At 35.5% G+C, this 60,948-nt stretch overlaps 4 protein-coding genes and 1 long non-coding RNA gene across 7 annotated transcripts in view; 4 read left to right on the forward strand and 1 right to left on the reverse strand.

Annotated features, from left to right (window-relative positions):
- Positions 1 to 1,293, forward strand: part of LOC112779679 (peroxidase A2) — a 2,838-nt gene extending 1,545 nt beyond the window's left edge. Inside the window, exons 3-4 of the mRNA XM_025824015.3 lie at positions 130 to 295; positions 656 to 1,293. Of these exons, the coding sequence (XP_025679800.1) occupies positions 130 to 295; positions 656 to 1,074 (585 nt within the window). The 3' untranslated portion in view covers positions 1,075 to 1,293. The remainder of the gene's footprint in view (positions 1 to 129; positions 296 to 655) is intronic.
- Positions 1,294 to 7,786: 6,493 nt separating this feature from the next.
- LOC140181800 (uncharacterized) lies at positions 7,787 to 9,048 on the forward strand. The gene is made up of 3 exons (XR_011877197.1): positions 7,787 to 7,802; positions 8,243 to 8,350; positions 8,778 to 9,048. It is a non-coding gene; the product is annotated as an uncharacterized lncRNA (long non-coding RNA).
- A 25,024-nt stretch (positions 9,049 to 34,072) lies between these two features.
- On the forward strand, positions 34,073 to 39,405 carry LOC112776051 (E3 ubiquitin-protein ligase SPL2). Its single transcript, XM_025820004.3, has 6 exons — positions 34,073 to 34,687; positions 35,923 to 36,024; positions 36,748 to 36,918; positions 37,111 to 37,232; positions 37,556 to 37,675; positions 38,854 to 39,405. The coding sequence occupies exons 1-6, from the start codon at positions 34,334 to 34,336 to the stop codon at positions 39,137 to 39,139; spliced, it is 1,155 nt and encodes a 384-aa protein (XP_025675789.1). The 5' UTR covers positions 34,073 to 34,333; the 3' UTR covers positions 39,140 to 39,405.
- Positions 39,406 to 43,408: 4,003 nt separating this feature from the next.
- LOC112777415 (uncharacterized) lies at positions 43,409 to 46,938 on the forward strand. The gene is made up of 4 exons (XM_072228294.1): positions 43,409 to 43,414; positions 43,587 to 45,392; positions 45,486 to 46,442; positions 46,533 to 46,938. The coding sequence occupies exons 1-4, from the start codon at positions 43,409 to 43,411 to the stop codon at positions 46,833 to 46,835; spliced, it is 3,072 nt and encodes a 1,023-aa protein (XP_072084395.1). The 3' UTR covers positions 46,836 to 46,938.
- A 6,369-nt stretch (positions 46,939 to 53,307) lies between these two features.
- On the reverse strand, positions 53,308 to 56,691 carry LOC112775874 (F-box protein At2g02240). Of its 3 annotated transcripts, none has more exons than XM_072227893.1 (4): positions 56,123 to 56,691; positions 55,783 to 55,901; positions 54,339 to 54,800; positions 53,308 to 53,802 (listed from the first exon to the last, which is right to left on the reverse strand). In XM_072227893.1, exons 1-3 carry the CDS (start codon positions 56,390 to 56,392, stop codon positions 54,383 to 54,385), a joined length of 807 nt encoding a protein of 268 aa, XP_072083994.1. In that variant the 5' UTR covers positions 56,393 to 56,691; the 3' UTR covers positions 53,308 to 53,802; positions 54,339 to 54,382. The 3 variants fall into 3 exon arrangements, with proteins under 3 accessions (XP_072083994.1, XP_072083995.1, XP_025675556.1); XM_072227894.1 differs by having other exon boundaries at positions 53,308 to 53,889; XM_025819771.3 differs by lacking the exon at positions 53,308 to 53,802 and having other exon boundaries at positions 53,962 to 54,800.
- Positions 56,692 to 60,948: the final 4,257 nt, after the last annotated feature.

Consider the following 60,948-nt stretch of genomic DNA (forward strand, 5'->3'; position numbering starts at 1 on the left):
ATAATCTTATAAACTTTTGTATTCTATTAATAGACAAAAATTAAACTTATATTTTAACATAACATATCATATATATGTAGATATGTGTGTTGTGTTCACTCGGGTTAATCAAGAGTGAAAATTTTGTAGGAAAAAGGTCCTTCTTGGAAGGTACTACTTGGAAGAAGGGATGGTCTAACTGCGAACAAAACTGGAGCCAATACCCTTCTTCCTACTCCATTTGAGACTCTAGCACAGATCACAGCCAAATTCAGTGCAGTTAATCTGAACATAACGGACCTCGTTGCATTATCTGGTAACCAGCTTTATCTATTATAATAACTAAATTAAATGCATGTGATCTGATCCCGTATTAGTAAAATATTTACAAAATATGCTTAATTAAATTTATCATTCAATGACATAACTAGCCACATAATTGATTCTAGAGTAAGCACTCTTTCTCTTAGCTTTCATGTTAAAGTTGCTTTGGACTCGGAGAGAAATACTAGGAGCAAAATTTATTATTTTTTGTTATCACTTAATCATCAATTTATTTTTTTTAGTTTAATAAGCTAACAACATACTTTATCCTATGTTTTAAACATTAATAACCAAGGACTAAAAATAATAAATTCTAATAATTTTCGATCTGAAAAGTTTGGAATCTGATTAGGTGCGCACACATTCGGACGTGCCCAGTGCCAATTCTTCTCTCAAAGGCTCTACAACTTCAGTGGGACAGGCAATCCTGATCCAACATTGAACGCTACCTATTTAACAACTCTACAACAGAGTTGTCCGCAAAACGGAAACGGTTCGACTTTGAACAACTTGGATCCTTCCTCCCCCAACACATTCGACAAAAACTACTTCACGAACCTTCTCAACAACCGGGGCCTTCTCCAAACAGACCAAGAACTCTTCTCCACCAACGGATCTTCAACAATTTCAATTGTCAGAAACTTTGCTAACAATAAAAATGCCTTCTTCCAAGCATTTGCACAGGCAATGATCAAGATGGGGAATATTAGCCCCTTGACGGGGACTCAAGGTGAAATCAGAGCCGATTGTAAGAAAGTTAACGGAAGTTGAGGCAACCAAAGAATAAATTATTACATGTTCTTAAAATATTAAAAGTTCACACTTCCATTTAATCAAATTATCGGAGTTTCTTAATTACTACTTACAAGCATAATAAGCTGTCTTCTTTGAGTTGTCAGGAGTGACATGAATTTGTCTTTGTGTAAAAATAATATTTAAAAATTATTAAAATATATCAAATAATTTAATGTTTCAGATTTTGTATTCAAAGATTGATTTCTTAATTATGAATGTGATTTATTTATTCTATGAATGATCTTAATTATTATATATATTTCCAATAAAAATTGTTCACTTTATTATGGCAATGATTATGCTTTTTTTTTTAATCCGTACTATCATTAGGAACGCAAATTATGCGCGTCATATATGTAGCTATGTCGGACTACTACACCTTTGTGTCTGCTACCTCCATTCAACCAATAATAGACATACACAAGTCACTAAGACATCAATTCACAAAAACAAGTTGCATGTATAGCAAGTAACACATATACATGCACATAATTAGCAAGCACAAGCAATTTAATACACTCAAACAACACAAACAAATGTATATGAAGAATATTTGTCTTATTGACTATGAGTTCACGTATTAATATTGTCAAACTCGACATCTAGTAACGTAATCTTTGCTAGACATAATCTTTTTGTCGTCCATCTCACAAGAGAAAACAAAACTTTTTCTGAAGCTTGAAAGTCTTTGAAGGATATACATTACACTAAAACAAGCAATTAGCGGCAGTTTTGAGTGGCTTTGGTGGCAGTTAGTTACTTGATGCTAGATTGGGTGCCACTAAACGGTTCAGCAGCAAATTTTACTAAACAAATGTATATGATGAATATCTATCCTACTAGCTATGAGTTCACATATTGATTATATTGTCAGATTTAATTTGGCAATATCTAGTAACCTTTGTTAGACATATTCTTTTATTGTCCATTTAAAAAAAAAAAAGATAAAATATATTTTTTGTTTTTGAAATTTGCTTAAAATTTTAAAAATACTCATAAATTTTATTTTCTTTTTTATTTGCATTAAATTTACTCCTAACGACTAATTTTTCAAAAAAATTATGACTAATTTAGGAATAACTCCACAAGAACAATTTTTAATATAAATAAATCAAACATATTTATCATGCATTATTGTTAGATTAGTTCTAATTTTTTAAAAATTTAATTATTAGGAATATATCTTATGCAAATCGAAAATTTTTGAAACAAAATAAAATTTAGGGATATTTTTAAAATTTTCAGCAAATTTTAAGAATAAAAAATATAATTTATCCAAAAAGAAAATAACTTTCTCAAAAGCTTGAAAATCTTGGAAGGACATTATTTACAACCAGCAGTTAACAGTAATTTTGAGAGGATTTAGTGGCAATTAGTTACTTGCTGCTAGATTGGATGCTACTAAATGGTTTAGTAGTGGGTTTTACCAATCGGTGGAATAACCGTCACAAAATCTGATTTGTAGTGGTTAGAAACATTGTTATAATGATATTTAAACCGTTCATATTTTGCATCAATAATGCTAGAAAATTAAGAGAGGTCCAGCCAACAATAAGTCAACAAATATTTTTAAATTATATTCTATATTAATTAATAACATTAATTGTTATTAATCAGTAGTAATTTAAATTTTTTTTAAAAGATACAAAATTAATGATTATTAATTGCCTCTTCTTATTCTAATTCACCTTTTACCATTTATTATGCAAACACTAATTCCTCTTTCCAAAGAAAACTTTGAAACTCCAAAAAACAAAAAGCACCAAAACATAAGATAAAGAATCATCTAAATCCTAAGAAAAAAACATACAAAACATAGAAAAAGAATCATCCAAAACTAATAAAAAGAATCATCCAAAACTAATAAAAAGAATCATCCAAATCCTAAGAAAAAAATATACAAAACATAGAAAAAGGAATCATCCAAAACTAATAAAAAGAATCATCCGAAATGTAGAAAAAGGAAACATAAAAAACTAGTTTAAAAAATCATTCAAAACCAAATAGGAGGAGGATAAGGAGAGCCGCAGGGTGGCCGGCGATGACGTCTTGGATGGCGTTGCGTGGACAGTGGGGGGACTCGCAGTGGCGTGTTTGGACAACTGGAGGAGTCGCCATGGGTCGGAGTAAATGATCGCGCGTCGCGAATGGGGACCTGGTGGTGGTTGCGTCGTGATGGATAGAGAGTCGTGGGGTGCGAGTGGCGAGCGATGGGGAGTCGCGAGCAGCAAGGGTGTGTCGGGTGAGCGATGGGGAGTCGCGATGGGACAGGAGGAGGGTGAAATAGAAGCTAGGGCAATGGTAGCTGTCTTTCCTGCGCAAACGACAGATGAAGTGACGGAGAAGGATGCAAGGACTACCGGCGATGGCGCACGAGGACGGTGCTGCGGTGACGCTAGCAGCGCAAGAACGAAACCACGACAGCGTGGGACATTGGGAAGAGGGATTAGGATTTGTGGTTTTGTGTGGTGAATGGTGAGTGGAAGTGAAAATAAATTAGGATAAGTTTTGATTCAAAAATGTCATTAATGTCAATTAATCAAATTTTGAATTTGAAAAAATAATTTAAAATTAATCATTATTAATTGAGTTGTTCAATTCTTAGCTGATGGACATTTGACTCCCTATGCTTTTCCATTTTGCAATGATATGAAACCACCATTAAGCGCTAATTTGATTTAAAATCCAGCATTCATTTCGTGGTAGTTTGAAACTACTGATATATCTTCTCCTATTATGTGATGGTTGTAAATCACCGCAAAAGCCCTTTGTTATAATTTTTTTTTGGCTGGTTTTTTAATTGGTTCAATAGAAATTTTTTTTTTGATATTTCTTAACTGATCTTTTTTTATTTTGTGTGATTTTATTAATTTATAATATTTATTAAAAAATTGATTGAAATAACATTCAATTAAACTGAAAAGTAAAAAAGTTAAGTGAATAAAAAAAGTAGAGAAAAGGATAAATAAATTCTTAACTTTTTGTTCTGTGGACATTTCCGTCCTTGAATATTGAAAAATACATTTAGATTTCCGTCCTCTTAAAAAATTGGACATCTAGGTTCCTCCATTAAATAGAGTCCGTTAAACTCAACGGAAAATTCTGACGTAACTCTCATTGAACTAACCTGGTCATTACAGTGTTTTACGTAGAGGGAGAATTTTCAAAACGAGACAAATTAGTCCCCCTCCTTCAAAACGACGCCGTTTTGAATAGTACCCCTCCACTTCAAAGGCTCGTCCCTTTTCACCGCCACCATACACTGCTGCAACTTCCACAACCATCCCCCACTTATGCTCCTGCTCCTTATTGTTACAAATTTTCGGTCTTCAAAGCTCGAAGAATGAAAAATGAATACCCTCAAGCACCACCCCAAGAAGAAGAAAAGTGCGTGGTACGTTGAAATGGTGGTGGAGGCAAGCGGGCATATGCGGCCATCAAGAGTGATAACTTCAAAATCAACATTTTCACATGAGCTTCTAACTTCACCTGCAAAAAAGAAGAGACAATTACATGATTTTGATAACCATGACATGAATTCATAGAAACGAAGAAGAATCTGGGTAGTTTACAAGTGTAGAAGTCTTGAAGCTTGAGGTTTAGATGAGAAGTTTTGAGGGACTTGAAGACTTTGATTATGAGAGTACTTTTTTCAACACCCTACAATTGAATGATAAGTCAAATTAGAAATTAGATGATGATGACTCACACAAAGATCGGTAACAAGGAAGCATTTGCCAGGAGCGGCCATTGTACTTCTGACTTTGTTGTTGTGTCAATGGCATTGGAAATAGAAAGTAAGAGTGAGAAATTTTCTTATGTAATGCTATTGGATTGAATTTGACCACCGCCGGTGGTGGTGTTGGTGCCAAATCCGCCATTGGAGGAGGAAAAGCAAGCTTCGACAAAAAGAAGAAAAAGAACAAAAACCCTAACGAACATGAGAAAAATCCCTCCATCGACGAGCAGGGCAACACACGAGCTTTAGGGTAGCAGCGGCGAGTAGGGCAGTACACGAGCAGTAGTAGTGATTCACTCGGAAACTGTCTCTCAACAATTTCCTACCGGCAAGTGCACCGGATTGTCGTCAAGTAAAAACTCACTGTAGAGTGAGGTCAAATCCCACAGGAATTGGTTGGTTGATCAATGTTAGTTGAAGAATTATGCTAGTTGAGCGAAATCAAAATTGGGTTGCGATTGCAGAATGTAAATTTGGCAGGAAAATTAAATTGCAAGAAAAAATGACAAAAATTAAAGTGCGAGAAATTAAATGAAAGAAGCTTAAATTGCATGAAATTAAATGGGAATGGGGATTAAGGATGAAATTAAAGAGCAGAAAGTAAATAGAATGGGTAGATCAGAGATGGGGATTCATTGGGTTTCAGGAGATATTGAATTCTCCGAATCAAATCATTTTCATCTCTTCCTCAATCAATGCATTCATTGACATTGCTTGGCAATCTTAGATGATTGGATCCCAATGTCTTGGCTCACCAATCTCTCTAAGCATGAACAATTGCCTAATTTCTTGATTTAATTACTCATGGGAAGAGTTGAAGTTCGGTCACTGACTATACCACACAAATTCATAGATCAAAGTATTGGTAGGATTAAATGTCACAATATCCATCCAACCCCCAATCTAATCCAATGTGAGAAAGCAATTCTAGCATGAATTCTTCATCCCTCTCTCAAGGATCTAAAGAATTCCAATTATGGATAGCTTCTCTGTCAAGACAACTGTCCAATTAAATTAAGATAAAAAACCTTCTAACAAAAATCAAGAGAAAAGAAAGAAGAAGAAGATGAAAACTACTATTGATCCATTGAATTACAATAGAGCTCCCTAACCCAATGAAAGGGGTTTAGTTGTTCATAGCTCTCAAAATGGAAAATGGAATTGAAAGATACATTGCAGAATTCAAAGATTTGCAGAAAAGTAAAATTGGCAGAGTGTCAGTATCCCTCCGCCTTGCTAAAAGTTAAAAAAAAGGTCCTCTCTAACTTAAATTCTAAGATATTTATACACTTTCTTCCATTGATCTTCAATCTCTGAATTGGGCTTTTGGCCTTGATTGGATTGGGTTGAAGTTGCTCCAATTGGTTTTCCTTGCTGTTGAGAAGAAGTCTGTTTGAATTGCTGAATTCTGTTGCTCACGTTGGAGTCCACGTTTGATGGCCAACGTTGACTCAAACGCGTCTCTGCAAAATCAGTTCTGCTTGCTGTCATTGGCGTTTGACTCAACGTTGGAGTGCAAACGTTCCTCTACCCACGCGTACGCGTGCCTTGCGCATTTGCGCGCATGGGGTCAGAATGCGCATCCACGTGTGTGCGTACGCTATGCGTGCGCGTGGATAAAAAAATCCATTTCCAATTTTAAAAGCATATAGAAGAACGTTGGCCTCAGCGTTGGACTGGCAACGTTCCCTCCAACGTTGGCCTATCCACGCGTGTGCGTGGATTCTCAAAAGCTCAACCTGCGCGTATGCGCCATAGACGCATGCGCATCGTTGCTCGTTTTCAAATCCAACATTTTAAGATCAGAATCGTGCACGTTGGCCACCAACGTTTGAGGTAGCGTTTGGGGTCCAATGTTACCCATCCACGCGTACGCGTCAGCCACGCGTGCCCGTGGATTGTCAGAATTTCCAATCCACGCGTGCGCGTACAGCACGCGTGCGCGTCACTACAGATTTCCAAATTCTCCAGAAAGCTCATTTTATCACAACGTTGGGGGTAACGTTGGCTTGCCAACGTTCCCTTCAACGTGGGCACTAGCAGTTTATGCAGAACCTTGCTCTGCTTTCTTCCCAACGTTTGAGGCAACGTTGGTGGTCCAACTTGGCCACCAACGTTACTTCGTGTGCATCCTTTTCATGCTCCTTTTTCAACTTCCTCCCATGCTTTCCTTCACCTGTCATCCACCAATTCATGTATCAAAGCCTTGCTAAAGTCATGAGAATTCTCATCATTCTTAGCACACAAGTAATTATAGCATAATTCTCATAAAATTGCATCAAATTAACCATGGTTGGTTGAATCTAGGTAGAGTTAAACACCAAAGTGGTCCCTGAGATTCGCAAAATACACCGATTTAGTCTCTGACTTCTCAATTGCACTAATTTAATCCTCCAGATTCGAAAAAATGCATCAAAGTGGTCCCCCTCATATTTTCCGGTCAGATTCCTTACCGGCGGGAGTGACGTGGTGAACGAGTGCCACGCTGGAGTGTCCAACGGTTGGATGATGTGGCAAATGAAACTTTATGCACCAATTTTGTCCCTGATCCCTTTTTAAACCCTAACTCACAAATGGCGCAGCACATCATCATCTTCTTCTCTTCTTCGTCGTCTTCTTCTTCTTCTTCTTCTTCTTTTTATGATGATTCACTTCTATGTCTCTTTCCACCTATAACTTTCCTGCCATTTAGGTGCAAACCCCTTCTGGTATGGCTCGCACCCACAGATTTGCAACCGAGACGGTTGATGTTCCCGCACAAGAAGGTGAAAGGGTAACTGTTGCGGTGGCAGCTCCATTATTTAATCCCTCAGTCCTCTTTCCCCTTCTTGCTATCCTTGCCACTGGTGATGCTGCCTCTGGACTTATTGACCCCGGGTTGCCCCAATTCCTATCAGTTGTTGCAGTTTCATCACTCGCTGTTGGAGCCACGTTAAATTTCGTCGTTTCTCCACAGTTGAAGCAGGTACTGCTGTTAGTTCATCAATTTTGTTCCCATTGATAGATGCTTGTTTGCCTATCTTTTGTCTATCCAGTTTTACTTAAAAGAGGCAATCTTCTTGTTGATGATGCTTATATTGTTGTTTCCCCTTTGAAAAAATAACTTAAAAATGGCAATGTGTCTGCAGTTGTTACTTTCACTCTTTCGGTGGTTTAAACTCTATCCACATGGGTTTGTGCTTTGTTTTATTACTACTCGTCCTTGAATATGAGAAATAGGAAACAAAAGGGTGCAACTTTTTTTAGTTCATGACTTGTGGGCTCCTTCGATGGAAGTTATTGCAATATGGAGGAATCAGTGTGGCTTGATTTCCCCTTATCTTTAACTTTGTTTACATTACTCAATTATGAGGGTTCTCAAGAAGATATAATTAGTTCATCTGCTCTTTATTCTGGCCAACACAGCTTCCACAAGGGTCGGTTGAGGTTACTGCTATCAAACAACGACTTCTATCTCAGTATGATGTGATTCTGTCACGCATCAAAGACCTAAAAGAGGCTGCTGAAAAAGAGGTGTGCTACATTCATGATTTGAAATTAGCATGGTGATATATGATTTGATAATTCATAGATAATTCAGTTTGAACCATCCTGCATATTCGTGTGAATATTTTGCTGTAAAGAGGGAAAGATATAGTTATGTCTGACTATAATTTACATTATGTTGTAGAAAAATCATCCTGATTGAAAAGGAATGCAGAATGCTGAACTGAATCATCTAATAATACACTAGCAATCTAATTATAAGTAACTTATAGAAAATACTTGAATATGTCACAGTTTTCTCCAGAAATTGTCTGAGTACAGCTCATTGATTGTATATTTTATTTATGACCGAATAAAAGAGAGTGCAAAAATCTTTATTGAAAAAAGGCACTTTGTTTCCTATCCTTATGTGAATTTTTACCTGTACCAGTTATATTTACTTCCTCCTTTGTAGATCTGGATGTTAGCTCGAATGTGCCAACTCGAGAACAAAATTTCAGCTGTTGGAGAACCTTCTTATCGGTGAACTGTGAATCCGCAACATCATAGATTCTTTGTTTCTGATATGTTCATGAAATAGTTTTTAAATAAATAAATATGTTGTTGAAATAATCATTTTCTCCTCATTGACCATTTATGCAGGACTCGTAGAAGTAAAGTCAAAAGGGTGCGAGAGAGTCTGCAAAACTCCCTCAGGGGAAGGATTGAATTGATTGATAGCTATGCCAGGGTATGCTTCTCAGAAAAAAGTATAATGAGAATGAATAGAAGAAGAAGAAGAAGAAGAAGAAGAAGAAGAAGAAGAAGAAGAAGAAGAAGAAGAAGAAGAAGAAGAAGAAGAAGAAGAAGAAGAAGAAGAAGAAGAAGACGATGATATGCTGCGCCATTTGTGAGTTAGGGTTTAAAAAGGGATCAGGGACAAAATTGGTGCATAAAGTTTCATTTGCCACGTCATCCAACCGTTGGACACTCCAGCGTGGCACTCGTTCGTCACGTCACTCCCGCCGGTAAGGAATCTGGCCGGAAAATATGAGGGGGACCACTTTGATGCATTTTTTCGAATCTGGAGGACTAAATTAGTGCAATTAGGAAGTCAGGGACTAAATTGGTGCATTTTGCGAATCTCAGGGACCACTTTGGTGTTTAACTCAATCTAGGCATACATGAATTTCTAACCCAATTGCTTACTTATAACTCAAGAAAGTGCATAAAACCTATTAAAAACAAAGAAAAAGGCTAGTGAAGCTAGCCTAAGATGCCCTGGCATTACAACACCAAACTTAAATCTTGCTTGTCCCTAAGCAAATACTGAATTATTGAGAAAAAAGAATGAAACAGAGAATGATGTTCATATCAGCAAGTCATTATTATTAGTTCATGGGGTTTTATGCAAAAAATGTTGCAGCTCACTTCTTATTGATCCTTAGGAATAGAATATCTCCTTTAAGCATCAACTAACATACTGCTATGACCTCTTATTATTCACTCATCCTTGGTAATTGCTTTTCTTTTCCTGTGAGCTTATTTCTCACTAGTAGCTTAGTGTCATGTGTTGTAGCAGCTTCTTATCTTATTTTCACTCAACACATATTCACTACAGACACTTGACTCATAATTCTTCTTAAGACATTGATGTCTAGCACCTCTTTGGGTAACTAAATGCCTTGTAACTAGGTTGCTCTTGATAATGAATTTTCGGTTGATAATCCCTGGTTAGCTAACCCAAGTTACCAAGTGTTAAATCACTCCATAGAACCTAATCATCCAAGTAGATCCTAGTACAAAGACACCACAGGCATATGTCCTAAGGTCCAAGCTATTGGTGTCTAGCCTTATTCTTTGCTTTCTTCTGTTTTTGTTGCCATTTTTGGCTTTTCTTTTTCTTTTTTTTTATTTGCTTTTCTTTCATCCAAGGACTTTTATTTGCTAAGATTCATAGACAGCATCCTAGTTTTCACTAAAAGGGGGACAATCTACCCTTATTCATTATTAGTGAGCTACTACACAATCAGACGTATATACCACCACTTACTGTTATTTCACTTCTTGCCAAAAAGGAACTATTCCACTCTCGTTCAAACATTTCGTTTATTCAAATTGAAAAGGGCAGGGGACAAAGACAAGCATTTAAACAAGTGAAAGTAAAAACATACACATCTAGGCTAGCACACTTATTGCAACATTTAGAGACAAACAAACAAGCAGAATTCAGACACAGGCATACTCTCTAGCAAAGGTATATTCAGACTTTCAATTCAAGCAATTCAAGTAAAAGCAGTTAAGTAACAATACAACATTTTGGCTTTGGTGTCCTTTTTGTCTCGGGATGTTGGTGCATAGTCCATCATAAGGGTTGATTGTCTTCCTGCAAAACATCTTTTTAGACGTTGCTTATCCCTCAGGCACTTGAGAATTGGTCAGTCTGTATATATGCTTATGATTTTTTTGGACTTAAGTTGGTGTGTGAACACCAAACTTATTTCCTTTCTAACAGCAAAGTGAATACATGAAACATCAAACGCTTCTAGAACTATGACCTGTGACTAAAATTGAAACAGTTGTTAAGTAGTTTCCCTGCTTGTTTGGAGCTAGTGATCAAACTGAGGGTAGAAAGGTGTTTTAATAATTGGTGGAACACCAAACTTAGCACCCCACATTCACCCTTGAATTATTTTGGTGTGCAACACCAAACTTAGCTCCTTGTAATGCAGAGAAATCTTCTTAACTCTCTTATTGAATTTAACTAGGGAAAGAGAACTACCTTTGGTTGGGTTGCCTCCCAACAAGCGCTCTTTTATCGTCACTAGCTTGACGATCGATTTACTGTTAGGGCAGATTGTAATGCCTCAAATCTTCTCCCCTCATTGTGAATCTGTCACCATTTAATTCTTTAAGAATTTTTACATGTTCAAATGAGAGGATCATGTTGATTGTGTAGACTTGAGGTAATTGAGATGGTATCGCGGGAGGGTGAGGAGGTATGAGTGAATGGTGGGCTGATATCACTTGGTCACCTAGTGAGAAATCCTCAGTGGGAATTTTCTTATTCTTCCATCTCATTGGTACTTTGTTCCCCATTTTCCTTTATTCTTTAAGTAGTGCTTCAGAAGTTCTTGTGTTGGAGTGATCTTTATTGATTAATTCCCTTGGTTCCTGTTGTTTCAGCTCCTCCTCTAGTATCCTTGGTTGCTTCATCTCTTGAGCTTCTTGTTTATCCACCCATGAAAGCTCCAGAGGCTTGGCTGGTGGTTCATTGCTGTTCTCCTTCAAATAGCTCTCAATGTACTCTTCCTTTAATTCCTTGCTCTGTTGCTCAGACTCATACGTGGGCTTGAAGACATGGAAAGTGAGTTGCTCATCATGCATTCAATATCAACTCTCCTTGTTCTACATCAATGAATGCTCTACCAGTAGCCAAGAATGGTCTCCCTAAGATGATCGGGTGAAGATGGCTCTCTTCCATTTCAAGAACTACAAAGTCAGTGGGGAGAAAGTAATTTCCCACTTTGACCAGTATATTCTCGACTACTCCTTCAGCTTGCTTCTAAGTCTTGTTAGCCAATTGGATGATTACATATGTGGACTTAAGCTCATTGATTTTCAATCTTTTCATGAAAGACAGAGGCATCAAATTTATGCTGGCTCCCAGATCACATAATCCTCTATCAATCATGATATCTTCTATAGCACAGGGGACGTGAAAGCTTCCCGGATCCCCTTTCTTTATGGGTAATGCCTTCTAAATGAGAGCACTACATTCCTTGTTCATCACCACTGTTTGGCCACCCTTTAGATTGCTCTTCCTAGCTAGTAACTTCTTCATCCACTTGATACAAGTAGGCATCTGTTTGAGGATTTCGAGGAAGGGAATGTTGACATCAAGAGTCTTAAATTCATCCAAGAATTTGGTGTATGTTCTCCCTTTCTCACTATTCCTAAGTCTCTGTGGGAATGGTGCTTTTGGCACATATGGTTGCAGGATTTTTTTCTCTTCTGATTCTCTCCCTTGGGCAAGATCAGTCCTTTGCTCAATCTCTTCTTTTCTCTCTTCTAAAAATCTTTGATTATGTGCTGTAGGATTGCTAATTTCTTCTTTCCAAACCTCCTCACTTGCTAGGTTTACTGCTTTACATTCTTCTCATCTCACATTTTGTGTTCCTCCTCTTGGATTCTTCTCAGTGTCACTTGGGAAGCTATCAATGGATTTGGAAATTTGTTGAGATAGGTATCCCACTTGTGACTCAAGCTGCTTGATAATTTCTCCTCGACTTTTCATACTCGTCCTCACTTCCTCCTTGAATGTTTTGTTATCTTCAGACTCCCTGCAGAGGTTTTCAAGCATAGCTTCGATCTTGGAGAATCTGTCATCAGATGGTGGGTTGAGGTGGGGTGTTGAGGCTGATTATTTTGGGCTTGGTAGTGTGGTTATGAATAAGTGTTTTGTGTGGTCTGGTATGGTCTTTGGTTGGAGAATTGATGAGTGGAGTTGTTGTAATGGTTTGGATTGTGAGATTTGTGGTTTTGGTTTTGGTCTTGTTGGTTTTTCCACCCAAAGTTTGGGTGGTTCTTCCAACCAGGGTTGTAAGTCTTGGAGTAAGGGTCATGCTCTTGTCTTGCAGAATTTCCAATGTAGTTAACTTCTTCTTCCTCTATGTTTGGCTCTTCTGGTGCTGATGGTTGGGTGTGGGTTGCTGCTACTTGGCTTGCCTCTATCTTCTTTGTGAGATCCGCCAATTGCTTGGCAATTATCTTGTTCTGACCAAAATTGCATCCATGTTGTTCAGCTCCATGACTCCCTTGTTGTTGCTTCTGTCTGAGGCATAAAAATACTCATTGTCAGCCACTGTCTCTATAACATCAATAGCTTCTTCAATGGTCTTCTTCTTGTTAAGGAAACCTCCAGATGAGTGGTCTACAGCTTTCTTTGATTCACAATTCAGCGCTTCATAAAAGATATGAATTTGCACCCACTCATTAAACATATCAGGGAGACATTTCCTTGTCAAGTCTTTGAATCTCTCACAGGCTTCATAAATAGTCTCACCATCCTACTGTCTGAATGTTTGAACCTCTGCTCTCAGCCTATTGACTCTTGTGGAGGATAGAACCTTGCCAAGAATTTGTTAACTACATCTTTCCAAGTTGTAAGGCTCTCCTTTGGAAATGATTCTAGCCACTTGGATGCTTTATCCCTTAGAGAGAAGGGGAATAAAAGCAGCCTATAGGCATCAGGATGAACTCCATTTGGTTTCACTGTGTCACAGATTCTTAGGAATGAAGTGAGATGCTGATTAGGATCTTCTTGGGCGCTTCCTCCAAAAGAAAAATTGTTTTGAATCAGTGTGATGAGCTGTGTCTTCAATTCGAAATTATTGGCATGGATGGTTGGCTTTTGAATGCTGCTACCACAGTTTCTTGGGTTTGGATTGATGTAGGAGCCTAGAACTCTCCTCTCTTGTCTAGCAGGGTTGGCTGCACCTCTTCTGGCATGATTGTTCACCTTTCCTTCATGATGGTTTTCCATATCATGCTCCATGGTTATAACCAAGTCTTCCTCCTCTTGTTCTGCACCAACAGCCCTTTTTCCTCTTGCTTCCCTCCTTAATCTCAAGAAGGTTCACTCCAGTTCACTGTCAAAAGAGGTTGAGACCTCTCTTCTACCTGTCATACAATGAACAAGTACAAGAAATACCAAGTGCAGAGTCTACTAAAATAGAGTATAGTTAGCTTGGTTAGAGTAATTTATCAAACAGTTAATGAGTTAGTGGATTAATTCTGCTGGAAAGTAAAGAAATAAAGAAAAATTAAAGAGGAACAACTAAAAATTGCAGAGAACGAAAATGAACAATTGAAATTAAAATTCAATTAATCAAAAGAAAAGAAAATTGCTCAATATAGTTATCCTCTAAATTAGTAATTGTCAATACAAAACCAATCCCCGACAATGGTGCCATAAACTTGATTCACTCAGAAACTGTCTCTCAACAATTTCCTACCGGTAAGTACACTGGATTGTCGTCAAGTAAAAACTCACTGTAGAGTGAGGTCGAATCCCACAAGGATTGGTTGGTTGATCAATGTTAATTGGGGAATTATGCTAGTTGAGCGAAATCAAAATTGGGTTGCGATTGCAGAACATAAATTTGGCGAGAAAATTAAATTGCAAGAAACTAAATGACAAAAATTAAAATGCGAGAAATTAAATGACAGAAGTTTAAATTGCATGAAATTAAATGGGAATGGGGATTAAGCATGAAATTAAAGAGCAGAAAGTAAATAAAATGGGTAGATCAGAGATGGGATTCATTGGGTTTCAGGAGATATTGAATTCTTCAGATCAAATCATTTTCATCTCTTCCTCAATCAATGCATTCATTGACATTGCTTGGCAATCTTAGATGATTGGATCCCAATGTCTTGGCTCACCAATCTCTCTAAGCATGAACAATTGCCTAATTTCTTGATTTAATTACTCATGGGAAGAGTTGAAGTTCGGTCACTGACTATACCACACAAATTCATAGATCAAAGTATTGGTAGGATTAAATGTCACAATATCCATCCAACCCCCAATCTAATCCAATGTGAGAAAGCAATTCTAGCATGAATTCTTCATCCCTCTCTCAAGGATCTAAAGAATTCCAATTATGGATAGCTTCTCTGTCAAGACAACTGTCCAATTAAATTAAGATAAAAAACCTTCTAACAAAAATCAAGAGAAAAGAAAGAAGAAGAAGATGAAAACTACTATTGATCCATTGAATTACAATAGAGCTCCCTAACCCAATGAAAGGGGTTTATTTGTTCATAGCTCTCAAAATGGAAAATGGAATTGAAAGATACATTGCAGAATTCAAAGATTTGCAGAAAAGTAAAATTGGCAGAGTGTCAGTATCCCTCCGCCTTGCTAAAAGTTAAAAAAAAGGTCCTCTTTAACTTAAATTCTAAGTTATTTATACACTTTCTTCCATTGATCTTCAATCTCTGAATTGGGCTTTTGGCCTTAACTGGATTGGGTTGAAGTTACTCCAATTGGTTTTCCTTACTGTTGAGAAGAAGTCTATTTGAATTGCTGAATTCTGTTGCTCACGTTGGAATCCACATTTGATGGTCAACGTTGACTCAAACGTGTCTCTACAAAATCATTTCTGCTTGCTGTCATTGGCGTTTGACTCAACGTTGGAGTGCCAACGTTCCTCTACCCACGCGTACGCATGCCTTGCGCGTTTGTGCATGGATGAAAAAAATCCATTTCAAGTTTTAAAAGCATATAGAAGAACGTTGGCCTATCCACGCGTGCGCGTCGTTGCTCGTTTTCAAATCCAGCATTTTGAGATCAGAATCGTGCACGTTGGCCACCAACGTTTGAGGTAGCGTTTGGGATCCAACGTTACCCATCCACGCGTACGCGTCAGCTACGCGTGCCCGTGGATTGTCAGAATTTCCAATCCACGCGTGCGGGTCGCTACAGATTTCCAAATTCTCCAGAAAGCTCATTTTATCACAACGTTGGGGGTAACGTTGGCTTGCCAATGTTCCCTCTAACGTGGGCACCAGTAGTTTATGCAGAACCTTGCTCTGCTTTCTTCCCAACGTTTGGGGCAATGTTGGTGGTCCAACTTGGTCACCAACGTTGCTTCTTGTGCATCCTTTCCATGCTCCTTTTTCAACTTCCTCCCATGCTTTCCTTCACCTGTCATCCACTAATTCATGCATCAAAGCCTTCCTAAACTCATGAGAATTCTCATCATTCTTAGCACACAAGTAATTATAGCACAATTCTCATAAAATTGCATCAAATTAACCATGGTTGGATGAATCTAGGCATACATGAATTTCTAACCCAATTGCTTACTTATAACTCAAGAAAGTGCATAAAACCTATTAAAAACAAAGAAAAAGGCTAGTGAAACTAGCCTAAGATGCCCTGGCATCAAGTAGCAGGGAGGAGCAGACGCAGGATCAGAGGATCTTTAAAGGAAGGGGTACTCACCAAACGGGGTTGTTTTGAAGGAGGGAAGGACTAATTTGTCTCCGTTTTAAAAACTCTACCTCCACGTAGATCACCATAATGACTAAGTCAGTAAGCCAATACCAGAGTTTAGTGTCCAAATTCTAATACAATTCCTATACCAATTCCGTTGCCAAACATAACTACTCTTATTTTTTTTTACCAAAGATAGGGAGACTCGAACCTATGACCTCTTAGATGAGTATGGAAAGACTATGCAATTTGAGCTATAACTCATTGGCAACACAACTACTCCTATGCCAACTTCATTGTCAAATACATGTATCTATATTTTGCTTTTTGAAAAATACATGGATAGAAACACACGATAATGGAACTGGTCTAATATAAGTAGTTGGTACTTTATATACACGATTTATTTTTTAGTACTAATTTTTTATTTTTAAAGAAAATTTAAAAGACAATACTCCTAATCTCTTATTCCATTTTTATATCTAAAGTTTATATTTTTTTTTGTATAACTATAGATCACTCAATATCTCAACAAGTTTCGTATATTAACAGTTTTAAATAATATATAAAATCAATACTATAATTTGATGTTTAACTTTTGAAGAAATCATTTGGCTTCAAATAATTCATTTCATAAAATAAATTTAATGGATAAAATAGTAACAATAATCTTTTTAATATTTTATCTTCATCATATAATATATAATATTTATTCAAAGTATTTTTCGTAATGAATAAATTTAAAGATATGTTATTGCACACTACTATATAAAATGCCTAATAACAAATAAAATTATGAATTTTATAATAAATAATTAAAATAAATAATTAACAAATAAAAAAAATTAAAATAGATAATACATTCATAAGACTAATAATATAATAACTTTGTAATAAAATTAATTCTTTTATATTTTATATTTTTAATTAAAAATAATATTTTAATATAAATTTTTTTAATATTGTAAAAAATTTATGACATAATAATTGATAATGAATAAAAAATATTTATATTTTTTTATGTGGTTATACAAGTTATATTTATTTATTTATTTAAAAATAAAAGAGATTATATTTGTCATTTTAAGTTATAAATAAAAAAATTATTTATTTATTTACCTATAAATATATTCTATATTTATTAAAATCTATCCATATTTTTTTTATTATATCGTTTGATACGTATTATTAAAGTCTATATTTATTAAAGTCGATTAATATTTTTATTTAGGGTAAAAAACTCAAATGAGCCAAGGGCTCATCAAAATTACCCATATCCGCCAAATCAAAAATTGAGACAATATTCCACCAGAACGTATTTTTATGTAATTCGAAACAATAGGTTTCGAACTAGATATGTATGTAATTCGAATTGATTGAATTCGAATTACTCCAACTCACTAAACCCACGTAATTCGAATCAATTCGTTTCGAATTAGAAGAGAAAATTTTCAAGTAATTCGAGTCAACTTAACTCGAATTATGAGAGAGAAGTTCGAATCCTATTAATTCGAATTACTAGGAGAAGGAGTAGGGAGAGAAGTTCGAATCTTATTGATTCGAATTATGTGATTTTGGCTACTCTAAGTAATTCGAATTGATTCGTTTTGAATTACATTGAACTTGCCTATATAAGGGGTTCGAACCAAGTTCATTCGAATCACTTTGCCATTCTCATACCCCACCAAATCCCAGAGAAAACGACCAACATTTGGGCCGAGATTCACCGAATTGGCATATTCAGGCGATGGGAGACGATCCGGGGAGGCTTTACCGTCTGGATGGAGTTGCTCATATCGCCGGGGTGATCAACGACGAGGTTAGTGGTCTATGATGTTGCGCTGTTCATAGTGTTTTATGTTATGAAAGTGGTTTTATGATAGTGGTTTATGTTATAGCGGGTTTATGGCAGTGGTTTTATGAAAGTGGTTTTATGTTAGTGGTTTATGTTATAGTGGGTTTATGGTAGTGGTTTTTGTTAACGGTTTAGGACGGTGGTTTATGTTGTTGTTAGTGGTTTAGGATAGTGGTTTAGTGTAGTGGTTTAGTAAAGTGGTGTGGGCCAGTGGTTTTTGTTAATGGTTTTTGACAGTGGGTTATGTTAGTGCTAGCGGTTTATGATAGTGGTATAGGCAAACGGTTTTTGTCAGTGGTTTTTGTCACCGGTTTTTGTCACTGGTTTTTGTCACCGGTTTTTGTTTTACCCGTTTTTGAGGTTGGTTTTTTTTTAATGGTTTTGGATAGTGGTTTTAGCGTATGTTAGCGGTTTGGGGAAGTGGTCTTTGTTCTTTGTGATATGATTTGCATATGTCAGTGGTTTCTGAAAATGTTCTAATTATGCGGTTCATCTTCTGTCCAGCCTCAGCGTTGCATATCCAGCGTTAGGCGGCAGCAGGGGATGCGGCTTGATGAGAGGTACGTTTCGTATCTTCAGATGGCCGGCTTGTACCATCTAGCGAGGTTGAACGACAGATGGTTCCGACTAGACGAGCCTTTAGTCAGTGCATTCATCGAGAGATGGCGTCCAGAGACGCATACCTTCCACATGTCGTTTGGAGAGTGCACCATCACCCTTCAGGACGTCGCATACCAGCTGGGGTTGCCGGTGGATGGTCATTACGTTAGTGGTTGCCTGACAGACTTCCACCTATACATTGAGGGTGGTAGGCCAGCTTGGACGTGGTTCCATGAGTTGCTTGGTGTCCTGCCTCCTGAAAACCAAGTTCAAAAATTCGCAGTCAATTGTACATGGTTTCAGGAGACATTTGGAGAGTGTCCCGCAGGGGCCGACGAGGAGACAGTTAGGCGCTTTGCCCGTGCCTATATCATGATGTTGTTGGGGACGCAGCTGTTTGCCGACAAGTCCGGCAATCGTATACACATCAGATGGCTACCCTTTGTTGCTAGACTCGAGGAGATGGGTGGCTACAGTTGGGGGTCGGCGGCGCTCGCATGGTTGTACCGATGCATGTGCAGAGTCGCTAACAGACATGTTGTGAAGTTAGCTGGGCCGCTACAGTTACTGCAGTCTTGGATCTTTTGGAGGTTTCCTTCCTTTAGGCCCTCCCGGTATGATGCGTTTAGCTGGCCCCTTGCCTCGAGGTACGTTTAGTTTTTTGTATTACGTATCGTTATGGTATTCACTTTAGTATGACTCACGAATGCATTATAAACCTTTACTTATTTCGCAGGTGGTCTGGTTACAATCCTGGGATTAGCAACAAGGGGCCTAGGGTTCAGATGGCTCGCCTGAAGCTCGACCTGTTACAGCCTCGGGATGTAAGTACCATCAGCCGTATGTGTAGCTAGTCAATGTTTAAGTTTTTAAAGTTTAAGAGTGACTTTTAATAGAATGTTTATGGTGTTTACAGTTCATATGGATGCCCTATAGCGCACTCGACGTCATCCAGGTTGTCCATCCGGAGGTATTGGAGCCTCGGCATACGATGTTATGGCGGTGTATGACATCCTTGATATATTTTGCGGTTGTTGAGTGGCATCAGGTTGATAGAGTGCTACCGCAGTTTGGCGGCGTACAGCCCCAACCGCGCCCCACCCTGAACATAGACTTCTTGATGTCGAAGGACGGGAGAGGAGGTGACCGTTGGTTCCCGGCGCAGCTAGCTAATTGGCATCTTCACTGGCAGGAGCGTGCGGATCACATTTTACAGTTCGACGTTGTGGCCGACCCCGGCCCCTCGCATGAGTTCTTGACATGGTGGCATCAGCATGGAAAGAGATTCCTGTCGCCAGAGATGTACTTGGGTGATCCACGAGGTCTTCCTATTCCGGGTGAGGCGACTCAGAGGGGTCCAGGCCGAGTTCCTGAGATGGACCTAGTCCACGATGTTCCTGACAGACGTCGTGTTGAGAGGCGAGCTCGAGTCGGCACACGTCGTAGCCAGCGAGAGCATGCCTGGCTCGATGATGCCATGGATGAGGTTGAGGACGCAGGTAGGGGTCGAGGGAGACGACGTGGTGGTGGACGTAGGAGGAGGGGGGTTGATGCTAGAGATGATATCCACCACCCTGTGAGAGATGCAGCTGGACGAGGTGAGGGTGTCGGGGTTGACAGGCCCCAGCAGGGGGGGCATGATGGTGAGTGGTATGGATCTGGTATGGGAGATCCGTCGACGCACACTGATGCTGGGCTTGGATGTGGACCACTTGGAGATTATTTCGTTGGTGTCCCCGGTGATGATCAGGCACTTCAGGACAGTACTCCATGGGTCAGTCCGAACTCTATGTTTCCAGACTTCATTGCTAGTGACGGTTTAGTGGCGGAGTTCGGTGGACCACATTTCCTTGAGGATATCCGTACCATCATGCAGGAGGATGATGCTTCACGAGGGCGGCATCAGACGACAGGGACATAGGCACATTTAGATGTAGATCTGAACGAGCCTGCCACGGTGCCTCCTGTGCAGACTTTTGCCTTGGGTGGGACGCCGACATCCGCACATACTCTGGGGTCACACTCAGTTGCCGGCCCGTCGTCATCCAGACCAGTACATGTTCCCCCTAGGCCGCCTACAGTGGATGTTCCGGAGGACGATTCCGACTCGATTGAGGATGAGGAGCCACTGATCCGGAGAGGACATAGGACACGGGTTCCGCGCCGTTGTTTCACTGGTTCACACCTATTCCGATGATTCTGGGTTCTACGTGTATTTGTTCTTGCCATGTAGTCAGCTTGTGTATTTTTACTTGGTTATTAATGTTATGTATGGCTTCCTTTATGTATTTGTGCACCCGGTAGTTACTTTCTTGTTATTTAGTGTTTTATCAGACACCTAGAGATAAGGTGTAGTTTGGTTATGTAACGTAAAGCCATAACAAGAACCACAATTGAAAGATATGTATCGTACGAAAAAAAACTTTTTGGAATTGTAGAATAAATTACTTAGTTTCACGAAGTTCATTGGTTGCTAAGTTAAATAACATGCATGTGCTGATGGTAATAGAAATAAAAACATACGGACAAACATTACTAATCATTGGTTGATCCGTTAAATAACATACATGTGATGATGGTAAATAGAAACAAAAACATTGAAACTAACATTCCTAGTTATTACCCTCCGTGACTGTGGGTCGTCCGGCCTGCGGACAACTTCGCCGAGTATGTCCTGGTTGCCTGCAGAGGCTACATCTCTTTGGGCGGTTCGGATCTGCATCATCCATGTTGGTTCGTATACGAGTAGACCTCGGCCGACCCTCCCTCGCACGCCTCATGTTCGGATCCGGTATAACGGTGGACCCGGCATATGGGGGCCAGAATCCCTCCGGAATGGGAGGTGTGAATCCCATCTGATAGACACCGAAAACAGAACTCATGCGATAAACTTCGTGGACGTAAGGCTGCCAAGTTAGTCGTGAGTACGCACAGCATGCCAGTGCGTGAGGACACGGGTAATGAAGTGCCTGGAAGTATCCACAAACACAAGTCTGAGACCCTAGTGAGACCCTGTACGTACCAAGAGAGAACGAACCTGTAGGAGTCGTTTCAGCCACGGTGTACTCCGAGTTATCCCTATCATAAACAGTCACCGTGAAGCACCTGGCCGTCTTCAGGTTTGCCTCGATACACTTGACCAGGTACTGGCTAAATTGTTGTCCGGTTGCCATCTGAGCCTGGGCCTCCGAACCCTTACGGACAAATAGTTCCGCAAGCCTTCCATATGTGGCCTTGACCAGCGAGCACACGGGGAGGTTCCTTACCCCCTTCAGGATAGAATTCACACACTCAGAAATATTGGTCGTCATGTGCCCGAATCTCCGACCTTCATCACAGTACTGTGTCCACAAGGAGTACTCAATTCGGTTCGCCCAGTCACACATTGGCGGGTTCTCGGACCGCATAATGTCGAACCAGTAATCAAACTCTACCTCCGTCTTCGCATATGCGGCGTTCACAAGAAGCCTGCGGGCATCTTTGCCCTTGAAGGTGAGGGCGAAATTCGCTGCAACATGTCGAATGCAGAATGCCCGGTATGCAGCTGGGGGTAGCCATCCCCCATCGGGCGCCTTGATGCCGTTATGCCTATCTGAAATAACCAACAATCCCGGCTGAGGTGTCACGTGCTGACGGAGGTGGGTGAGAAAGAAGGACCAAGACTCAGCATTCTCACCCTCAACCAGTGCGAATGCCACAGGGAGTATGTTAGAATTCCCGTCCTGTGCAATTGCCACAAGCAACGTTCCCCCATACTTGCCATATAGATGGGTGCCGTCAATACTCACCAACGGCTTACAATGACGAAATGCCTCGATACAAGGGGGAAAAGTCCAAAACAATCTATGAAAATAAGCCCGAGACTCGTCCTCCTGTCCCCCAACTATAACAGGGCAAGTCTTGAGGACGGCTACAGTACCAGGCATCGTCAACTGAACTCCTAACACCCACCGAGGGAGCTCGTTGTACGACTCATCCCAGTCCCCATAGATGATTGCAACAGCCTTCTGCTTCGCCATCCACACCCTCCTATACGTAGGCCTGAATCCAAAGTGAGCTGCCGTGGCATTCAGAAGCACCTTGATGTTGACGGATGCGTCAGCCCTAACCATTGGCATAATGAACGTCGCTATCACATGGTAGTCCAAACTCCTATGGTCGCTGGAGATGGAGGTGGCGAGACAGGTGTGCGGTCCGTTGTACCGCTTGACTTCCCAGATACCCTTACGTTGCCGGAGACTCAACCGAATCAACCATGTGCACCCATTCCCAAACTCTGAACACTTTCCCACGTACCTTCGATAGTCAGACTCGACTACCTTGTACTGTACCCCTCGGCGGATGCTGTACGTCTTCACACTCAACAGCGCCTCATCTTTGTCCTGAAATTGTTGACCAACCTGGAACTCTGTCATACTGGCGGACCCTTCCGTATCCCGAGCACCAAATCCAGCAAGCTGCTCAGGATATTCATCCTGTCTCATGGCTTCCAGGTCCAAAGATGAAAAATGGGGTGGATACTGCTGTGTGCCAGAACTAGTTCCACCAGTAGCCCTTATCGGATCGCTCGCTCCAACATCATCGCCGCTTTCATCGGCGATAAGATCCGGCTCGAGATCATCGTCATCTGCCTCATCAAACAAGCCCTCTCCCACTCCAGCCGGTGTAGGACACCGTACGTCGGTCGGAAGATGTTCCCCATATCCAACCTGGTCTCCAACATTGCCGCTAAGATCAACAGCAAACGATGGGGAGGCGGCAGGCTGGACCACTGGCACATACACTGGAATGGAGGAGGAAGCAACCGCAGGTCTCGAGCTTGAACCGGCCACCGTGGCTATAGTGTTGGCATTGCGGTTCGACCCACCCGAGCTTGATACCACGTCACCGAACTTTGCCAACAGCTCTGGTGTCCTCACCTCGGGAAACTGCCTACGAGAAAGAAACATGACCTGCAAGTCCTCGTCACTCCCAATGGTGAAACAATCATACTTCACCGTATCATGGAGAACAGTGGTTGGAATGCGATAGTAAAACTTCTTAACCCTTTTCACTCCTTCCACACCAAGCTTGACAAGCACGGAGCTAACGAGAGCATCGTAGCTGGTGGTGGGACTCACAACAATACATAGAGGATCCTTATCAGTGAACTTCACGCCAGAGCGAGTTTTTCTCTTAACCGATCCTCTATGGTGTACTAGCACTAGAAAACTATCCTCACTAGCCATCTCACTTCTTTGTTCACAGCTCCATGAGTTCGCTGCATATATATAGAGCTCCACTCCACACTAATTCGAAACAACTTGATTCGCACCATATAAACATAATTCGAATCCAATCAATTCGAATTACAAAGGAGTAGTAATTCGAATCATTTAGTCTCGAAAAATGTCATTCGTCAAAATTTCTTAGTAATTCGAATTGATATCATTCGATTTACCCTTAGCTAGTTTGAATCTTATTGATTCGAATTACGTATGACTCTGCATGGTAGTAATTCGAAACGAATTGATTCGAATTACGTGGGTTTAGTGAGTTGGAGTAATTCGAATTCAATCAATTCGAATTACATACATATCTAGTTTGAAACCTATTGTTTCGAATTACATAAAAATACGTTCTGGTTGAATATTGTCTCAATTTTTGAATTGGCGGATATGGGTAATTTTGATGAGCCCTTGGCTCATTTGAATTTTTTTACATATTAATACATTTTAATCTAAAATGACTTTAAAAGAGGCAGCACATAAGAATGATTGGTATGGAACAATAATAGTTGTTGAAAACAATGAAAATAGCAAAAATGAATGAAAAAATAATGGAATATTAGACAACAGTTTATAATAGACTTTGAATGCGTGAAGAGCGAGTAATATATATTATGGGACATATATAAAAGATTTATCCACAAAAGTTGTATGAGCAGGTAGGTACACTAGGTGACATGAAATCAACGTGCCAACAAATGCAACATGAAACGGATATTATCCTCATGAAAGCATAAAAGAGGCTCCAAAAACGTGACACCTATATGCTATTATGTATTTTTTTACTTTTCAATTTTTTAATATTATTTTAATCCTACTAACATAATCCAAAGCTAATTTTGTAGATACTTATTTAACTAATAATTACAAAAAAAAATTTCACGCATAACTTTTGGTAAAAAAATATTAATTTTGTCTTTTATAATATTATTTATCTAGCATATGATAGGGATTATTTGACTAGCATATAAATAACGCAGTCTATCTCAAGAGAATTGAAACATATAATTTTCAAGAAAAAAGATGAACAGAAATCAGGGACATGATGATAATGTATACGAGCTAGATAGTGAAAACTAAGAAAAATTTAGGACAACTTAGTAAAGAAGAAAATACACTAAAGCAAAATTAGAATGATGAGAAATATGTATTACACCTCATTCTTTTGAAAGCAATGACTTCCTATTTATACCATGATTTATACTAAAAGAGTCTTGCTTTTCTTGACCTGCACTAGTGTAACACCCTAATTAGCCTAAACTTTACCTCGCATTGTAAAATAAAGATTAATCAGAGATTATGACAGTTCTAAACTCATACATAATATATATATATATATATATATATATATATATATATATATATATATATATATATATATATATAAAGAATAGTATAATCTAGAAGCCTGATGAAAGATATAGCTCAAAAAACAGGATTTCAAAAGCGCAAACCGTACTAACGAAGCTACCAGCTTAAGGCACAAGAAACAGATAAGATACAACAAAATATAAGCGTATAATATCATAGGAAACTAGCCTCGACTCGCGAAGTTTAAGCCGGCTAGCCATATACAGGTATACAGAACCATACAGTGAAAACAACTTATACAAGTTTTGTTCTCTCAAATATAAGCCTTTAGGCTAAACAAAATACAAAAGAGAGATGTATAAACAAGATAAACCAAAAGGACTCCAAAAGAATCCAAGATCCTCCGCTTCTATCACCATCCAAAGCAACTCACCGAGGTGGATTGCGACCTGCATCTGAAAAACACAACAAAGATATGGTATGAGAACCGGGGATTCTCAATATGGTAACAGTGCCCAGTGATTTAGGATATAAGACCCCGGAACGCCAAAGGCAATCCTAAGCTCCATATCCATCACAAGATTCAAACTTAAGCATTCTAAACAAATAAGCATAATATAAATCTTATCATAAATAAATCGGGTAATCTATCTTAAGGGATTTCTACTCTAACCAAACACCGCTGTCCCACAGCCTTCACCAACCTATCCTCCATGCGATCCCATCGCCACCACCTTCTGAACCTCCTCAATCCCAGTAGAAAGCACAATTAATAACAATGCAAATAATTCACAAGTAAAAGCATACAAGGCAAGTAGATCAAGTAAGCAAATAGGCATGTTATTCAATTAGGCATATAATTACAAGTCGGCAAAGCAAACAAACAGATAGAAATGCATATGATGAATGCCTGCCCTACTGGCTGTGATATCACATTGTCGGTTCAACTGCCAACCCGACATATCTCCATGGAGACGTCGCCCTTCGGATTTCTCATATGGGAACCCCCGAGATATAGCGCTCGGTATCACTATCTAGGTACCGGCGCCTGCACGCTCTATAGATCCGAAGGGATGCGAGCGGGATACTCTTGCCTCAGACCTCACATCTCAACGTAAGCGGGATTAACCACCGTCCTTACGCCGCTGCCGCTGCCTCGACAGGAGGGATTAACCACCGTTCCTGCTAGACGCATAGCGTCTCATAATCTCAGTAAAAACATTATTTCAGTGGTTTTCAAAAAAATATTTTCAGTATACAGAGATCCATCATCTCAATCCGAGTTCTCGACTCATCTCAACCACTGTCCATTCATAACTCAGTTTCCAAATATCAAAAGTTTATCATTCCCCATCTCATATATCAATCATCATTCACCTAACGTCAAACCATTCTCAACACGCCAGAAATCTAGGCCTCCTTTTTCTAATTCATCATAAAATCATGTACTAGAACCCTTAAGTTATATCCCATGTTCTAATACTCAAAACTAGGCCCAAAAGTCTTAAATGGTGTTATAGAAGCTTACAACCTTGTTGGAAAGGTAGAATGGTTGAAAAACAAGAAAAATTTGAGAAACAGGATATGTGCGGCCGCACAGGGGTCTGTGTGTGCGCACGCCCAGGAAATTTTTAAAATGTATGCGTACGCACAGGTGGCAAAACTTACAGAGTCTGTTCACTCGCACAACCTGTGCCAGCGCCCCTAATAGACTGGCCTTCCCGACGTGTGCGTCTGCACAGGTTGAAATTTTTCCTTAGATATGTGCGCGCACAAGCTGTGCTAGCACTGCAAACAGAACACACTTCCCTGCCTGTGCATGCGCACAGGTGTGTGCGTCCGCACAGGTCAAAATTCTCGCAGGGTGTGTGTCCGCACATATCAGTAATCATGAAATTATGCAACTTTGCAGAATTTCATATTTTTAACACAAATTTTGAATGATCATAACTTCCTCTATAAAATTCCAAATTTCACAAAATTTATATCGATTTAAAGGGTTTTCAAAGATCTTTAATTCTAAATAAATTTCAATTAGTTTCAAAAACCAAGGCAAAAGTTATGATCAAGAAAAGTTCACAAAAAATTCCATTTTACCAAAAGCCACAATTTACCAAATATTCACAATTCTCAAACCACCTCCAACCAAAATAACATCAACCTCCCATTTACAGCACAACTACCCTCTTGGGTCAAAAATTTATCACTTACCACATCTTTTCATCACATTTCACCATTCTCCAACCATCAATACCAATCATGCAATACCACAACTAATCCCCATTCAACTCTTCAAACCATATAACCATATCATTAACATTAATTTCACATATATCTTAACATTAGCAATCATCATACTTTCACCTCAATAATCATCACACCATCGTAAATAATCATACATTAACATTTTAAACAACTCATCAACTATTATAATTCAAACCTATCCTATGGGTCACTAGCCTAAGTGTCCATGAATATTACATACTACATAGAGGAAACCGAAACCATACCTTGGCCGATTCTCTTTATGTACCAAAACCCAAATGAGTATAAGCTATGCTTTCCAACACAATCCAAGCTTTCAATTCCACTCCAATAAGCACAATTAAGTTCCAAAAGCTCCCAAAGCCACAATAATCAAACTATATGCATACAAATCACTTCAAATCAATCTAGGGTTCCAATTAAACATAAATTCACAAGGATTTAATAGTTCTTACCTCTTCCAACAGATTTGAATGTCAAAACTCAAGGCTAAGCAAGGCTTAGAGCAAACCTAAACATCCAAAATCACAAAAACTCATTTAACCCCAAAGCCCTAGGAACCGAAATTTTTGAGAGAAGAATAAAAATGATTTCATGGTTACCTCTCCAGTTTCTTGTATGGATTTTGTAGAGCTCTTCACGAGGAATGCGTAGCCGCAAACGGTGCGGCGATCGGAGCTCTCTAGCTCAAGATATGAGCTTTGGAAGAAGATGGTGAATAGTGCTTCTCCTTTCCCTTCTCCCCTTTCTATTTTCTGCTGTGTGTTGTTGTGTTTAGTGGCTGGTGGGTTCACTTATGAACCCTTATATATGTTGGGCTTGGGCTCAACTTAGGCCCGGTCCAACCCGTTAGTGTTTTTAGCTCGTTTGGCCCAATTTCGGGACAAACCTTTAAAATTAACGCCTGGTTTTCCATTTCTAATGTTTTTCTAAGGTTTTTGATGGTTTTTCACTTTTTCTCGTGCGATACCGGGCAGACTTGAACTGGCTCAACCTTCGGTTCGTGATTTTGCACGGTTTTTCGCAGAAAGCACGTTTTTTGACTCAGAAAAACCTACTGAGTCCAAAAATGACCTTTAAATCCTTAAATTCTCTCTCTAACTTTTTGGAACCTATTTCGGACAATATAATCACTTAATTAACCGGTTGATTAGTTACGGTTCTTACAACTATCACTATTACTCAAACTTTTCAAAACATACAAGATAATACTGTTCCAAAAATATACAAGGTAATACAATCATAGTAATCAGAATGTTATAGATATGCCTATTATTTATTTTCTTTCTATCTTCTCCTTCTATTATATAAAAAGAAAAATTTTATGCCTAAAATATTAAAAGGTTGCTTTGAGATTGCAACGGAGATTATGTTTCCTATGTTTAAGAAAGTTGTAAAAAATAATTTTATACCATTGATAATAAATTAAATTTTTTTCTTTTTCCAGCCACAAACTCACAAGAGCAAAACCAACTCATGTTAGTAAAGAACAAAATTGTAAGTACTTATCATTAGATTAAGAAACCACACAAAATAGAGGTAATATCGGATAAAAATAAATTTGAATGCTCTACAGAGGATTTAATAGCTTCTTTTATTGTGCATGTGTAGGAAATCCAATACCAAACAAAAAATTTTAATTTTACAGGTTTTATTATTTTTTTGTTAAATTGTCATTCAAATATAATGAAATTTGTATTGGCATATGATATATTTATTGATTTTTAAATTTTATAATTTTTCAAGGTTCAAGAATTTATTAATAAGGAGATGTATGAGGAATTGTAAAAGATTTTTACTCGGTAGAAATTCAAAAATTAATTTAAGTTTATTTACGTTTTTACTTATAGTTTGATCTATAATCCTCAAAAAAAGACATAATTATTTCTCTGAGTAAATAGTCAAATTGGTCCCCGAAAGATAGCCCATTCTTCAAACGAGTCCCCGTAAGAAAAAGATAATAAAATTTGTCCCCGAAAAATTTAAAATTGGTAACGTTAGTCCTTCCGTCAGATGCCACGTGTCACCGATCTGACATGTCAACCAATCATATTGTGACACGTGGCATTAGCCCTCCACGTCATCATATGCCACGTGACACTTAACGTGACACGTCATCATCCAACTGACGGAAGGACTAACGTTACCAATTTTAAATTTTTCGGGGACAAATTTTATTATCTTTTTTTTACGGGGACTCGTTTGAAGAATGGGCTATCTTTCGGGGACCAATTTGGCTATTTACTCTTATTTCTCTTCTTTATAGGCATATGAAAGATTTTTCAATATAGATCCGTACTTTGGCTTACTATTAAAAAAAAGGTCTCTAAATAAAAATAAATATACATGACCTTTGAATATAGCTCCTTTTGTAAACAATCGTGTTTTTACATTTATTTTTTTTTACTTTAAGTTAGATAAAAAAAAGATAAAATACTATTGCGATAACTATTTTGGATTATGTTATTTGTAGATAGGTGATGTATGTTCGTTTATTTTAATTAAAATATTTTTATATTATCATTGTTTGTAGATAGATGATATATATTTATTTTAGTTTATCATTATATTATCATTGACAAATCTATATTATTATTTTTATATTATTCAAATTTAAAATTTAAAAAATTATTAGTAAATTAATCAACTTTAAATCCAATAAAAAAAAAACGGCTGAATTCGTGCCTGTTAAACCACCAGTATACATAATAGACTCCTATCTTAGTATTTATGTTTGAGTTGATTTGGATTTATTATAGTTATCTTTGCAGGTTATTATGATTGTTGAAAGAAGATGACCTTGTATGTGATGAAGTTGATGCACTTCCAAACAATATGTCGAATGGCAAACCACCTCTCTCATTGAAAAAGTTATAAAAACATTCTTCATTGTTTATCTCTTTATCTTTTCTTTTGTTACACCTATCTTTAATTCAACAATCATCTTTTCATATTTCTCTATTTGTATTAGAGAACTCAACTATAGTGTAATATGACCAAAAATTTGGTAGGATAGGCTCCAAAATCTATACTATAAACTCGTCTTAAGTATTTTTTTTTTTTAAAGATTTCTATAAAAAAATCATTTTGTGATAACTCAATTTCTTGAAAAATTTATCTTGACTCTCAATATTCATAACCCTTTGTTAAGTTTCTATTATAGCACGTTTAAATCTAGTCATATAAACACAATAAGAGGAAAAGAACACAATATCAAAACAACACTTGCACCAATAGTTAGTTCATGCATCATCATTGATATATAAGAGTTTTCCTCTCTTATATATAAACCATGTTCCAAATCTTTTCTCTATTAATCTGTTTCTTTTATAATCACTTATAACAATATTGATGTTGACCCAGTTATATGTACCTGACAAATGAAGATTATATAAAAAACAACCTTAAAATTGATTTAAATTTCAAGTTCAAATTGATAATATTCCACCACCAATAGCAAATAATTAATAAAATCAGAAATATATATATAAAAATAAGAGTCTTTTATCAAGTATGAACAAGAAGTTAACAACACAATCTTGTAAATAACAACAGTAAAATACCAAAGCCTTCATTCAACAACCTAATAGAGACTTAAACTGAGGGACCTAGTAGAACAAAATGCAAATGGGAAAAAAAAAAAAAAAGCCTAAATGTTTAATTCAAACTCAAATTGAGTACATCTCCCACTATCAATAGCAAACAATATAATTGATAAAATCAGAAACATAAAATAAATAAGGGACTTATTAAAGTATGGACAAGTCAACAACACAACTTATTCCAACTACAGAAAGATAAAAATGACAATAAAATTTGTGTATAAATATTAATGATATGATTCATTAAAAAATTAAAATATATATCTATTTACCATATAAAAATTCGTGTATACGTTTATCCTTTTTTCTTTTCGAAATATATAAAAAATTATCATAATAGGCTTCTTTTATATTTTGAGAGATTATAATTTTATTATTTTATTATATTATTTTTATTATTATCTAAATTCTTATTCAATTCTATCTATTTTTCATCGACAAATTTTACTTGCAATATTTGTTCCTATTAATTCTGGTATTTAACTGTCTTTGCATTTGTGTGAGTGATTAGTGGATGAAATTTGCTTCAGGGCATTGTATTAAAAGGGTTGATTTTTAGATGTGAATGTGATTTATTTATTCTCCGGATTATCCTATTTATATATTTTCAATAAAAAAATTTACTTTATTATGCCAATAGTTATGATTATGCTGTTTTTTTTAATAAAAAAATATTATTTATTTATTAAAATTAGTCATAGTTATGAACTGACAATTAATCTGATCAAGTAATTGTGTTATTAAATTAGTAGTTCAACTGTTAAATTATTAGTCAAGTCTTTTAACTTAATAATAATTAAATAAATATATAAAATTATAACAAAATCAAAACTTAAATGATAAAAATAATATTTCATATCACTTAAATTTAATTTAGTTAAGTTATTAAATTATAGTTGATTTAATTTAGTTAAATCAGAATTTAAATAATAAAAATAAAAGATAATAAATAGACCAAAAAAAAAAAGAGATGAATGAAGAATTTTTTAGTGTTTTTGTTTTGGAGTTGGTTTATTGTCATCCAAACTTAAAGAATTGCGTTTGACGCAGAAATTAAGACTAAAAATGTGAGACTAAATTTGTTTAATTTGAAATATATCTTATTTAATTAAACACACTCTGCATATGAAATAAAAATATTTATTATGTAATTTTTTCGGTGGTGATAAAGGTTAGGTGGTACATTATTATGTGATATAATCATTTTGGATGACACAATAAAAAAATTATTAAATTTATTAAAATAAAATTATTTTTACTGTTATTCTTTTATTTTTAGTCTCATCCTCACTTTTTTGTTATCGCCACCGGGTATCATTTTCGAACAAACACCCAATATCATGGGATCAATACCACTTTTTACGACTATCAGCTCAAAACTCAATCCCAATCCTTCTAGTGTCACTCTAGTCATGTTTCCTTCATAAATTTCCAACTTTTCATTGTTGTCACCTGCCCTTTCGAATCTCTAATATATCAATTTCATCCTATTCCATTCTTATGTCATCTCTATCTTCTGTCACTACAATTTTATTAGTATCATCACATTCTTTAATTCTAACAATAACAATTATAATAATAACATTCAATTTTTCTCATAATAAAAAGAAGTTTGAGAAAAGAAAGACATCAAAATCTAAAAAAATGAAAAAAATGGAGCAACAGATCCGAAGAGACAGAGATAGAGAGAGAAGGAGTATGAAGTTAAGGTCGTGGAGTTGGAGATGGAGGTATGAGGGTGATAGTTGCGGTGATGGAGGTGAGAGCTGAGGAATGAAAAATAAGAAGTGATCGTGAGAATAATTTTATTTTAATAAATTTAATAATTTTATTTTTTATTATGACATCTAAAACGGCCACATCATACAATAACGTGCTATCTGGTCTTCATCACTGCCGGAAAAATTATTGAGATGACCAAAAGTTAGAAATGACAACGAATTTTCATATTAATGTATATAAATGACTCATTAAAAAATTAAGATGTACATCTATCTATTGTATAAAAATTTGTGTGTATTTTTGTCTATTTTTTCAATTTGAAAATAAGGCGTTTAAATATTTGTGAGGACGATTCTTAATTTTTGTGTATTTACTATTTTTAAGATAAATTTTACACCTACTTCTAATTATATAATTTATACTATTAAAAATAATTATTTTTTATATTAATAGTATAATAATTATTTAAGAAAATAAAATTAATTAAATTATTATATAAAATATTTTATAATATTAAAATTAAATTTTTTAAAAAATTATATTAAAATATATTTTATTATAATTAAATTATTTAAATTAACTATGCTATGTATATACCAAAATCAATCATTAGTATAAAATATATATTGAAATATAAATATATATTAAAAATAAATTAAATTATATACATAAATATTTAGTGTTTGATTTTAGTAGCTAATTTTGGTACATGAATATTATTTTTATATTTTTTAAATTGAATTAAAATCTATTATACACAAACACTGATACGAACTCAGAATACAACATAAAATAAGACACACTTACATACAAATTTTAAAATCTTATAAGATACTGAGACACGCATATATATAAAATATAAAATATTTTTTAGATAAATTATAATAATATTTTAATAATTTTTTATATTAAAATATAAATTAAATTTTTAATTATTTTTAATATTTTATTTTAATTTATTTAAAATAATTTTTATTTTAATAATAATATATACTATTTCTAAATTTATTTTAAAAATACATGATAAGAATAAAATTAAATACGTTGACATATAATAATATTTAAATATATCTAAATATATTTTTTATTTTTTATTAAGATATAATTAGACCTAATAAACACATGTATAAAACAAATACAGATGAATATCGTATTCGATAGTAACTCAACAAAGTGTCCCGTTTTATATATTAAAACTTTTGTTTTAAGGAATTAACCAGTAGATAAGTTCAATGAAGGGTTGATTTGTCAGGACCTTCTTTCTCATTTCCTCCCTTAATCCATTCAGGTTCCGGAGTTTTGCAGTTGGAACATTCACGTATTGGAATAGCCGAATAGGAAATACAGTAACGCTTGCTCACAAAAGAGACGATTAGATGAGAGCATGAATCACAATCAGCGTCAATGTCCTCGCATGATCAAGTCCTAGCGTCTCTCCTCTCCCAGATTGTTCTTTCCTTCGACGGCGCCGTTTTGGGCCTCGCCTTGGCCTACGCCGCCATCCGCTCCATCCGCAATTTCACCACCAACTCCGCCTCCCTCCGCAAGCTCCGTCGCGCTCCCTCCGTCTCCGTCTCCGACCTCCGCTCGCTCCTCTCGGACTCCGATGGAAATTCTGACGATGGCGGAATTGTAGTTGTACGTGGCACCGTTGAGCCCAAGGCCGCCGTCGACGGCAGCTGGAAAAGCTTGAGGCCAAGCCTCTTGGTCTCTCGTGAGTCCGGCGACAAAGCCGTCGTCCTTCAAATAACTCAAACGGTAACCCTCTTTCTTTAATTTCTTTTTTGGGTTGTAATTTTTTTTATTTTACCGAGATATAAGCCTGTGATTAGACATATATGAATAATTTCATTTAAGGAAAAAGTTCAATATCTTTAGGGTTTAATTAAAAAATTTGGATTAGCGTTGAGTGATTATTTGAGTTTTGGGAACATTAGTTTAAGTATAGCTTGTGCTTAGGGTTTGTATAGTTGAGATGTGGAAGTTGTGTGTTCCTGTCTGCAGTCTCGGCAGTGGTCCATGGTGGTGCTACTTTTCTGGGCAGATGGCTGATATGAGGAGTGGGCACTTACATATGATACTCCAACGCTCAAGAGAGCATAATGTATTGTCTATGCCAAGAGAGGGTTCCTTACCATAGGGTTTTTATAGGTGTGTCATGTGGTAGTGCAATAATAGTAATAAAGATAAAGTGAGGATTAATGACATGAATAGCCTGGCAGAGTGTGAAAAGGTTGGAAATCCCTGAAATGCAAATGAATTTTCTTTTGATTCGGAGCATTATTTGAAATTTGAACTCTACTTTGGTTGGAATTTTGGAATCATTTTCAGTTGGTCCTATAGTTTTTTATGCATCACCTTTTTTTAACCTAGATTAGATCTGCCTTAGCCCTGTTGATTGAATTTTCTCTGCATAATGTAATGAAACTGTATGGTTGTTGATAGCATGTTTTCAGTCCCAAATTATTGTGTGAGACTGAGCAGAAGTGAAAAGATGTATGTTTTCCTTTTGACCAACCCATGATTACATACCATAAACCAAAGACACTACTAGTCATTCTATTTTGTAGCTGCACTCATCTCCACATTGTTACTTGTAACAACCCACACCCATATATTTCTTCTGGAGGATAACTTTATTATGGTGTTTTGGACTTTTTGGCCTTTTGTTTTGACAAAAAGAAAATGATGTTTTGGACATAAGGTCTAGCCAGTAATGTGTCCTCTTATATTACTGATTAGATTGTTTGTGAGGAAATGGTATTGTGATTAAGATCACTGAATTAAATAACTATTTTTTTTCCAAATTAAATTTATTCATCTATTTGACATTTTTAAAAATGGTTTTCATGTATTACATCATTAAATGCGAATATTTCTTTTTTGTCGATGAATTTGTGTTCTATCTTATATGTCATACAATTTATTGGTTACATAGAATATACAACATTAACCAAGTATTTTTCTTATATGAATGTCTTGATGTCATGAAGTGTATATACAATGAGTGGAAGGGCTTATTTGGATGGACTTCAGATCTTCGAGCTATTTTTGCAAGGTCTTGGAGACAACCAGAGTCCAAATTCCTAAGAAAGGTAATTTGTTACAAGTGTAACAGATTGAGATTTTAACTTTCTCATTAAGGTATTTGAATTTAATATGGTAACGTGCAGTATATGCCATGATGTAGAGTATTTGGTTGGAACACAGTTCGTCCTCCTTTAATGATGGGTTTTCAAATATTCTATGGGATATAATTAAATGTTTGGCCCATATCCTGTGTAAATCTCGTGATCTTTGAACTTTTCCTATGAAACATGTTGAGAAATTGGAAAGCTATGCTTTACTTATATTTTGGTAGCACTTTGCAGGACATGGTAATATTGTTCACATTCTTGTGATTGTAAACTCATGGTAATGATAATATTTCAATTGGAATTCGGAAAGCTCATGCAATATTCTTACAAAATTTGTACCAAACATGGTTATTTCTTGTGAGTAATAAAACATGTAATGTTTAATTTTTTTTTACCTTTGTTAGTTTCACCCTAACATACATAAGAAACTGTAAAAGTACTTATTATATATAAAAAAATTCTTTTGTTTCTAATAAGAAGTCAATCTAATAGGCTCTTAATGTATTGGACTGCCTTTGTTGATTCCTAACTCCTTCCATCTGCTTTTTTTATTTTTTTAGCTCTGCTTGAGATGTCTTGTTTGTTATGGTTATCTGAGCAGATTACAGAGTGGCATTTAGTTTCTATTTGTTCATCATTTTTATCTTCATTTATTTAAGAGATCCTATTTATCTTTTTTAGGTGCCTTTTGTTCTGGTTGATGTTGGACGGCAGCCAAGTACTGAATATGTTGTTGTCAACTTAGATGGATCAAGACATCCCTTACCTCTGACAACAGTTTATCATAAATTACAACCCATAAATGCTTCTCCTTATACATTCCTGCAAGCGCTTTTTGGGCATGAGTATCCAGTGAGTAAATATTCTCCGCTTCTATCATTGATTGCTTAGAGTTGGGAGTTATGATCAATACTTATGCTATTAAATTCTTGAGTTCGTCTGTTTTGGACCTCCCTTCCAAAAGTCTCTTTTGAAACCGTTGATCTTGATTCTTGGTATGCCACATTTGCAGAAAGTTTAACATATAATGTTTCATTTCTGAAGGTTGGACTACTAGAGGAAGAGAAAATTCTTCCTGTGGGGAAGGATATCACAGCGGTTGGCCTTTGCAGTGTAAGAAATGGAATTCCCGAAATTAAGTCATGTAAAGACCTACCATATTTTTTGTAAGTTTCTTTTCCTTTAAAAGAACTATTAGACTGTTCATCATGGAATACTCTGCATTGTCATAAATTTGGTTTTAGCGGGGATTGTTTCATTTGAAGGTAGTAAAAATTCATACCACTTTTTTTAATCTGATGGAGCTCCATACTATGGAAAAATCTCAAAATAGTTATGTCCCCCCATTATTTGGTCACCATACATTGGTGATCATAAAAGTGATTTGAGATCCATCAATAAGTATCTACATAGCTCAACATATATGAAATTATTCAACCTTGTGGAAATGCTGCATTGCTGCTTATGGCAATTGGGATGCCTTTTTTAGGTCGGAGTTGAGCAAAGATCAGATGATTGTAGATCTTTCCTTCAAAACGAAAGTACTGTTTTGGGGTGGAATTGTTCTTGGTTCAGTATCAATTGGGATTCTTGGCTATTCAGTCGCTAGGTATGTTGATTTGTTTTATCTGTACATTTCTTACAACTATTATCTACTTGAACGAGCTTACTATAGACATGATACAGGACAAGATTTTATCCACTTAGTTGACCCATCTAGTGGGATAAGGGGCATAAGGCTCTGTTATTAACTTATTATTATCTAACATGATTTGATGAGCATTATAGATATGGGTTGGGATCTGTTGACACCAGGTGTAAGTCATATATCACTTGCATCATTGATGGATTGATGAAATTCAAAATCTATAAAAAAGTTATTCAATTGCATAAGTATGACATGACTTACATCTAGTGTCAACGAATCTCCACTATATATGTAAGTTTTTTACCTAAATAAACAAAAAATTAACTAATAAAGCAATTTTCCTGACTGATATTTTATTTTTGGGTAGTGTAAATCACAGTGGGGTATTGCAGTTTAAAAATATACACATTCGGGGTGTATCTTTTTTATTAATTGGTAGTAAATTGCACTGGGTACTTTCTTTTTATTTAAAACTGAAACTGTTCATAAATCGCACTAGCCTGCTGCAATTTATGGTTGATTTACTAAAAAGATATCATCCACTGTGATTTATGTGCAACGCGAATAAACAATATACATTCATTGCGATTTATGAAGCAGTGAAGACAATATTTCCTAGCTTAGTTTCTTGAAAATGGTCCTACTGATGCCATCTTTGTTATGTGCCGTTAGAGACCCTAGATTCTGTAAGGTTATTCTCACAAGGGCGAGAAAGAAAATATTCTAGAGATTTGCTAGTTGTTAGGTACATATACAGTGGCGGGTTAGGATAGCAGGTAAGTCTCTTCCCGGAGATTTGATGGAGAATTTCCTTTGTGCTCAGGCTATTCTATTTGCTGTTGTATCCCTTTATTAGTTTATTACCTGCTTGATCCGAATACTACACCATACTGGACTGAATTTTACTAAAACTTGTCTTGGATTTAATTTCCCACATAGATTTCTTTATTTCCATCGTTTACATGATACCAGTTCTTACTTGTGAAATAGAGAAATCTTTTTATTAATTTGAGATACTATTATTTCCTCTCTATCATAATAAAAGAGTGTAGAAATAGTTTGGAATAAAATTACTTATGATAGGGTGGGTAGAGTTGGTTTTAACTTTCAACTCAGTTGAGTTTTGCTTTTGTTTTCAGAAACTGGAATAAGTGGATGCAATGGAAAGAACAGCGGCAGCGCCAGCAACAAAGGCAAGCGGTTATTGATGAAGTTGATCCTCAAGTGGATGAGCAGAATGAAGATATTGCAGATGGACAGTTGTGTGTCATATGCCTGATGAGGAGAAGGCGCTCTGTTTTCGTCCCCTGTGGGCACCTTGTGTGTTGCCAAGGATGTGCCATATCGGTGGAACGCGAAGTGGCACCCAAGTGTCCTGTTTGTCGACAGGAGATCCGGCAGTCGGTTCGGATTTTTGAATCCTGATTAGACTGAGCTCGACTGTTCTGTTCACTGTTGATTGTTATGAACCAGTGAATATCCTGTGTAGATCTTTGAATTTGGTTTGAATAGGTTGGAGGTTCATTTGTAACCTCCCCATAACAGGGATATTTTGAGTAGTATTTTGAACCATATAGGAGTTTTCAAATTTGCCAGTTGCAATATACATATAGATATAATTACAACACCTATAGAACCAACCCTGAAATGTGTCTTGTGAATATAATCTTTAAGGCCATATTTGAGATGCCTCCCTTTTTTTGTCGTACTACTTCCAGATTATAGATAGATGCTTGAAAAAGTAGGCAGTTATTTTCTGGGTAATATGGCTTGGAGTTTGGAGTCAACATGTGCATGATCTTATCGCCAAGGATTTGAGTTTCTGATTGACCATAGCAAATAATAACTAACTAATAATTCAATCATAACTAAGTCTAAATTCGTCCCCAAAATTTTCTCTAGTGTTCTTTTCTGTTTTTTATTTTTGTTTATTGGTTTGTTAGTTCTGTAAATTCCCAAATTGTGAAGCAAATTAGTCTTTAAATTTACAAAAAGGAATATTCAGTTTTCACGTAAAACCACTCAAATTTATTTTTAAACAAAAAAATTGATCAATTCATGGTAAGTTTAGGACTAATAATCAAATATTAAAGATTAAAATGATCACTCAAGACAAGTATTCAGACTAATTTAAGATTTTACTCTCATTTTTATTCCTGAAGATTTTACTCTATAAACATAATACTGGCTGTTGCCGCTGCTTCATCCACCATTTCATCACCCTTTGATCTCCAAAAGAGTAGGCTTTTCTTGATTTCTTGCTTATAGATGAATGCATGTGGTTGTAGGCTTGATAGATGATGATATACGCCATTGCATGTGAATTATATGGACTGATTTTGGTTGCATGTTTGCTGGACTTTCTGTTTTAATACTGATGATAAAGGTGATTATTTGATTAGAACTTGGATTAGGGGGATTTGATGAAGTAAAAGATGATTATGACTGAAATTGATTGTTTTTGATAAATTAATTAGGGTTTGCTTTAGTGATGATGTAGGTTCTTTGATGTTGCTTTGAAACCTCAATTTGGTGCCCCAAATATAGGGGTGTTCATTGATCGGATCGTATCCGCAAATTCGCAGTAAATATCCGCATCCGATTCGAAAATTGTGGATATGATCCGATCCGTAGATTGATCGGATCGCAGATATCTGCTCTACATCCACGTATCCGATCCGCAGATCCGCACAATAATAATTAAAAAATTAATAAATATATATATGTTTGGTATTATATTTAATTGTTTGTATATTTTAGTTAGTAATTATTATTCATATATTGTATTATTTTATTTTTGTTATTTAGAAAAAGTTTGATTAAAAGTATTTTAGGAATAAATAAGTTTGAAAATGTAAAAAAAATATTTTTATTAAATTTTTTACATAAAAATATGATTAAAAAAAGAAGGTTCAATTATACGGATATATTTGATATCTAATCCAATCCAATCCGATCCGTATACATCCTTACCCAAACATCTTATATAAAATAATGTTATGAGTTGTTAAATTTGACACTTGAAAATTCTACTTTTTGCAGAAGTAGCTGACGAACCAGTTACTTGTGAGGACAATTTCTTGACACAAGACACATTTTTTAAGTGGGACCAAATTTGAGAGGAGGAATGGAGGATGGGTGTGTCTAGTAGTATGAAACCAAAATTGAGTGTATTTCAACCTCTGCAAAATTAGATATAAACAAGTGTTTTTGTCTGCAATAATATTGTAAAAATATAAATCTTTTAAAATTATAATGATTTTGTTTTAACATTATAGATTATATCACAGAATATTTATAGAATTAAATTACTTTTACAAAAAGGTTGTAAGGGACAAAAGTTTTCTCGATTAAGAAAATCAAAATCTTCGTAGATAAAAAAATTAAATAATAAATTTTTTAGTTATTATTTTCATATGAAAGAGTTTAATTTTTTATTAATAATTAATTTAAACATTTATTATTTATAACTTGAAAGAATTTAATGCGTATACTTTTACATTTGATTAGGTGTTAAGTTTGTTGTACAAATTAAAATAATTAATTTTTATACTTGTGATTTAAAAATAATATTTTTTCTATAAAAAATATAATTAGATATTAGTATAAAAAAATTATATTAATAGTTATAAAATTAATTCAAAATTAATTTTTTTTAAACAATTGAAATTTGATTTTTAATTATTAATTACAATATTAGTATTCTCTCCAAATTATATGTAATAAATATTTGAAGGAAGATAATAAAAATATAAATTAAAAAGATAGACAATGAAAATTTGAAACTAAATAAAAAAACAAAAAAGATATGCATATAATAATAATAATAACAATAATATAACTTTTTATGTGAATAATATTACGAGATCATTTTTTAGTTATGTTTAATTATAAATTTAATGTATCTTTTATAATTTTATGAATTTATTTGAATTATATTATTTTATTAATTTTAATTTTTGTAGAACAGAAAGATAGAGAAAGATAGAGAATGAGAGAAAAAAAAGAGAGAAAGATGAGGAAAAAGGAGAGAAGGAGTTTGTTAATTTTAGAGAAAAAATTTTATTTTAATTATAATTAAAAAATATCTCATGACACATTTTGGTTTGTCGAATTAGTAATATAAAAAATAAATTAGAGGTGAATACAAAATCGGTACTCGAAAGATTTTAGCGCTGACATAATGGTACCTGACTTTTGTTATTGACAAAATAGCTTTTAAAAGTTTTAAAATTTGACAAAATCACCCGGTCATGAAAAGATGACGTCACAGTGAACGAAAAACGCTGATGTGGCCCTCCTCTTTCTCCTTCTTCTTCTTCTTTACCATGGCAGAAGGGGACGCAGCGGCGAGGTGCTACCATGGCAGAGGGGACGCGGAAGGAACGCAACGACGTGTTGAAGAAGAAGAAGCGGCAAACACGAAGAACGCGGCGAGGTGCAGTGGCGTGCCATGGCGATCTTCTTCTTCTGTTGCCATGGCAAAAGGGGACGCAGCGGCGTGTTGAAGAAGAAGAAGCATTGAACACAAAGAAGAAGAAAAAGATGGAGGCCGCTAGAGCTCTTTGCCATCATCAGAGTTCTCTTTTGATGGTCACATCAGCCTTTTTCATTCGCTGTGACGTCATCTGTAACGACCCAATTTTCAATACATCATGATTATATTGAAAATCGAGTGTTACCAACTTACTTTCTAGATATAACTATTATTTAATAGTAAGTCTTTAACTTTGTTAGCGCGTAATCGATTTTTCGAAAAACTTTTTTTTATACAAAAAGATATGAAAAACTAAATCAACATACATGAACAACAATACAAAAAATAAAATACAAGAATAAACAAGGTAGTCATAATAATATATATCATGTACATGTATACAGAGATGTCATAAAAAAGAAATCAGGTAATACATCCTTTCATACACCCTTTATCCAAAATATATACATATATAACACTTGACACTCCGAGGTCTAGCTCATAAAAAAGGCTCTAGTTTAGCGCCTGAACTAACCTAACAAGTCTAACATAATACTAGTTTCTCTGTGGGTCTAACCAAAAGTGAGAGTCTAAACCCAAAACACTGGGGGGAAGCCCGTCCCGCCCCGCCCCGCCAGAAGCCCGCCCTTTGGTGGGCTGGTCCGCCCCGCCCCGCCTAGTGAGGCGGTCCCAGAATCCCAACCTGCCAAATATTCTCTTTTTTTTTTATTTTTAGTTATTAAATAATAGGGTAAACTATTATTTTGGTCCCCTACGTTTGGGGTGAATTCTATTTTAGTCCCCAACGTTTAAACTGTTCTATTTAAATCCTAAAAAGATTTGATTTGCATCAATCAAGTCCTTCCGTTAAATGGGTGTCAAATTATTGACGCCGTGTCCGACGTGGCAAGGAAGAGTTGATAGTGGTTAGTAAACGTGTAAGCCTTCCCGCCCTTGGACATAACGCATGCTGCTTACCCTGACTCTTCTTCTTCTACTTCTTCTTCTTCTTGTGAAGCACGAAACGCAAAGGAAAAGCCAGAAACCCTACCACTAGTCACTGAAAGATTGCGATTCGCAGCCAGAGAAGTGACATTGTCGTTCAGTTACGTTTAAGCTCCACAGCAGCAGTGAGTTTGAAACCCTTGCTTTCCGGGAGAAGATCGTGTCAGGTATTCCATTGTCAAATCTTATGAACCCATTTGGTTTTCATCTTAATGCGGGTTTATATTTAATGATGTATGTTGATGTGTGATTGTTTTGTTTTGTAGTTTCATATTCGTTTCTTGTTCTGTTTTGGAAGTCTTTATTTTGCCCTAGTGATTTTATTTATGCATTTCTGTTGTTGTTGGTCAATGTGAGAATTTTATGAAGTGTATTGTGTTTGTGTAACAGTTTGGTCGAGAGATGAGCTATTTTAGTGTCAAGATACATCATGGGGGGAAGTTCGGGTTTGATGGTGAACCTTTACACTATGTGGGGGGTGAGACTTCGATAGTGGACTACTGTGATGAAGATAGGTGGAGCAGGTTCGAGGCTATGGAGATAGTGCTCGAACAGGGATATGTGGTAGAGAATATCGCTGCAATGTGGTATAAGTCTCTGAACGATGAAACAGATGTAGGGTTGAGGATGCTTCACACAGACAAGGATGCCATGGACATGGCTAGAATTGGAATGAGGGACAACATGGTGGAGCTTTTTGTTGTTCACAAAGATGCTGCTGCTACTACTAGGAAAGGCTGCACTATTGAGGAAATTGAAGAGATAGATGGTGATGAGGCTGCTGCACCCACTGCAGACACTATTGGGCCTGGTCCAATTGTGTTGCACAAGGCCCAGTTGCACAAGGCCCAATCTGTTGCTCAGGCCAAGGTGGGTGAGAAGCCCAATGTGGTGACAAAAGCCCAGAATGATGTGCTGGAGGATGGTGATGAAGAGAGGTCAGAGGGGTCAGATTTCTCAGGTGATGAAGAATCTGAGGATGATGACTACCAGCCAGGAATTGATGATGAGGGGGACAGTGATGAACAATGGAGTGAAAATAGCTCTGGAGATACTGATCTGCATGTTGCATTTGATGACAGCGATGATGATTGGAATGCTGATGGGGGTTTGTATGATGTTGAAGTCACAACTACAAAAGATCCTCAAAGGCCGAAACAGAGTGTTCCAACTGAGAGAGAACAAGGAGAGCAAAGTGGCAGTGTTAATAAGGGTAAAGAGCAAGTGGTGGCTGCTGGATTAAGGGATGAGGATGATGGGTATGACAGTGAGGGGTTGTGGGATGTCCCTGTAAGTGATGATGAAGGGGATCCCTTGTTCAGGAGGTACCCGATGTATAAGGGATTGAAGAATATGAAGGAGTATAAATGGGAGGTTGGGACAATGTACGTAGATAGGAATGCTTTTAAGGAATGTGTAACGAGCTATGCCGTGCACAGTGGTAGAGGAATATGGTTCTCGAAGTGTGATAGCCACCGGTGCAAAGCTGTTTGCAAAGAAGGTTGCAAGTGGTTTGCTTACTGCCATAAGATGAAGCGAGAGGATTCATGGCAACTGACAAGCTGTTACAAGAAACACACATGCTCTAAGGCCACCAAGATTGGTATAATGAGTTCTCAGTGGCTAAGTAAGGCTTTTATGAAGAAGATCTGTGAAAACCCGAAAATCAAGTTGAGAAGTTTGATAAAGAAGGCTCATAGCAAGTGGAATGTGGATCTCACAATGACCAAAGCTGCCAGAGTGAAGCAGCAAGCCCTGGATGAAATAAATGGTACCTATGGAGAGCAATATAGGAGGATTCATGACTATGCTGCGGAGTTACTGAGGTCTAATCCAGGGTCCACTGTTCAGATACAAGTGGAGAGACCTCCTGAATTTGAGCTAGAGACACCACCTCCTGGTACGGACCTGAGACCACGATTTCAGAGGATCTATATCTGCTTGGAAGCTTGTAAACGGAGTTTCATGGTGTGCAGACCCATGATTGGCCTTGATGGATGCTTCATCAAGACTCCATATGGGGGTCAACTGCTAACAGCAATTGGATGGGACCCCAATGATCAGATTTTGCCAATTGCCTATGCTGTTGTTGAAGCAGAGACGAAAGATTCGTGGAGATGGTTTTTGTTGAATCTGTGTGATGATTTGGGAGTTGATAAGATCAGATGGTGTACATTCATGAGCGACCAACAAAAGGTAACTCTCAACCTAAACTTGTGTAATTAATTCTTTCTTTAATTCATGTCTTGCTGTTATTGACTGGTGATGTTTTTAAATTCTGCTTCAAAGGGATTGATCCCAACCTTTGATGAGTTGCTGCCTGGCATAGACCACCGTTTTTGTGTCAGGCACTTATATAGCAACTTCAGAAAAAGGTTCCCAGGTGTTCAGCTAAAGATTATGATGTGGAAGGCTGCAAAGGCAACATATGTCCAGGAATGGGAGAGGAGGATGAAGGAGATTCAGCAGGTTGATCAAGGAGCTTATAATCATCTCATGGAGATCCCTGCCAAGTATTGGAGCAAGTCCAGGTTTAATTATTTTTCTAGAGTGGATACACTTGTTAACAACATGTGTGAGTGTTTTAACTCTGTTATTGTAGAGGCTAGAGAGAAACTGATTGTTTCCATGCTAGAAGACATTAGGGTTTATCTAATGAATAGGTGGTCTGATAACAGGCAAAGTATAGTAACATATGCCGGAGAAATATTGCCAAAAATAAACAAGAAAATTGAAAGGGAGTTTGATAAGGGTGGGGAGTGGCTGGCCATATATGCTGGTAGGGACAAATATGAAGTGTCTAGCAGTCAGGGTAATAGAGCCAAGTTTGTTGTGGACTTAAACTTACATGAGTGCTCCTGTAGAAAATTTCAACTAACAGGTTACCCTTGTGAGCATGCCATGAGCTGCATTAGGAAAATGTGTCTAGATGTTAAGAACTATGTCAACAAGTGTTATAGGAAACAGACCTACGTGGACTGCTACCAACATGTAATCTACCCACTGAATGGACCAAATCTCTGGTCCCGGACTGAAAATGATGATGTGCTGCCACCAGTGTTTAGGAAACCAATAGGGCGCCCAAAACTGAGGAGGAACAAGACTGGTGATGAGCCACGCAACAATGGACCACTGTCTAAGTTAGCAAGGACTGGACAACAACAAAAATGTTCATATTGTTTTGCACTTGGTCACAACAAAAGAACCTGCCCTAGAAAACGTAAGATGGAGGCTGCAGCAAAAAAGGTAAAGTTGTTATTGTCAATTTGATTTCAATTCCTTACATGTGAATGTTTATACTATCCCATTAACCCAATTTGTTGTTACTGTTTATAGCAGAATGCAACTGCACAAGCCAAGAAAGGGGCCAAGAAAGGGGCTGGCACAACTAGGACTCCAAAACCCAACAAGATCCCTGCCAAGACAACAACACAGCTAGCAACAAGACTTCAGCCAAAGAGGAAGAGCAGTACACAAGTTGGAGGAAGCCAGGAGTCACAGACATCATCCAAGAGAGCTAGATGCAGCAGCAGTGCCAGTCAACCACAACCATCAATAGCAACAGTCACTAGCCCATCAAGGAGGTCCCTGAGGTTCATGGCAAAAACACCACCTAGGGCCTGGAAGGCATTGGGATGAAGAACATAGTAGATTTTAGTGATTCCATCTGTTTTGTAATGAATCTGTCAATGACCAAGGACTAATGTCCCTGTGATACTTTAGACACCCTACTTTAAGACTACTACTGTCATGTTGATCTCTTTTGTGTTGTTACCTTTTCATGGTTATATTTAAGGCTTGTTTGGATATTGTTATGGTTAAGAGAAGCTACTTTAAGACTTCTCCATTATCTAATGAATTACATGAATTTTCAGCAGCAAAGTTATGTGAATTGGCAAATTAAGCCTTGTTTTTATTAGTAGATAAAACTGAAATAAACTTGTACAGAGCCAAATAATATATGTCACAATACAGGAACTCATTGCTATTCATTTCAATCAAAAACCTTACAATTTTTACAGCAAATGGGTTTACAGACACAACCACAAAAAAATTTCATTCTCTTTACATTACTGTTATCACCCAACTGTATGTCAATTTTTTCAATCCCTAAACAATTGACATTCCCTACAAACCAGGGGACAACAACAGAATGACAAAAATAAACAAAATGCTAACCCCCTAAACCTCAATTGAGTCGATCACATAGCAGTAGCCCAGCCAGTGTCCATCCAACAATTCCAACACCAAGTGCCAATGCAAACTTCCTTTCAGCTTTCTGCAGTTCTTCTTTCAACGAGCTTGCTTTGTTCTTCAGTCTTTGAATTTGTGGATCTTGTCCTTCAGGCTCTGCCCAAGCAAAATAATCGCATCCATCTCCTATCTGTTCTCAACCAAACCAACACGAACACACCAGCACGAACACACCAAACACTTCAGATCCTTCAAACACTAACACCCAATGCTATTTTCAAACAGGAGACAGAAAAGATGAGACTCACCTGAAAGTTGACGCAGCCCCAGAATCTTCTTCTTGGGTTCTCCGCTGTAGATGACGTGCGCAATACCGGTCTCTCTCCACAGAAGCAAGTCCTCCTTCTCCCACGACTCTTGGTGCTGCTACGCGAACCTTGGGAGGACGACTGGGTAGCCATTCTCATTCTCAGCAGACGATTTTGATTCAACTTTGGGGATTAGGGTTTACTTATTGGACTGGGCAGCATTTCATTTTCCTTTTTTTTTCCCTGCTTCCAATTCCAACTGTTAACTACAGGCAAACTGCCAACTTTGCCACGTCGGACACGGCGTCAATAATTTGACACCCATTTAACGGAAGGACTTGATTGATGCAAATCAAATCTTTTTAGGATTTAAATAGAACAGTTTAAACGTTGGGGACTAAAATAGAATTCACCCCAAACGTAGGGGACCAAAATAATAGTTTACCCTAAATAATATATATAAAGGTATAAAAAAATCTCTTTTGTTTTTTACTTTTAACTATTATAATTTGTAAAAATATAAATAAATTATAATTTTTATATTCACAAACATTAAAGTCTTTGTAATTATAAATATCTAATAAACACAATTATAAACCAAGTTTTCATCTAAAATATAATTATAAATATTGTTCCCAAAGTAAAATAAACATAATCCAAAACATAATTATAAATATTGTCTCTAAAACAAAATAAACATAATCCAAAATACTCAATTTTCATCTTCATTCTCTTGTAAGTTGGGTTGGGGGAAGTTGGATTTTGGCAAAAAAATTGTAAAAATACCCCTTGCCAAAAAAATACTAAGCCCGGCGGGGAAGCCCGCCCCGCCCCGCCAAAGCCTGCGGTTTAAGCGGTGCGAGTTAGGCGGGCTTTTGCTATTTGGCGGTCCCAATTTTTCAGCCCAGCCCGCCTATTTTGGCGGGTTACGCGGGCCGACCCGGTGTGTTTAGGCCCGTTTGCCACCCCTAGTACTAAGCTGAAATACCGTCAAAACGAGCCATCGTATCCCAAACTGTCTACAGTCAGGCATCGCTATCAGAAGACGAAATTTTCACCACCTCCGTATACTTCTCAGCAGGAGTGAAGCTAGACAATATTTAGTAGGGGGCAATATTTTTTTTAGTTTTTTATTTTAATTAAAAATAACAATTTAGACTTAGAATTAACTTTTTATATCGTATATTAAAATAATTAAACACAAATATCTCAAAACTAATTTTAAATATTGTAAATATAGGTTGTTACATACTTTCTTTTAGAATCTTCAAATACTATTCAATTTTTTTTAGCCGTTTTCTGCAAAATTATTAAAAAAATGTATTATGCTTCATGTAAATGATTTAAATCACAACCATAACTTATGCAATGAAAAAATTAATAATAATATTATTAGAGCTGAAATAAATTAAAATTTGTAATTTACATAGACAATTGAACTCGACGTTTTTTTCTTGATTCAAAGTCATCTATTATTGAGAATTTACATACATAATAAGATAAACTTTATGCAACTTAACTAAACTCAATTTATTTTATTTTTTGTAAATCAATAATATCAATGTCACAAACAATTAATAATGAGAAAAAATTAAAAATAATACAAGGTTAGCATTATAATTACATGATCATCATTTTCAATTTTTTTATTAAAACCTAAATTATTATTATAAGATTATAAACTAGATAAATAAATAAATATATAAATTATTCAAAAAAATAACAAATAAAAAAAATAACTTAAAAAAAAGAAGAATGAAAAATAATAATGGAAGACTAAAGACTACTTATTATTTTTTAAGTTGTAATAATAATGAAAATATGGAATGATGTTTTATTTTCTAATTGAAAAAAAGAGAAAAGAATGGAAGAAGTAATTTGTTGGCTTGTTGTAGCTGACCTTTCAAATTCTTTATTTCTAATATAAATTAAGATTTTTTTTTAACTAAGCATATAGTGCATAGGCTAAATAACACACAACTTTTCAATTATTCTTTGCTGCAATGAGAATTAGAGACGACCATACATTTTTTAAAAGAGGGGGAGACAAGACATTATTTGGGGGGAGGGGGGAGGCATTCTTTTATTTTTTATTATATTTGTAAACAAATTTTTTTCTTTTGGGAGGGACCACTGCCTCCCCTGTTTTATACGTAGCTTCGTCCCTACTTCTCAGGGTCCTCATCGTCGTCATCAAATATCTCTATGATCTCACAAGAATCTCAGGTATCGCTGTGACGCTGTCACTGCACTAATCTACGTGTACAAGTCTACTAGCAAACAAGGTCCGTCTGCTGGCATCTGTTCTAGTCTCTCTACTGAAGGATCCAACTGATCTTCTGACTTCGCCCCCGACAAAAGTGTTGCAATTGGTTCGGAAGGAAGGTCCCCATCTGAGGTGCGAGAACATCCTCCTCAACTTGGACAGAATGAGGGACTACCTGATTCTCTGGCTATGCTCAATGAGGGTGTCCAAGTCCGTCTGAAAAAGGAGGATGAGCTGCGTACGGGTGAAGCCATGATAGCGGAAACTCATATGGTGCATCAGGGTCGAAGTGGGAAGTGTTTATCAAGTGCTGAAAAGGGTGATTAGGTATCAAGGGTGGAGTAGGTGTCAAGTTATAAAACTAATGAGTCAGCGGTTTAAGTAATAAATATCTTAAACGGATAATTACAAAGATTAGATGTATTAAAACACAAGTAATAATACATACGAGGATAAATATATATGGGTTATTAATATAAATAACATTAGTAATATAATGATTAAAAGAAATAAAATATATGATGAAACATTAGTAACTCTAACTTCATCAAAGAATACCGATATTTACTTATATCGGTGGATATCGAACCTGATAATAATAATAATAATAATAATAATAATAATAATAATAATAATAATAATAATAATAATAATAATAATAATAATAATAAGGGACACTCTACTATACAGATTGAGGTGGTATAGAGAGAGAAAATAAATTCCTTTTATAGTTATTTTTGATTATTTTAATGCTATTCAAAGTGTGGGACCTACTTTTTATAATTTCTCTTTCATCTCATATAAAGAAAGATCTTTAAACTTACATTTTTACTATATAATTCACCTAATAATAATATCTAAACTCTATTTTAATTATAGCATGTAAAATAAAATATTAACATAATAATAATAATATTACATTATTATTTATTTTATTTTCGAAATCTGGAACCGGCTCGTCAAAATAAAACTAATTACTGAAATTTTTTTTTCGAAAAACAGCGTGTCGATATGAAAACTTAGGGTGCTACATCATCCTTTCACGGTTGGATAATTTTGTCAAATTTTAAAATCTTTTAGGAACTATTTTGTCAATAACAAAAGTCAGGTACCATTTTATCAATGTCAAAATCTTTTGAGTACCGATTTGATATTTACTTCTATAAATTATAAGTTATATCATATGTAAAGTGGGAAGGATAGAGAGAAATAAAGAAAGTAGGGAAAAGAGGTAGGTAATAGGAAGGAGAAAAAAAAATTATTAATTTTGGAGAAAAATATTTTATCTCAATTCTAATGAGAATGTCATGTGATACATTTGGTTATTAAATTAGTAATATAATATAGCTATATTTTAATTTTAATTGTAAGTAGAGAATATTATATACTTTGATTATTAAATTTGTAATTAGTTATTAATTAAAATGATATATGAAAGAGATAAAATATAAGAGAAATAGAAAAAAGAAAAAAAATTCTTTAATTTTAAAGAAAAAATTTTGATTTTAATTTTAACAAAAAAAAATAATATATAATGTATTTTAATTATAAAATTAGTAATATATATAAATAAGGACAATCAACTCCTAAAATTCATAATTAATTTTGCAAAGCTTGAAATCTTATAGACAAAAAATAGTGTGAATTTTAATAGTTCTAGTATGTTCCTAGAAAATTTGATCTGTTTTACATGGGGTTAGAATTTATGGAAGAAAGTGACACAGTATAGTTAATAGTTTTCAGCTGCAGGATATATTGTTCGGTAATGTCCCATTATCTAGAGATATAAAACCCATAAAATCATTATCCGGTGTGAGGGTTGGGTCTGAGATACCATTCTTTTGGGATAATTGTTATACATATATTATCTCCAATTTGTCTTAACTTTTTTGGCAATGATGTATGCTTATATATTGTTAATTGACTTAGATTAGAATTTACCATTCCATCATGCATTGTAGTTTAAATTTCATAGTTTATATTTAGCATTAATGCACCCGTCTGCACTATCCCCATCATTCATGGTGTGATCCTCGTTGGAATGATGTGGTATATATTGACCTCTCAGCTAAATATACTTGTGCCATAATTATTCAGTATACCATCTACATTGTGACAAAGGCACAAAGCCCTTAAGAAGTCTTGTTTGGTCCAAATGTTGACAATGTTTAAAAATTTCATTTTAAGTCACAAGAAGATTATCTCTGCTCAAGAGACAACATCAATATTGTATTTGTAGGATACTAGATATGTAATTTATCTTTTCCTTCTTTGTTCTTCTTCCTCTAATTTTTGTCCCGCATCTCATCTTTCTGATTCTTCTGTTTCTTTTAATTTCCTACCAATTTATTTTGTTCAAGTTTATTGTCCAGGTTGCTTCTTGCAAATAGCACCTGCTACAGTGCTCCAAAAGCGTCCCCAAATTTGAGGTATAATTTCAAATTTGCATTTTTTTTCTGTAGCTAATAGCTATATTAATTAATTAATTTCAGTTATAGATATATCTCCAACAATTTATTTCTTTTGTGCTTCGTTGTTTCATCGATACTTAGTTTGTAATTTTTAGGTCGGCTGGATTTGTATCAAGAGAATTCCCTTCTATCATATGTAGCCACCATGTTATTAACACACTTCATTCTTCCCATTCATTGCTGACCTTGTCTCTGATTTTTTTTTTTTTATATAATCTGAACTGAAATCCTGGCAAGCAAAATTGTGATCCAGTCACAAGAATTAGAAACACTATCTTTCGTACTTCATGGCGTGCAGAAACTACTCTGAGAAAAAATATCCTTGCAGCTGAAGCAATGACGTAATGGAGGATTTGTTGACCTCTAAGAAAACTGCACCGGATTCATATCCTGGATTAAGGAATATAGAAGTATAGAATCTATAGTAGTGTCTTGAGTGAGTGTGTGCTGACTAAGACAAAAAAAAAGAACAATTCTAGAAACTATTTGATACGAGAAAAAAATTTTAATTTATTTAAGAAAAAAATTATTTTTATTTAAAATTTAATTTCATAATTTAAACTGTCTTCGTATATTAATAGAATGAAATTCAGTTCTTTAATTTAGAATAATTTTTATAATTTTATCATTGACAAATTATTTTTTTAATTATTTTTTTTTATGAGAAATAAGATCAGAGGCCCAAAATTGATAAAGATATGTCAAAGATATTTTTATTAATTATAAATAAGAATTTTTTTTGACATTTAACATATTAAGTTTGAAGAATAAGAGAATTGTTTTAGCAATCCGACCCTTTTTTGGTTTTTTTTTTTTGGTGACTAGACCTTTTTCTGTTTGATATACAAATGAAAGAAAAATAAAAATTAGAATTCTTAAGGAAATTTAAATAATTTATTTTTAATTGTTCCAAAACAAGAAAAAGAATTTAACTCTCGAGTGAATTCTAATTCTTAATATTTCAAACAAACTTTTAAATTTTATGAGTTCTAGTAGGTAGACAATGTAGGATGGGAGTAAAAACAACGTGAACAATAGGTTGTACTCGAGATCCACTAAAACAAAAAACAATCCACCACATTTATCCATCACAATCTTAACTTCTCACTTTCCACCTTTTTCTCATGCGCCACTACTGTTTGAAGAAGCAACCGCTGTGGCTTCTTCTCCCATGCGTCGCGCCACCCCTGTACTCGTTGCAACCGACACCGTCGCTGCACCTTCTTTTTCCCTGCGGCGCACCCTCGGTCTCGACGTTGCCACTGCGCGCCTTCTTCTCTCCTTCGAGATGTCGCACCGTCGCGGAGCGAGCGATTTAATTCCGTCGTTGCGTCGTGTCTTTGTCACTTTCATCGCATGCCATTTTGCTTCATTTATCCAAATAATATGACCCAAATAAACATCCACATTTTAATGAAAAAACCCATCCATACATAGTAAAAAAAATGAATATCCTGCCGAACATGTACATACAGAATCAAACAAATCAAATAAAATACCAATGATGTATCTATATAAACATCCACTTTAGAATGAAAAAAACCATTGACATATATAATAAAATAAATATCTGATTTAATTAATAAAAAACAAACGAGACAGCAACTACAAAAAATAAATCAACAACAACGGTAGCATAGAGAGAAGAAAGGTGACGTCATTTGAAATAAAAAAAATTCAAATACCTAATTAATTTAAAATTTAATTTTTAAAATTAAAATTAACTTTTCTTTTTTAACCAATTGTTTATGTTGTTTGGAAAAAACATTATTCCCCCCTACTTCCTTTTTTTTTTCTTTTTATATTAGTCTACAACAGATTTTCTTTCGGTGAAACGTCTTCCCATTTCCAATTTCCTCCCCTGATTTTGCAATTACTTAACATTTAACAACATGCTTGCTACCTTCTCTCTCAAGCAAAATATAAACCACAGACGCGCCCACAACATCATACGATTTTAGGCCTAACTTCTATCCCTTGAAGAAAGAAACCATGCTTCCACCATTTGCTGTCTATCTCTATAACTCTCATCTCAACTTCATCTTCTAATCCTAAGTTGAAGAAGTCTCCCATCTCAATCTCCAACCACCCATCGCTTCTCTCCTTCGGTCGTTCCAATCCTTGGAAATTGGGGCCCAAACGCCTCTCTTCTATGTTTGGGTCCAAACAAACACTTTTGGTAGAACTTATCCCTCCGACTATGCCTACTGTTAACTCGGCGGGCTCTAAGTGAAATCCATGAGCATCGATCATCTTGTACACAAGAAAAGCTGCATATTGTGTGCCTGGGGACAATATAATGGTGCTGATGTTCCTACGAATCTCGAACCAACACACAGCAAGAAGTTTAGCAACTTCTCTAAACCTGTTCAATAGTTTAACAAGCAAGGAACATAAGAATGACAAAACATCCGCAATAAGTAGTAGAATAAAAATTATTTTCCAAATCATTTAGCTATGAGGGATTATGAAAGGGACATGCACAATACTATATTTATCTTACTTGCTTTAGATTTAAGTAGTAAACTAATTATACATGAAAATACTGTCACAAGCACCCGGATCTACAACCTAATATTTTTCACATAGTTTATAATAGAGAATGAGTATTGTTCTTCATTTTGAACGGAGAGCAATCCAAAGCAAACAGACTATGAAAAATGATTTTTTTTTTCTTTTCTTCTTTTGCAGTCCTAAGCATAATATCACAAATGATGGGTGGAAGTACTTCTCATATAGGTAGAGAGAACACATCCTTGATATATTATATAACAACGAAGAGATTATTATATCCGACATCTCTTAATAACATAATGATGTCTTTCCAACATAATAGGGTTTAGGGTTATATGATCCATAATAAAAAATAAATACATCTTCAATAACTAACAAAGAGAGTCAACATCTTAAAAATTGTTAAGCTAATATATGGGACACAATTCTTGCATTAGATACATGGTTTGGTAAAACTTTTTAAAAAAGTGCTTGTACAAGCATCTCATTTTAGTAAATCAAAAAGCTAATGTCTTTGTACTTGCAGTTTTTAAAGAATAGAATGCTTTTGAAAATCTAAAAAAAAAATTTTAAAATTAACTTATATTTATCAAAATTAAAAAATTTAATATAATATCATATATTAATTAATATTTAAATTTAATTCTTACATTAATATCTATTATAGTATTTTTTAATTTTAAAAAATATTTTATCAAACTTCATTTTTTAATTTAATTCACTAAAAACACAGATCCTACCACTTTTAAGTTTTAACAGACTAGCTTTTATGAACAAGTAAAAGCTTTATCAAATTAACTCTAATTCTTGTCAAAAGAAAAGACCCAGCTAACCTGGATTCAGGCAGGGTTATCCAGTCCCAGTACTGAGGAGTGGAACCCCAAATAATGGTAAGGTCTCTTGCAGCAATCATGTAACACTTCTTCCCAGTCCGTTTGTCCAATTGAAAGCTCTGCATTTTAGTAACGAATTAATCTTATAAATTGGGAAAATAATGAATATTGTTTAGGGTTTACAGTTTTAGGAAACTCAAGAAAGATATCACGAGTGTTAATACACTCATCCATTTTTAAAAAACTGTCACTTTCACCTTTTCAAATCGATTAGTACAGACTATTATCATTCTAACACTACAATTCCATTGATTGGAAAGAATAGAAGATGATTAAGTACCTTGCGACCGTGGTCAATGAGAAGAGGATGGTCGGAGAGATGAAGGTAGAGGGCCTTCTTAGAAGGATAGGCGGCAATCAAAGAAGAAAATTCACGAGAATCAGAAATGATGGATTCCAAATCAGAGGGTAAGAAACGTTCCCAGACAAAATCAGATTGGGCGGCAGAACAGAAGGTTCTGGAAATCAAGGAGAGCCTGCCGGCATCAAGAGGAGTGGTTAGAGACAGTATGTTGGCTATGCATCCTTCCGGCAACGCTTGCAGATCCATCTTCCTTCAAGGAGAGACTTCAGTTAGTGTGTGTGTGTGTATAGTTAAGGAAGAAGATTGGGAAGTTACGACGAAATGAAGAAAAGGAATAAGAGGTTGACGCGTGTGCTCTCTGACTGGGGACACGGAAGGAACACGGGATTGACTGAGAGGAAGGCTGGCGTGGAATTCCATGAAATTTTGTGATAATTCAAATTCTTAGTGCTTAAGCTGCTTAAGGAATAAGGAGGGATCAGGGCGGCAAAGCAAGTACGAAAATGTTAGGTTGTATTGCGTTATTCTTCTTTTATTTTTTACATGAAATTAATCCGGGATTTCCTAGTGCTATGTTAGGGTGATTTTTGTTTTTTCCCTTGTATATCTAAATTGTAATGTTTTTATTTTTAGTAGATTGAATGAATTAAATATTCTATTTTACAATTTTCATAAGTAAAATCTGTAGCTTGAGTATCATTAGTGCGTGATTAATTTTGAGAGTTTCACTATCTCGATATGTGAAATTTAGTGCTTTAATTTTTTCTCTCTTTTTTTTGGAGTTTTGATTTTAGGGAGGAAAAATCAATTTTTTTTACAAGAGCGTTGTCAAACCTTTTAATCCAGTGTGCGAATGCAAAATTTTAAAACTATCAAAAAAAGAAAGATAAAAAAGGAATTTCATTCTATAGTAGAGATTCATTAGTTACTTTTTAAAATTTTAGACTGTAATTAATTCTGGTTAGATAAAGAAAAAGAGTAAAGAGAAGAAAAAGAGAAAGAGGAAGAGAAGAGAACAATACTGTGACCGATGACAATGATGATTAGTATAGAGAATGCTTCGAGAAATAAAAAGTTGAAAGAATAATAAAATCGGAAATGGGTTAAAAAAGTTGAATATAAAATTGAGAAAGACAAGAATATTTTCTATTAATTTTATCTTAACTTTGTTGTAAATGATTTTTTTTCGTCTTATTTAATTCAAATTTTATTATTTTATGTATATTTGTAGAGTGAATTACCAACTCGATCCCTATCCATTTTCAAGAATGACAACGCGACCCCTCAAAATAAAATCAATCCACTTCGGTCTCTGTTCTCTAATTCCATCACACAACGCGGTTCTTGTGGGCATAGTTGTCAGAACTGAACCGGTGATCGAACCGGTCAAGTTACTGGGTCATTGGTTCAATCGGTGGGTCACTGGTTGAACCGATTAACCCGGTTCTACATAAGTAAAACGTATAAAATAGCTAAAAACTTAAAAATTAACAGTTAAAAAATATATCTCCAATAACATTTTAGAGATTCATAAGAACGTAACATATCAGAATTTCAAGTGAACAAGTATCACATTGGAACTGCGAAATTGATCCCATGGAATAAATTTATAACAACAGAGTTTTGATGGAACACCAAAGGCTTAATTAAGAGAGAGTAAGGTAACTACCCAATATAATCAGCAGATGACCGGTCCAGGCCACTGCATCCAGCCCAAGATGATCCACGGAAGATGTTACCCCCACCAACTACTATTGCAACCTGAAATATCAGCCTAATCAGTAATCATCTAAAACTTAACTTTGTAACAAGTGAAAAGCTTAAACAGTTTCTACTTTCATTCTTTCAAGTAATACCCTTTACCTTGCAATGATATTATGAACTCTAACAAAATTGCCACTGGCACCGAAATACCGGAATCCAGATCTTTGTGGTGCTAGAATTTTCTGTATTTTGGGCTTCTATTGATTGTGGATTGTTTTGGTTTTGGTAAAACTGGTTGAATGGATAATCTAATAGTTCGTTATTATGGATTTGCGAACTACCATGTGTTATTATGGTGTAATGGGTAATGGAACTAGGTTACTATATATTCATACTTTGGATAGGATCCCCATCAACGACATACTGTCTCAAAATACACAGGTTAGCGGAAATTTCGACTCTAATAGAATTGATTAGAACTCTTAGTCCATTCTCTTCTAATGTGGGACATTATCTCACACTTGAAGATCTAACATGTGGTACCCCCCTCAAGATTAACAAGGCGGCGATGCAACATAAAAAAAACTACAACAATATAGATAACAAGATTATAGCATACAAAGAACAAATCAATAAACTATAGTCACCTCAATGCCAAGACGAGTCACAGCTGCTACCTCCTTGCAATAGCCATAGTTATCTACAAAGAAAAATTAAGAAACAATGTTGAGGACAAGAAGGAACATATAATCAACAACAATCCACTAACTACTAAGAATAATATACAACAGCAACCAACAATGGATAATCAACAAACTGAACAGAAATAAAAAATAAATCAAGAAACAAGAGAGATCAAACAGAAAAACATGTGGAAGTGTTCATGTTCTCATCTGCCCGCATACAAAAATCAAACAGAAATCAAAATATCAAACATATGTGAACAACCAACGATCTAAATTCTAACAGAAATCAAACAAAAACCAACATACGTAATCAATCTACAATAATCAATTAACTTCAAAAAATTAAAAAATTAAAAATACTTACCTGGACGGCTGGACCCTGGACCTGGAGGGATGGAGCGACAGCAGAGAAGAGGGAGACCGGAGGTGGCGACAGACGACTGACGACCAGGAGGCAGTAGGCGACGATGGACCGTGGACGTGCTTCTTGGCGGTGGTGAGGTGAGTGCCGCGCTGGTTGAAGCTGAACGGGGTGACGAGGTGGCTGAAAGCCTGAAACTGAAGCAGAGTAGCAGACTCTCTATCTCTCAGCTCTCAGCTCTCATGGAGTCATGGTGCCATGGTGATGGTGGTCTCTTAAACCGTTTGGGAATGGGAAGGGAAAGTGGGAAACAGGGGATGGAGGCTAGGGTTACAGCGTTTCAGCAGCAGCTTTTGTTTTGTTTTGTTTTTTTTTAAAGAAACGACGTCGTTTCCAACGCAGAAACAAAAAAATTTCGAACCGGTCTGGGTTAAACGAAACCCGCCGGTTCACCGGTTCTAATCAAACCTGGCCGGTTCAATACGGGTCTTTCCGGTTCGACTCCTTGTTCGGTTAGATGCCTCACCCGGACCGGTTATGGCACCGATTTGCCGGTTTTCTAGTCCGACTGGCCAGGTCGGTCCGGTTCTGACAACACTACTCGTGGGTATTTTTCCGTCAACTTTGATCAGAAAATGTTGACGTGTCAGGTTCAAAAATGAATAGGGGTCTAATTGTCTCTAAATTTAAATTAGTTAGGGATTTATTTGTCCTTATTATTCTTTAAACAATATTTTTTTAAATTATCTTTTTATTCATTATATTAATATTCTTTTTTTAATAAATTATTAAATATATGGTATAATAAGTACAAACTAATTAATAAATTATTCAAATTTAAAAATATTATTTATTATGAAACTAAATAAATAATTCTCAAATATTATTTTTAAATATATAAATAATAAATATTAAAATTCGGTTAATACATTAATAATAATAACCCTATGATATACTATTAGTATTATGATCTAGATCATTTTCACAATAAAGTGAAAATTAAGATATATAGTAAAATATTTTTGAGTAATAACAAATTTAATTTTTTTATCTCTTTAAACTAAATTAATAATTCTATTTGATATCTTTGTACTAAAATACACTATGTGTAGGCTACTAATATTAAATGAAATAAAACACTATATATATATATTATGAAACCATTTATAAACTCAACAAATTCAAAGCATCAATAATATTATTAATCTATTAATAATACATATTTATACATGTTATCAATATAAGAATAATATAGATTAATTAAAATTTTAAGTATATTAAAATTCAATTAAATTTACATATATTTTACTCAAAATATACGTAAAATTAATAGATTAATAATATTATTGATGTTTTCAATTTGTTGAGTTTATAAATGGTCTCCATAATATATATTGTGTTTTATTTCATTTAGTATTAGTAGTCTACTCATAGTGTATTTTACTACAAAGATATCAAATAGAATTATTAATTTAGTTTAAAGAGATAAAAAATTAAATTTGTTATTACTCAAAAATATTTTACTATATATCAAATAATGTATTCAATAGTTTTCATTTTATTGTAAAAATTATCTAGATCATAATACTAATAGTATATCATAGGATTATTATTATTATTAATATATTAACCAAATTTTAATATTTATTATTTATTATTGATATATTTAAAAATAATATTTGAAAATTATTTATTTAGTTTCATAATAAATAATATTTTTAAATTTTAATAATTTATTAATTAGTTTGTACTTATTATACCATATATTTAATAATTTATTAGAAAAAAAATATTAATATAATGAATAAAAAGATAATTTAAAAAAATATTGTTTAAAGAATAATAAGGACAAATAAATTCCTAACCAATTTAAATTTAGAGACAATTAGACCCCTGTCCATTTTTGAACCTAACACATCAGCATTTTTCGTTCAAAGTTGACGGAAAAATACCCACAAGGACTGCGTTGTGTGACGGAATTAGGGGATAGGGACCGAAGTGGATTGATTTTATTTTGAGGGGTCGCGTTGCCATTCTTAATTAAAAATGAA

Source organism: Arachis hypogaea, chromosome 19 (assembly GCF_003086295.3).
Source record: "Arachis hypogaea cultivar Tifrunner chromosome 19, arahy.Tifrunner.gnm2.J5K5, whole genome shotgun sequence".
In the NCBI taxonomy this organism is placed as follows: domain Eukaryota; kingdom Viridiplantae; phylum Streptophyta; class Magnoliopsida; order Fabales; family Fabaceae; genus Arachis; species Arachis hypogaea.

Coding starts and splice junctions, on each gene's coding strand:
- LOC112776051 (XM_025820004.3), top strand. CDS start 34,334: ATGTCCTCGCATGATCAAGTCCTAGCGTCTCTCCTCTCCCAGATTGTT. Junction 34,688..35,922: donor TCCTTCAAATAACTCAAACG/GTAACCCTCTTT, acceptor GATGTCATGAAG/TGTATATACAATGAGTGGAA. Junction 36,919..37,110: donor TTTTTGGGCATGAGTATCCA/GTGAGTAAATAT, acceptor TCATTTCTGAAG/GTTGGACTACTAGAGGAAGA.
- LOC112777415 (XM_072228294.1), top strand. Junction 45,393..45,485: donor TCATGAGCGACCAACAAAAG/GTAACTCTCAAC, acceptor TCTGCTTCAAAG/GGATTGATCCCAACCTTTGA. Junction 46,443..46,532: donor TGGAGGCTGCAGCAAAAAAG/GTAAAGTTGTTA, acceptor TACTGTTTATAG/CAGAATGCAACTGCACAAGC.
- LOC112775874 (XM_072227893.1), bottom strand. CDS start 56,392: ATGGATCTGCAAGCGTTGCCGGAAGGATGCATAGCCAACATACTGTCT. Junction 55,902..56,122: donor TCATTGACCACGGTCGCAAG/GTACTTAATCAT, acceptor ACTAAAATGCAG/AGCTTTCAATTGGACAAACG. Junction 54,801..55,782: donor ATAACCCTGCCTGAATCCAG/GTTAGCTGGGTC, acceptor ACTATTGAACAG/GTTTAGAGAAGTTGCTAAAC.